The sequence below is a fragment of the Magnolia sinica genome, chromosome 6 (genome assembly GCF_029962835.1).
Source record: "Magnolia sinica isolate HGM2019 chromosome 6, MsV1, whole genome shotgun sequence".
Lineage (NCBI taxonomy): Eukaryota > Viridiplantae > Streptophyta > Magnoliopsida > Magnoliales > Magnoliaceae > Magnolia > Magnolia sinica.
The window spans coordinates 96,256,517-96,328,605 of record NC_080578.1 but is presented as its reverse complement, the minus strand read 5'-3'; the positions used below and the strand labels follow the sequence as shown (position 1 = coordinate 96,328,605).

Here is a 72,089-nt window from a genome sequence, read left to right as displayed (position 1 = left end):
TATTACGGAATAATTGACAAACCTGATCAACAAATATAAAACCTGACAAATCAAATCCTATCTGATCATCCAAACACTTTGGAAACTTCGATTAACACCTTAAAATTATCTCTATATAACCTATAAAATATTGCAAATCCAAATGAAGCGCACATTGGGAGTTCCCAACATCTCTTATATGCAACTAAAGGACCAGATTGACAAAATAAAACCAAAAGTTAATGGTTGGCCAATGGTGACATCCTCATCCCTACTCCCGTTTTCGCTCCCCTAGGTGTCAAGGAACCTATTTTGTCAAATAAAATAATGCCACGTGGATTGTTAGCCGACCATTGGCCAACAAACACTTGACATCCATTTACACCCGCTAAAGATTTAGATTTCTTCCAATAAATCTTGCATGACACATTTTTGCCAAGTGTCCATTGTCGGCCAACCATTAGTTGACGGTTTCCGTCTATAAGTTTAACTCAGTCGCTGCCATTCCGGGGGACCAGGAAATAGAAAGAGACAATGAGAAACAACAAAGCGAGAGATTAGGGTGGGTCCTATTCTTTAAATATCTTAGAGATCTCTGATGGCACCAAGGTCTTGCCCAACTCGAGAGTTCAGCCTTCAAAAGGAATTCTACCAAATAAGCTAGCAAACTCAAAGAGAATTTGGGGATATTTGACCATCCCTTTTTGCAGAGAAGGGTGTTGTAACATCCTGAATTTTCACTGTTTTGGATTTTCAAAAATCCTTGAGTTTTTTTTAAAAATGTAATTAACTTATATTATCACTTACGGGCCATTAACACTCAATGTTAGTTTATACACGGGTGGTACCAGTAAAGAACCGCACAAGTCCGATTAATCAACCATAGGAAGCTAACGAATCCGCCCGATCACTTAAACACCAAATTTAGCCACATGATTTGCTCACACAGAGCCTAAATCTAACCGACCTACCACTGATTAATCAAGACAATTGTAACTAAATTAAAAGATCTACTCGAAGCCGAGTTAGATAGGACCCGGATCTTGATTAATAGACCAAATCAACCCTGTTACTGTTTTAGCCTAAAACCGATGGTTTAAAGTAATCATGACCAAATCTTCACTTTCAATAGTTATAAATAAGTCACACTATGAACATAGTTAACTCAAACCCTAATCACTGCCCACGAGAAATCTCAATACCTAATTCATTCCAGAAATGCCCTGATTTTTTGAACAAGCTCTAGACCGCTCATTGGTGGGCCACTAGTTTCAAAATTATAGAGTGATGTCCGTCTTACTAGGCTCGACGTCCATCGCGGGAGTCGGACCTGGGTAGTGTCCAAAACTGCTCAACTTGAGCCGAAGGATGAGTGCATGAGAAGTGCAAATACCCTAAAGGAAGAAGCTGAAACTTAAGTGAATTGGGTCGTTCACTCTTATGCAAAGTTGAAGATTCCGAACCGTCGGTTTACGACCAAACTTCACACGTGGAGTATGGATATTTCCCTACTCATATCCGTATAGCCGCGGCCTCGATCGACCATCAATGACCGTTAAACAGACTTCTAGTTATATCTATCGATCGGCGCATCCAAATGGCGGACCGATCATGTCCATACGTAGATCATCGTTAGGACTATCCTACGGTGTATATCATTATGTACACCCCATAGTGGGCCCTAGAGGCTAGAAAAACCCTCTCATGGGGCTAGTATAGCAAAAAACTCAACACTTGTGGCCATTTGCACCAAATCTGGCATTATAAAATGGGCTTCTTTTGGGCACCTCTCTTCCCATACGAATTTGTCCTAAAGAAGGGAAAGAGAGAAGAGAGAAAAGGGAGAAAGAAGAAAGGAAGAAGAGAGGAAGGAAAAGTGAAGAAGGGAGAGAAGGTGGGCCATAGTTGAAGGTGGGGCCTAAGAGAAGTCGATCCTTACAACTCCTTTCTTCCTCCTCAAGAGATCCCACACCCACTACTCTAAATTCGAATTCTAACCAATTGGAGAGGTAAGCACCCATCTTCTTGAGATCCTTTGTGTTAGGCTAGATGTTGCATGTAATCCTAACATGCAAAGTTCCTTTGACTTAGGATCTCTACGAATCCACCGCGAGCTTGACAAGCCTAGATCGTTTCCTAGAGCTCTCAATGATTCATAGGTGCAGACTATTATCCTTTGGTGGCCTAACACCAATTTTAGTATGAGTTTAATGGTTTTGATTGCTTGGATGATGTATTTGGAGAATCTAGAGAGAACCTAGGAAAGACCTTGCCTTGATTCTTTAAATTGACATAGAATAGATATGGAATGTTGTTCTCTCACATGAATGATATAAATTTAATGCTGCATATGCATGTCTTGTTGATTTATGTATGATGTTACCTTGTAGCATATATGATTTATTTACCCATGTGCATTTGTTCCTATGATATATATGTGTGTGTGTGTGTGTGTGTGTGTGTGTGAAATGCTTAGCCTCCCCACTAATCCACACAACACACATGCACTTTGATTTCACAACAATGTTAGCTTGCTTGGTATAAATTTTGAGTTATATGTTGAGAAACATGAATGCGTGATATTGCATAGGCTAGATGATAACCTTGAATGTTGGCATGTTACGGATCACCGCCAGGACCCTTGGGTTGGTCAGGAATATGAGGCGAGTGAAGGTGGTCCCGTTAGTAGGACTATCCGAGGCTAAACCCATAGATTTGGGCAAGTGCATGTGGGCGACTGTAGTTAGACTACATGGGACGCTCGTGTCCGATGTCGTCTGCCACGTGCTTGCCTGAGCTTATGCAGTTTAGTCTATTTACTGACCAACCTCGTCTGCTAATCCTGTTTGCTCACATATGTATAGAACCTGAAACACCCTTCAACCATTGTAGCCCAATGCTAACTATTTGAAGCCGATTCACCGACTCATGAGCCGGGCATGGTGGAATGGGACACTGTGTTCAAGCTGTCGGCCTATGCTGGAGTGACTAATCTCCCTGTAGTGACCGCGAGCAATTCCTTTCCTTAACACTCTCCATGTGCTTGAAGTCGGGGATGGAGAACCCGACAGAATCAAGGATCGCGGTGCCCTGGCCTCGCACGTTGAGGGGCTTTGACATCGCAACTAGTTGAGAGCATTGATACGTGGGGTGTATCAGTTTCCCCAACCTGCTGGATGAATGAGATTAACTAAGAACCCGGCTAACACCATCATATTGCATCGCACTAATTAGGTTAGTGACTCGGCAGTCGAGGTCGCATTGAGGGAGTGTTAATCATGTGCAATTGTTAGATGGAGTCACTTGAGGGAATGTCATGGCGATGGCATCCATCATATCATTTTCATGCACCTGCATTAGCAAGATTAGTTAGGTGTTTATGAATGCTTGCCTTTCATTAAATTCATAATATAATTGATGTCTGTTATTACTTAAGACTAATAGCACCCACTAAGTTGATCATTCACTCCCACTCTGGGACGGTGTTTTAAAACACCAACCAGACTCTCTCATAGACACAGGTGATGCAGAGTACGAGGAGCCTGGTGACGCGAGCCTTGAGGAGGAGGAGAGCTGTCCTATTTTCAGCTGATGGACGGTTCCCCGTCAGCCCAGTAGACAAGATTTGGATCGCTGAGTAGTGGACTCAACTCTATTCTTTTGGACATGATATTCTTTTTGTGATTATGTTGGGCAACGCCTTATGCGACCCATATATATTCTTTTAGACTTGTATATCTTTGATATTTGTCATTTCAGTAAACTAGTTGTGATTGTGCTTCATGTTCCAAGGAATTCCACACTACGCATTTAAACCTTATTAAACGCAAATTAATAAAATTCGGTTATAAGTGATACCCGGAAAATTGGGAGCCGAGTGTATGCTCGACCCCCAATTTTTAGGGCGTTACAGGTGTCGAGTCTCTTATTTCCCTTCTTACGTCTTTAATCAACTTGCATTCCAGTCCACACATCATAAACACATTAAAATTCACATACTCACTTTCTTTTATCCTTTATCTTTTATTATGCAATACTTCCCCTTATTGATCATCATTTCTTTATTTGGCTTACCCGGGGTCTTAAACTCCATGCAGTAGGGTCGAGTGCCATTTATTTCCTCTTTTCGCTTGCTCGGAGTCTTAAGATTTGCGAAGCACGACTAGATAAAGTAATGCCAAAATTATTATAAATCCTTGAAAGTTGTAAAATCCCGTAAAGTAAAGATTGCACGATGTGCGGGCATGAGAGGGTGCCTTACCCCTTCGTCTTTTTATAATCGATGCATTTACTCATAATTTATGGTCACAGACCAACTACAAGAGTCACTTGAGTTGGGAAATCTTACAATTCCCCGGCCCTTAATCGATTTTACAGTTTCTAGTTGGCTGTAGACTCTGAAACTTCCTTTGGGTAATGACGACTCTAAAAATCAAATGCATTTGCTACATCTGAGCCAATTCCACACCTCATATGCACAATTGGTAAGTACAAGTGAAGGCAATCGGGCGGCATTCACATTGTTAATCGGCATTGTTTCCTGTAGTGTGATCCACTAAAGGTTTAGATTTGCCTCATATTTGTTTTTGTTCATGCCATAAAATAATCCCGCAAAATGGATAAATAGTGTATATAGAATACATGCATTGTGGTGGGCCCATATAGCACTTTCAGCATCTGCTACCAAGAGTTTGCTGCTGGGTAGGGTCAACATGCATTTTGAGCTGCGGGAGCTAGTGGGCAAACCAAGGAGGAGTGTTGGGGTGAGCTCCACCATGATGTGCATGTGAAATCCACTTCAACCATAAAGAGTGTAACAAAACTTTAACCATGGGGTTGAAAAATCACTACCATCCATAATTCATATGGGCTATATGAGCGAAATAGTGTAGGGGACGCCCACCATCTAAACTTTTTTAATTGGCATAGCCCACATAATTCACGCATGCACACAGAGCTTAGCTCCCATGCATGTATTGTTAGTTGTTAGAAGGCAGCTAATGGCTAGAGTGGATTTCACATAAACATCACGGTGAGCCCTCTAAAAATTTAATAGTAGGTGTCATCCTCTCTTACTTTTTCCCCTTGATATGACCTCACATTAATCACAAATCCATTTGATCTTTTGGACCTATAACTTAATTGCCATCACATACTAAATGACCAGAGTGGATTTCATGAACCCATGACCATAGGGCCTACCTCGATCCAACCCATCCAAGTACGCTAACTTGGTGCCCACAAAGGTCTCTTGCAGTAAGGTGCATAAGGAACCATTACTTTCTCTCTCCATGCATACACGCATATACTTGTGTGTGTGTGTGTGTGTGTGTGTGTGTGTGTGTGTGTTTTGTGTGAAATAATTTGTTCCTCACATTGAAATAATTTTATCTTCTAAACAATACCTCAAGATAGAGTGATTTTATCATTCACTATAATCCATTTAATGTTCCCCACCACGAAGAGCAAATGTTTGATTAGCCCATGCTCCCTGTCTTGAAAAGGTAAATGTTTTAAAAATAGGTGATATTTCACTAAATAAGAAGAGAAATAAAACACATACCTTGATTTGACATCACTAGATAAATAAAAGTTATAAACAAAATCGTCAATGGTTAAATATTTATTGATAAATTAAAGAAATTTAATAGATAATATTATTTTCTTACATTGATTCATGAACGAGCTTACATTGACTCATATGAATAAGCTTATTAATCCATCACCACCCCTACTTTTTCCCTTGATGTGACCCCACCGTAATCACAAATTCATCTGTTCTTTCAAACCTACAACTAAATTGTCATTAGAGACTTAATGACCAAAGTGGATTTCATGAATCCATAACCACATGGCCCACCTCAAGCCAACTTGTCCAAGTAAGTTAACCTTGTGCACACAGAGGTCTCCTGGGGTAAGGTGCATAAGAGACCATTACTTTCTCTATCTCCATACATATATGTATATATGTATGTATATTTATAGGAGAGAATTTGCTCCTCACATTGAAATAATCTTCTCTTTTAAACAATGCCTTAAGATAGAGTGATTTTGTCATTCGCTATAATCTATTTAATTTTCCCCATAATGGAGAGCAATTGTTTGATTAGCCCAATTTCCATAACTTAAAAGGTAAACATTTTAAAATATGTTATTTTTGTTAAATTAAAAGAGAGGAAAAAATAATACCTTTATTTGACATCACTAAATAAGGAAAAGTTACAAACAAAACCATCAATGGTTAAATATTTATTGGGAAAAATAAATAATATTATTTGCTTACATTGATTCCTATAAAGGAAATTATCAATCCATCACCTTGCCCAAGCAAATAGTATTGCCTAGGGGTGCACATCGAACTGGTAGAACCGTGGAAACGGAACGGCACTGATCAAACGGTCCGGTTTTGTCCGGTTCTAGACTGCACCGGTTCTGGTTCCGGTTCCAAAAATCCAAGAATTGTTGAATATGATTCGGTTCCGGTTTAGGGGCAAGTAGAACCGAACCGAACCATGGATCCGAAATCATGGGTTGTATTGATTAATTTACAAAATGTTCTCACCATTGATTTTCTTTTTCTTTTCTTTTTGGCTACGGCCCTTACACTGAATAGAAAAATCCAAATCAAGATTTCAACTCTTGTTATATTAAGTTATACCAGTCAAATGCCTAATCATTATGAGCCAAGTGCCAGCTGTTATGACCAATATTTCAATCTTTTTTTTTTTTTTTGAAATGTGCTTTTAATATACATGAGATGTTAGGAGCACATGTATCAAATGATACCGTGTTTGAAATGACTAATTGTCAATGGGCTTTAAGTATATAACTATAATATTTTGATGCTGCCAATTCAATCAAGCAAGGTCATAATTGGGCTGGATTTTAAAAAGCTCAGAACCGTGGAACCGATCCGGAATCGAACCAGTTTTCACGGTCTCAGTTTAGTTATAGGGTGCTAACGGTTTGGTTCCGGTTCCGAAAATCTTAGAACCATTAGGAACGGTTCGGTTCCGGTTTCACCCCATAATCGGACCGAACTGACCTGTGTGCACCCCTAGTATTGCCCCTCCCCTGGTACAACACTAATGAAAAAGGTGACAATGTTTTTGCCTCTTTTGTTACGGGTCTCATATTTGTGAATGCACACGTGGTACTTTTTCATCAGCGCTTGATGAGCTGACTATAGTTAATCCCTGCCCGGGGAGAGTGGTGCTACCATATAGGCATGGATTGGGTACTACTCCAACTAGGACATAGCAAGAGACGAACAATCTTAGCAGTGGATGTGGAGCCCATCATGATCTATGTGTTTTATAGACTATGTCTATCCATTTTAACATACCATTCTAGGAGATAAACTCAAAAGGGAATCCAAGGCTCACATGAAATATTGGTGATAATGACTCTCTCCATTGAAGCTTTTCTAAGGCTCAATGTAATATTTATTTGCTATCCAACCGATTGATAAGAACATGTAAACATAGGCAAATATTAGCCTCATCCAAACTTATGTGATGTCCAAGAAGCTTTCCTTGTTCAAATCTTAGTGTTTCTTGTGGCGTAGTCTATTTGAACATTCAATCTGGCCATTAGCTAAAATTATATCTTAAAATAAATGGACAGTGTGAATAAAACATATATACTATAGTCGGCCCCACAAGGCTCTACAGGACGTCTATATATAGTAGGTCCTTGTGGGGGTAGTACGAAATGGGCAGTAGCTTTGAGTGGCCATGGTGATGTATGGGTCTTACTCACACAGTCTATTTTTTTAAAACTTTTTTTTTCTCCCTTCATTGTATAATATAAGCCCAAAAATGAGGCAGATTAAAGGTTGAAGTGGACCTCACCATAAGAAACAGTGGTGATAATGATTCTCATCGTTGAAACTTGTTTAGGGCCCACCGAAATGTTTATTTGCCATCCAACCTATTTATAAAGTTACATAAACCGGGATGAATATAAAGCATAAATATCAGCTCCATCCAAAACTTCTGTTGCCCTGTGGAAGTTTTCAACAGTGAGAGTTTAGTTCTCATTGTGCAGTCCACTTGAGCCTTGGATCTGCCTCATTTTTAGGCTTCAACCCTAAAATAATATGAAAAAATAGATGGACGGTATGGATAAGATCCATATATCACGGCGGCCACTCAAAACTGCTGCCCGTTCCCAGCTGGAGACGGGCAGGGGTAGGACGCAATCCGCGTCCTCCGCGTCCACATCAGACCGTCGAGTCTTCCCACCCTACCGAAATCATCGCCCCAGGAAAATTCTCATCTAATCCGTGCTTCACTACTAATCACGTTTCTAGGTGGATTATTCCATACGCTGCTAGATTAGGCTGATCCATGCTCGTGCATGCAGATACACACTAAACATCTGGTATAAATGGAACATTATAATCGGTGGGTCCACCTTGATCTTAACTGTCAAAATCTTGCCTTACCCAATGAACGACTGAGATGAAGCATAGTCCGTGGTCCAAATTCAACAACAGACGTGGATTGATATAGGATGTGGATTAGATACTGTCATGTTGAGTAGCGAGACTAGCTACTGTAGTGACGTCATCAAGTTATGTGAGACCTATCATGATGTATGTGTTGTATCCACACCGTCTATTCATTTGGAGAGATAATTTTAGGGCATTAGAGAAAGAATGAGTAAGATCCAAAGCTCAAGTGGACTCCACCGTAGAAAACAGTGAAGAGAGTAACACCCACCATTGAAACCTTCCTAATGTCTGCTTTATATGAGATCCAACGTAATCATAAATTAAGACAGACATGAAAGAAAGGAAAACAAAAATTTCAGCTTTACCGAGATCTTTTGTGGCCATTAGAAATTTTTAACGGTGAGCGTCACTCTCTCCACTATTTTCTGTGTTGAGGTCCACTCGAGGTATGTATCTGAGTCATTTTTTGTCTCATTCTGTTAAGTGATATATCCAAATGGATAGACAGTGTGGATACAACACATACATCATGATGGGTCCCACAGAATTAAGTGATGTCACTCCAGTAGTGAGTCAGGCTTCTCAACCTGTAAGTAGCGAATCCGCGTCCATTGATATGATAGCAAGTTGGTATCGTCAAATACGTTGGATGCTTGTTTTAGGGAGTGGATTAGGTGAGACCCCGTTCCACCGAGGTGGGTGGAAGTCCCCTAACTGTGGGGCCCACTGTGATATATGTAACAAAATCCACACCATCCATTTGTATTGAAAGCTCATTTAAGGCATGATCTAAAAAAACGAAGTAGTTCCAACTTGCACATGAGCCATGTTTAGGGAAATAGTGGTAATTGACTATTAACAATTTCTCATGGGCCGCAAAAGCTTTGGATCGAGATGATAATTGTGTGGCCTCTTTATCTAGGTGTCTGTGACTTTATCAACTAATTGTATGAAAAATAAACATTCCCGTGGAATCTGTGTTGTTTTTAACAATGAGAATTTAATCATAACTGTTTCCTGTGTGGTGGTCCACCCAAGATTAGAGTCAACTTCATTTTTAGGATCATGCACTGAAATGAGCTTTCAAAATGGTTGGACGGTGTGGATTTAAGAAACATACATCAGTGTGAGCCCCACAGTCAGGTTTCCACCCACCTCGGTGGATCCAGAGTCTCACCTAATCAGCTCCCCTCGTTCCATTAATATAGCTGCACGTATGCCACGTGGAGCCTAAGCGCAGTTTGGTTGGATCCTTAACCGTGGGCCCACTGTGATATACTTGCTTTATATCTACAACATTTATCCATTTTAAAAACTCATTACAACGCATGATCCACAAAAATATAAAGTAGGCACAGATCTTCCAAAGCCGATGTCATAATAGACAGTAGAGACTGAATCCACACCATTAAAAATTTCATGGAAAAACTGGTGCAAACTTTTTCAGAATTAATTATACATGATGTGACTTTAAAATCTAAATGATCCACGTAGAACAACACCTTTTTAAACTCCTCGGCCTAATTTTTAATTTGATTGAAAACTTTTATTAGCCATGAAAAATGAACACTTGATTTGCATTTCTTTATTTTATGGTCCATTAGAATTTTAGATCAGGTGAAAAATTATCCCCTAAGGTTTTAAGGGATCCCGCGTCCATGATACGTGTGTAAAGGTGCACACGTAGGTATGCAAATGAGTATATACATATATTATATTTATGACAGTCGGGCCTGAAGGTACAGATCCCACCGGGGACCCTCCAAGCTAATTGCGTGTGACGCCGTCACCTCGAGTAACCCTGGTGATCAGACTTGGGACCAAGGCCGTGTTTGTGTTTTGGCTGAAAGCAGACCGTGTCCTACCCGAATTGGCAGTTCCATGGATACACCCACCGTCATGTATTTATTTATCCACTTCGTGCATCCATTTTTATGGATGTTTTTAAAATATGTGCATAAAAATAAAGCATATCTAACATTTAAGTGGACCACAACAAATAATAAGCTTAGTTGCATTAAATGCACGTAACAAACATTAAATGCAGCCTACGGTTAAATGCACGGTTCATTTGACTTATGGTCAACCTTAGCTTTGGATTTACCTTATTTTCGAACACATATCTTAAGATGATAAGAGAAAAGTGACTGATGGCATGAATAAGTGAATACTCAGGCCATCACAGTCGGCCCACCCAAAGAACTGCCTGTTCGTTGCTAGAGATAGGCAGGCAATCCACGTCGGCTGTATCCTTTCCATTCATCCATGTTCGCTTCGGAGCTCACTTTGAGGTAGGATCCCAAAATCAAATCTTATCAAAGCTCAAGTGGACCACATTATATTTAAGGGGGATTGAGCACCTATAGTTGAAAATTTCATGACCCTATTAACAAATTGGATGATAAATAAATAACATGGTAGGCTATAAGAAGATTTCAATGGTGGATGTCATGCTCTCATTGTTTCCTGTCTGTGGTTTGCTTAAGCTTTGGATATGCTTAATTTTAGATTAATGTCTTAAAATGAGTTAACAAAACGGATGAAGGGCGTGGATAAAATAAAGACACCCAGGCGAGTCCCACAGATTTCGTTCACCAGGATAAGGTGTTGGGATCACCACGCAACCCTCTTTCCCACGAGACAGAATCCAGGTTGCCCTGAAACAGTGAAACTCCAAAGTCGTTGGTAGAAAAGTGAAAACACAATAGTTGATTGGTCCCTAGTCCTCTCCGTACATAGGCCCCCAAAAATCTTGCTGTCAGAGAATCGTGATCGTTAATTAAGGAGCCTTTTCCTTTTTATAGAACGAGAACCGTTGGCTTTTCTAGCTTTTGGTCTCCTGGTTTTTCTAGCTATGAGTCTCTTCTCAGCCCTTGTGGATACACTCTCGGTTGGGCTTGTTGCATAATCCGGTCACGTTCATCAACAGGGGTCCACTGGATGAACGGTCCTGATTAACTCAGGTAGGCCATGCGTTGTGGAGGGCCTGCCGACTGAAACGCTTCAACACATCCACGTCCAAGGGAAATATATAATGCTCTGGTAGCGAAGCGCTCATAAGAGGCACACGCGCATCACGCGCGCGACGTAAACGTATACACGATCGTGGCCCACTTTAGCTGGGGCCCATCTCGAAATCACACTGACCGGACACTCCAGATCGTTTGATCAACGGCTATTATGAGATACTTTGGAAAGAGAGACCGTCGGATTTGAAAGTCAATAGCAAGAGGTCACCGATCGTGGTTTGGATCCTTCTCTGCACTTGAAATCCGGGGGCGGGCCACCAGCGCTACAGATATCTGGTGACCGGATTCTTTTGAGCTCATCATGATGTATGTAGTTAATCCACGCCGTCCATCCATTTTTGCAGATCATTTTAGGGCATGAACCCAAAATTGAAACATATCTAATATTTAGGTGGACCACACCAAGCAAAAAGTAGAAATTAAACACCCACCGTTGAAAACTTCTCAAAGGGCCACGGAAGTTTTGGATTGAGCTGATATTTTGTTTCCCTTTGTCCAGGTCTGTTGATGGCCGTAAGAAATTTTAACGGTGGAAATCATTATCCCCATTGTTTTTGATGATGTGGTCCACTTGAGCTTGGGTTACGCTTCAATTTTGGGCTCTGGTCCTAAATTGAGCTGGGAAAAACGGACAGACGGTGGGGATAATGCACATCAGTCATGGTGGGTCCCACAGAGTCCCCACGTCAGGCATATCGGTGGTGTTGGGTCACCACCCAATTTGCTTCCTTGAATCCATCCAAAGTGGGGCCCGCAGTCTAGACCGACTGAAATCAGTGCATGCTTGCCACGTGTACGTACGGATGCTCGCACGCCTGAGGCACACCGTGCAAGACGCTGCATAGTTTTCTCGCTTCCATAGTACTTACCGGGTCGAGGAATGACCAAAGGCAACCGTGGCCTGTTCCGTTACCATGCTACAACCCCTTTTCTTCCAACCCAAAATATAATCTCACCATCGAAACCGTTAAATAGGTGGGACCCACCACAAAGATCAATCTTGGAGAAAATCATTCATTTAAAATGACCATAAAGCGTCAAACCTAAAATTCAATGTACAACCAAAGATCCAAACCGACATACATGTGTGGCCCGTTTTGGAGATAATATTAGCCAGATTTCATTTCCAGGAAATCTTCATTTCGGGGCCCACCTCTTTAACAGTTGAGATTTCTTACACGTGCCCAATTTGCCGGGAAAAATTGTTGCTAGAGTATAATTTACCATGCACCTCATTGTACCATAGATCATTCCTCCTGAGGTATATCTCTTGCTCTTCCCCCCCTTTTCCTTTTCCAGCCCAAATTACGAAAGTACCCCTCCACAATAAAACCCCTGCCCTTCTTCCAGTACTCCCTCTCGTTGGTCTCTGGTTCCAGAGCCTCCTCTCTCTCTCTCTCTCTATATCTCCCTTCCAAAGCTCGTCTGAGATTCCTCGATCCGACGGTCCATATTTGTCCATCCATGACTATGATGACTCCTCCTCCCTTAGATGTAATCTATAAAGACAGAATCCATCTCTCTGCTCGCTCTTCCTTTCTAGGGTTTCAATTTTTTTTTTCTAAAGAAATCGGCAGAAATTCCAATTCCACCGCTGCTGGGCCCGATTTATAGCGTTTCGATTCGGTGGCCCATGGGGCGTGGTTTTGCTGGATCTGACCCTTGATTCGTGCTTTGTTTTCTGCAGCAGGAAGACGACGAGATGCTTGTCCCGCATTCCGATTTCGTCGAAGGCCCGCAACCGATGGAAGGTAAGTTCGATTCGCTGTAATTCGCTTTTTAGGGCTTTGATATATGGTTTTGAAAATCAGTGGAGTTTGGTATCGGTGCTTTTAGGGTTTTGATTTTTTTAATTTTATTTTAATGTTTCTTCCTCATCTGTTTATTAGTAGTGCCACAACCGGAAGCTGCCAGTACGGTGGAGAATCAGGCGGTGGAAGATCCTCCGTCGTCAAGATTCACGTGGACGATCGAGAATTTCTCTAGGTTGAATACCAAGAAGCACTACTCTGACATATTTTTTGTTGGCGGTTACAAATGGTAAGTGCATGTGCATGGATCTCGAGTGTCATCTGTTTTAGTGATACTACCGTTTTTTTTTTTTTTTTGGTTTTCTTGTCCCTTTCGATTTGTTTGATTTGCAATTCTTGCATTGCTTCGGATGACAGGCGGGTGCTCATTTTTCCAAAAGGAAACAACGTGGATCAGCTGTCTATGTATTTGGATGTCGCGGATTCAGCCAGCTTGCCGTATGGTTGGAGTAGGTATGCCCAATTCAGCTTGGCTGTGATCAATCAAATCCACAACAAGTATTCAGTAAGGAAAGGTATATATTCTCCTCTGCTATTCATTTTGTCATAATTTGAAGAGAATTGGTAGCAAAGGTCTGGCTTTTAATGCAGTTGTAAGATGAGCAGATATCTCGACCCTCTCCTTTTGATTTGTAATCCCCTTTTTCTACTTCTGGTATTATTATGGTAATGGCACATCTTTACCATTTCAATACTAAGAACATTACAAAAAACAGTGTATTTAAACTTAGGGTGCATATATATCACTTCCCTTGTCTAATTTTTTTTTTTTTTGAAAGATACTTCCCTTGTCTAATTTTAACTTCCACATGTGGTTTCCATGTTGACTTTTTTTGGGTTAATTTGATGTTGGTCTTGGATTGTGGTTCACAGTGCAATGTGTTGCAAGTGCATTTGGATGTTTGCCACATCCTGATTTTGGAAACCAAACTCCTCTTTTAAAAAGGCTCTTTAGAGGCTGATGTTTTTCTCCTTTTAAATAAAAAGGCATATTTTTACCCCAAATCATGAGCAGTGTCGTTTCAGGTCCTTCCAGAAGTGACACCACTCATGATTTGGGTGGCAAGCATTCGTTCTTCTCAAGGTTGCAAGTCCGCCAAATGTGCCCATATGCGGAGATCCAGGTATTGGCCAGCACGCTCGTGAATTGGGTGATGATTTCGACTTCTTTTGAGTTACGCAGACACGCAGCACCAATTCAACGCTCGAGAGAGTGACTGGGGCTTCACATCGTTCATGCCTCTCAGCGAACTCTATGACCCGTCTAGAGGGTATCTTGTGAATGATACGTGTATAGTTGAAGCGGAGGTTGCAGTTCGTCGGGTTGTTGATTACTGGACGTATGACTCGAAAAAAGAGACGGGCTATGTTGGTCTTAAGAACCAAGGAGCAACCTGTTATATGAATTCCCTTCTTCAGACTTTGTACCATATTCCCTACTTCAGAAAGGTTCACATCTTGTCTGGAATTTCGTTTTGTAGCTAGTGCACAACTTCTTCTTCATTTAGCATTATTAAAAGGAGAAACCATTCATTGGATCTGTATGCCAGGCTGTGTACCATATGCCTACCACAGAGAACGATATGCCGTCAGGGAGCATTCCTCTAGCTCTGCAGAGTTTGTTCTATAAGCTCCAGTACACCGACAATAGTGTTGCAACAAAAGAGCTAACTAAATCGTTTGGATGGGATACATATGATTCTTTCATGCAACACGATGTGCAAGAACTCAATAGGGTTCTTTGTGAAAAGCTGGAAGATAAGATGAAGGTACTACATTCAGAATATCAGATTTTATTGGATTGTTGTGGGTGTCAGGGTTATTACGATTTTGATATCGGATTTCATTGGATCAGGGAACTGTTGTGGAAGGTACGATACAACAGTTATTCGAAGGGCACCATATGAACTACATCGAATGCATCAATGTCGACTACAAATCTACAAGAAAGGAGTCATTCTATGGTATTTATTTTTGGTCTAATATTTCATGTAAGGAGTGATTTATAATGAATATCCTTGTGCAGAGTACTTGATTCTTTTTACATATGTGGCAGACCTTCAGCTTGATGTGAAAGGTTGTCGGGATGTCTATGCTTCTTTCGACAAGTATGTGGAAGTTGAGCGTCTTGAAGGTGATAACAAGTATCATGCAGAGCAACATGGGTTACAGGTCAGTTGTTTCCAATGCAAGATGTCTTTAGAACATAATGTAAAAAAGTGGAAATGTATATTCTGGCCTCTAATACAATGAGCACAAGAAATTCAAATTTCTAGGGTTTTAGCTTGGCTTAGGCAGTCCATTACGACTTGATCAAGTTGATGCTCTGTTTTGGCAGAGCAATTCTTGGTTGGCTTGACTCACCAACATATTTTAGTTGGCGAGCATATATTTAGTCAAGTCATGCCAATGATCATATTTTTAGTCATGTTATTTTATTTTATTTGATGGCACCCAAGTCATTGTAAGTTCTTTAAAAAATAAAAAAAAACTTTCCATCATATGCTGGCATAAAATTATTTAGATTCTCTTTATTCCCGAATGATTTTTTTGTAAATAGTTGTGCCATTGCCATTCCAGGATGCAAAGAAGGGTGTCCTTTTCATTGACTTCCCCCCTGTGTTGCAACTTCAGCTTAAACGGTTTGAATATGATTTCATGCGGGACACAATGGTAAAGGTTGGTATTTATATCACTGTATTTTATCCGTAGATGTTGAATCTTTGTCATGCATCGTGATTCTTTTTGCAATGTTCAGTGTGTATTTTTTGCTGCTTTTGTCGTTGTTAATTTGCTTTGTTATGATGAACAGTAATCAGGTATGTGGGTAGAGTGAGTAGTAATGAGTTAACCATTTGTGAACGGTTCAGGGAATTTTTTTTTTTGCTTACCCATTCCAATATTAATGGGCTTTATATGGCTTCCTTGCACATGCTTGGGATTAGATGGACAAAAGCTTTAAACTATTTTCTTTTTGAAGGATGGAATGAACAATCTTGTTAAAAAGAAGAGTGTTGCTTTCTTTCTTTTACATTGTGTTGTCATTGTTTTATGCTTACATATGAGTTTTTCATTCTTTTATTTGCATTGCAACTACATGGTCATCTAATTTATTATTGGCATTGTTAGAGCTCAAATTCTTAGTCTAGTCAATGCTCAATTTATTGTTGGACTTCGAAAATTCAATAATTCCATTTATTTCAAATGTTTATTCACACTTGTGCACTTAAGTTACTATATATCATGGTAGTAAAAAGGTTTTTTTTTTTTTTTTCATGTTGATGTTCATACTAATATTTGGTCATAATTATCTAAGCCTAGCTAATTAAGGTCAACTAGACGAATCTTGTTATGCCCTTCTACTCTATCACTTTGTTACACATCTTCAAAAGTAAAATAAAATCCTTAGTTACACCATATTCTTTTCTTAGTACCTCCACCCACATACTTTTGGTCCTTCTCCGTTGCCCTTTTAGAGCCTTCAACTTGAATTGTCTCACCTTTTGTAATTGGTGCAATACTTGGTCTCTGTTGCAAGTGGCCAAACCATCGAAGCCTAATTTTCCTCATTTTATTACCTACTGGTGCTACTCCTAGGTTCCCTCGAAGGCATTCCTAGTTATATCCTTCCTTGTCTTGCTGGTCATTGATCTCAACATCCTCATTTCCGTTAATCTCATCCTATGAGCATGTTCCTTGATTGGCCAAGATTCTACCCCATAAAGCATGGCTGGTCTTATAGCTATCCTATACATTTTTCCCTTCAGTTTCATTGGCTTGCTTCGATCACATTACTCCAAAAGACACATCTCCACTTCGTTTACCTAACTTTAATTCTATGAGCAACATTCGTCTCAGTCACTTTGCTCTCCTAAATTATTGACCCAAGACATAAAAAATGGCCATTTTTGTGTATGTCTTGCTCAACAATCTTAATTAATTCCTCTCTTTCAAAAATTGCATTCAATATACTTTGTTCATGTCTGACTTAACTTTAGATTCTAAAGCATCCCTCCATCGTTCTAGCTTTGCATTCACCCCATCCCTCATCTTGTCAATCAAATCCAAACTATGTCATCTGCAAACAACATACACCACAGGATGTTTTCTTGTAAATGCTCCATTATTTCGTAACCAATGCAAAAAAGATACACACTCAATACCGACGTCTAGTGTAAGCTTACTATAATTGGATACTCGCCTGTCTCTCCACTAGTAGTCCTCACATTTTTTTATGCTCCCTCATGCATATCCCTGCTCATGCTAATGCATCCGCTTGAGTATTGAGACTACTTTCTTTCCCAACAACCACCAGATTAACTCTTTAGGGACCCTAGCTTATGCTTTCTCTAAGGGCCTACTTGGCGTTGCTTCTAGCAACTACAAAATCGATACTAAAGAAATTTTTTTGGAATTGCTTTTTGAGAATTGCTTATGTGAAAAAGTGCATAAGAAAACAATTTCCCTATGAAGGTCTCAATGGTGAGAGATGAAGCCTTTCCTGTGGTGTGGCCCACTTAAGTCTTGGATCTATCTCCTAATTGGAATCATACCCCAACTTGATACGGTGAAATCGATGGATGGAGTGGATATCTCACGGTTATTGCGGTGGGCCTCGTGGCACTGGGGACAAGGGTTTTATGAAAGGTGCATCTGTTCGGCTTCTCTAGAGACGAGATTTGCTAAGCCCATGTGCATGTGCAATTAGTGTTTTAAATATCGACGATATTAGTCGATATATCCCATGATATATCTTGTATCTCACTTGCGCGAAACGAAACACATAGGTAGTGCGGATATAACCCACTTATTCAATCTAGTGAGCATTTTCAATTTTTGATCTATGCTTTTATTGTAAATCATGTTAAACCAGTGTCAAATGGTTACAAATCTATGATTCTTCATGTTTTTCATTAAAAATCATGGATTTGGAACTTCGATTTCTAGATTTGGGGAGATGGGTTAAGTTGAGGTAAATTGAGAAAATTCAAAATTTCTTAATTTCTCACAAATCAGGTTTAATCTTTATAATCCAAACACAATATTAAACATGTAACCTGATCTAGTGATTCTTCTTTTGCTTTTGAATGTATTGCTTGTATTTCCATACATGTTTTCTTATGTTTATAAATTATATGAATAGACTTTGAATATACTTGCATCAGTTCAGTTGAAAAGCACATATATTAAGAACCCATACAAAGGAAACCCCTATTATATGTAGTTTTTTTTTTTTGATGCCCCTTTTTAACAATCCCCGAAGTTTCATTGAAAAATTTGACTAATTTCCAAATATTCCCATGTTTCCCAACAACAACAAAACATTACATGATACAACCGATATATCCCATGCGATAACCGATATTTATTAGTATCCCAAGGGTGCGATACTTAATGCGATAACGATATTTAGAACATTGTGTGCAATACAACTCATGTATGTGCCATACGTTTGCCCAACATGGCATGTAGATTTGAGATCCAACCATACATTAGAAAGGCCCTAGCCCAAGAATTAGGTTGATCCATTGATCAGATGGGCCATATTTTGCAAAACAAATGTATGGCTCTAAAATTGATTTGGATTTTTCCCTTAAATTGATTAATTAAGTGGCTAACCAAACACACTTAAAGCATAAAAAAGTGACTTTTAAAATCATTTATATATATATATAAACACTTTTTAAAGCAAATCCAAACAAGCCCCAAGTCAATAAAGACCATGTGGAGATCCATCCTCCCCCAATATTTTTCTATCAATTGTCTAAGTAGGAAATAGCCTTAGTTTCCTTCCTCGCATGAAACTTAATTATATAAATTTTTTGTACACTTGTCTCATGCCTTAATCATTGTTCAATCAATCTCTCCCAAAGTTTCATAGCAAGTCTCATAAGTTTAATCTCATGATAGTTAGTTTATCTTTGTATGTTTCCTTTATTCATACAAAATAGGTGCCACGATGCTTTCCTCCATTTTGTTTGACATTTTGTTCAATCTTACAATCTTATTGAACTACTTTGTCAATCAATAAACCAATTATACTGGTTTTGTAATCATTAAATGTGGCTACTTTCCACGGGATGAGTTTCTCATGATACACATGCATTATGCATTCGGTTTTTTCTCCTTTTCTGAGAAATGTAATCTTGCAACGTTGAAATCAATTATGAACGCCATAGATTGTTAAGGTTCTAATGGTGGTGCACTTTAATGATGAGTGTGTCAAAGTTTTGACATTGGATCACTTTAAAAACATGATGATAATAATTATAAACAGTTGCATCTTATGCCAAGGGAATACAGAAATGTTGTATCAATTAGTCATAAAGCGTACCCTTTTCAGTAGTGTGTGGGTGGGTTCTTTAAGTTATGCAGGATGGTTTAGATGATGCCTGAGTCAAAGCATGAAATAGGGGCTGTTAGGGTAAATTGGGAATGGCATAATGGAGTGTGTTCTTGCTAGCTGGTTGTGGGCCATTTGGAAAGGGTGAAATAACAAAACTTTGGTAGAATTTTCAAGAGAGGCTTTCCTTGGGGCAAAAAGAAAGTTACATGTGCTGTTTGTCCAAAAACCTTTCAGGGGTGTTGTAAAGTTGAGAAGAGGAAGGGTGGGGCCCGGGGGAGAGTGATTCCTTATCATCTCCTCATATTTCATTGGGTTCAATTCTTTCTTTGAAAAGTAATTGTTATCCATATAAAAAAAACAACACAGTAATGGTTAGATAGTTGCCATACTTCATTTCCACAAGTGAGAATTTGATGTTTTGTTTATACCTTCTCCATGTGAGTTGACTTTTCACAAAAATATTGTGTCCTTCCATCCATAGGCCCCACATGATGGTGGATTGATGAAATCTAGTTATCGAATTAGTGATATTTTGATCCATAGGCCCCACATAATGGTGGATTGATGCAATCTAGTTATTGACCATGCAATTGCTACTAAGGGGAAGTTTTCAATGAATAAATAATATCAAGGAAAATATTTCTTTTGGTGCACAACAAATATCAACCCAACTAGAGAAAACAATGAAGTACAAAGAAAGTCAAATACTATAAAAGTCAGGTGCAAGTTGTTCTCCAGCACCATCTATGGTCATATTAATTACCAACTCAATTCAGTATTCTTGCAGAAAGCATTTTATTGTTCTTTCTATAAACATTATGACCTTTGTCACTAATTTGGACTCACCATTGCTTTGCTGCATCACTTTTATTGTCCTGTTTTTATAGGTAGTTTCACAGGCATCACATTGGGGTTTTCTCCTTGATGTGCTTTTCTTTCATCATAATTATCATCATCATTATATTTTATTTTTCTCCTTTTATTTCATCATCACCATTTTATCCTTTCTCCCAACAGCATGGGATTGGCTCTTAAATGTTAGATTTGCAAAAGATTTATAATTGGCTGTGCACCAGAAATTAACCTTTTTCTTCTTCTAGTCTCTTAGAGTGGTCCATGATAGAGACTCATATTGACATCGCTCACATGCCATCACGGTTACAGCCACTGTTGACTCCCATCCCAACTATTACCTGCATGCCCTAAGGTCATGTGCATGAAGTACACATGCACATAAAACATCATGTTCGATGCCTCAGCAGTACATAATAGCTGGGACCTTCTGTTTCATTACCAACACCTCTCACATGCCAACATGTCACATCCTACCACCACTAGTGCCTGCTACGCAAAAAAATGGAAAGTAATGTTATTCTCTTTATGCAGATAAATGACCGTTATGAGTTCCCTTTGCAACTGGACCTTGATAGAGAAAACGGGAGATATCTTTCTCCAGATGCCGACAGGAGGGTTCGCAACCTTTACACACTTCACAGGTAGTATTTCATTTAAGACTTTTATATCCTGATTTGTTTGACCATTCACTAGCATTTTTCTGTTCCAATAACTTGGGTAATTAATTTCTTAGCTTAATTGGTTGCTGATATTTTATCCAATCAAACGACTATCCTGTTTTATGGTTGGTAGGTGGGTCTGTGAGGCAAGTTACTGTGCTTAATTTTCTGGTACTTTTTCTTGGCAGATTTCTAAATAAGCTTTGATTTAGGCTCAATTGTCGAAAGAAGAAAATTGTACATGATGAGTAACGTGAGGGTTGTTCATTAGTTGTTATTGGCCCCTCATTGTATATTTGGTAGCACTTTCTCCATTTTGCTTGTCCAAACAAACAACTATTCTGTTTTATTGTTGGTAGGTGGGTCTGTGAGGCAAGTTACTGTGCTTAATTTTTTGGTACTTTTTTCTGGGCAGATTTCTAAATAAGCTTTGATTTAGGCTCAATTGTCAAAGGAAGAAAATTGGTACAGGATGAGTAATGCCAGGGTTGTTCATTAGTTGTTATTGGCCCCTCTTTGTATCTTTGGTAGCACTTTCTCCATTTTGCTTCAATATATTTTGCCATCTTTCAAAGAAAAAGAAAGTGTACTTTGAAGGAATTTACACATTTTGCCTTTTTGTTTTTTGGTTAGCTTGTTACTACACCCACTGTCAGTTCACACTTCACTGTTAGCCACCCCCACAAGGGAATCAATGCCAAGACCTTAGTGTTGAAACGAGGTATCTTTCACTGAGTCTACCACATCAGCTATGGATCAGGGTGTTACACATTCTGCCTCAGAGGGTGAAATTTTACTATATTTATGCATATGCTGCCTATGAGATGCATTACGTCTTTAGATGAAGCATGCCTATGGTGAATTATATATGTCCACCATTATCTGTTGAATATTATTAGAGTTATTTGTCTTCTCGTTTCACCATCCAAAACATGGTAATGCTACATTAAGTCATTGCTATTTGTTGTTTACAAAATATCTATCAAATTACGGGTGGGCTGGTGGCAATAGGCTGAGCGCTGTTGGCCCTAGCCCGGACTTGGCCCAAATCGGACTTGAAAGGCCCTAATGTTAGCCTTAGCCTTACAGGGCCACGCTGGCTAGGGCAGAAAAAGAGTTAAACGATCAAAGGTTTGAAAATAGTCCAGTCTTAAGATTTTTTAATTTTTTTTAATTTTTTTTTGGGGACATTCTCCATTTATGACAAGTCCCATCATATGCACAGTTTGGATCCCCTGGATCCAACAAGTGTCTTTAAGTTACAGATGAATGTTGAATGGGAAGTGCTAATGATCGTCTTTAAACCATTCATTCTTTATGCATGCATGATTCTAAAAATTGGTATTGTATTGGCCTATACGGGCGTATCGTATCCGTATTGGCTTGATACGATACGTGATACGGGGCTGTATCGGCCATATCGGAATCGGTTGGACCATATCGGTCTCTTTCGGCCGATACAACTCATATCGGTGCCGATACAGGGCTGATACGCCCATGAAACTCCAAATTTGATTTTTATTTTATTTTATTTTATTTTATTTTTTTCAAAAATTCACTTGTCTCCTCTCTCTCTCTCTCTCACTCTCTCTCTCTCTCTCTCTTGTTTCCATTTAAACCATGGAAGAATCTTAAAAACTCATTTTATGTTAGATCTAGACCTATTTTAGGATCAAAACAAATGATTTGAATGGGATTCAAAGAATCGAAGTGAAGTGGACCATTATGGGAAAAATCGGAAAGAAGGGTAAACCTTCACTTTCTTTTTTATATTTTCATCATCTTTTTATGTATTTCCAATGTAATGGGCCATTGTTCACCAAATCATGTTTAATTTGCATTCAATTAGGGCCCATTTAGTTGACTTTCAACAAGTCAAATTGACAAGCAACATTTTCATCAAAGAATGGTCTGATACACCGTTGAATACATGGTCAAAACACACAAAAAATGATAGATTTGTGAATATCTCAAATTTCCCCCTATTTTCTGATATTTAAAAAAAATATATATTTTTTTGGTTAAACAAAAAATGACCGATACAGGCTGATACGGCCTCGATTCCGATACGTGACACCGTATCATATCATTTTTTCGTGCTGCCGATACGTTGGCCGATACCGTCATTCAGAGCCATATATGCACAAGCCTGGTCGATAATTGGACTGGGCCATTTAACATTGTCTGCACCCTAGATTTGAAGCCTGGTCCTATTCCTTGGGCAAATTTAATTTAGGGGCCTAGGCCTTACAGCACTGGACTGCTTGGTGACTGCCACCTCTGTATAATTGGGCCATTTACCATCGAGTCATTGACCTTAGTGGACCACAATTAATTGGGATAAGCAATCCTATAAAAAAAGAAAAGAAAAAAAGAAAAAGAAAAAGAAAGAAAGGATGAGCTTAGATGATGACCATTGAGTCATTAACCACTTCTTTGTAATGTTAGGGTATTGATAAATTTTATGATGTGTCATTTTTTACCTTTCTACCCTTTTTCAGAAGACGAGCATAAGGTTACCTTGCATGCAATATTCTTTGTAGCCCCAAAAGATGTAGCCCTGGGGTCATCATTTGCAATTTCTCTTCGGTTGTGTCGTATTCTTTTATCTAATAATTAGCCAAGCAATTAATGAGTTCTTGTGGCATTTGCCACTTTCCTGTGAGCATTTGCATTTCCATTAGTTGATTGACCAAAAAGTATACCGTGACTTTAGTCCTGTGTTCTGTTTCACTTGCAGTGTTCTTGTTCACAGTGGTGGAGTACATGGTGGACATTATTACGCTTTTATCAGGCCGACCTTAACTGATCAGTGGTATGTGAATTTTATCAGCCTCTCAGATGCTTGTGCCACCTGCCTAGTAGAGTTATTTTGCGTGCCATATGAGTTAGATTTCTGGGAACTCCATATTCATGTTTTCAAAGCTAACTATATAACTGGCTGTAGTCTCTAGACCATGTAATGGTTAGCCGCATCACTACACCTATCTGAATGTGGAAGTTCCCTGACATTTTCTGATATGCCTGATGGTTAACTGCTTGTTTTTCCCTATCTACTTATGCGGCAATTCAGGGCACTTCAGTTGGTAAACATTTGGAACTGGTCTTTTTCTGGCAAAATTTCCCTTTTTGCTGTGACACTATTGAAGATGATTTTCTGTTTTGCATTTCTGCTTCTTTGTGCATGTGCCATTTTGGTGCTTGTGCGTGTAATGTTGCTGCTGCCATGTGCACATGCTCAGGCATGCCCATGTGGTGGGTGGCTGTGCAAGTGGCTTTTGCAGGGACATTTATTTCAAAGTTAAAAAACTTTTATATTTATTGTATGTGGGTAAATGTATGCCTCAGAATGACTTAAATGACCTATTTAACAGATGAGAATATTCTGTTCTTAGGTTCAAGTTTGATGATGAACGGGTAACAAAAGAAGATGTAAAGAGGGCATTAGAGGAGCAATATGGTGGTGAGGAAGAGGTGAGGATTTGCTGCCAAGAATACTTTGTTGTGCTATTTATGTTCTCTTTGACTATTTGATAAACCTATGATGTTTTGTTTCTTCTGCTTCTATCCCACAGCTGCCACAAACAAATCCTGGCTTCAATAACACTCCATTTAAGTTTACAAAATATTCGAATGCATATATGCTTGTGTATATTCGTGAAAGTGACAAGGACAAAATAATTTGTAATGTGGATGAGAAGGACATTGCTGAACACCTTAGGGTAAGATATTTTTGTTCACTGGATGGGTTTAACTTCTCCAGAGGTTTATTTGGGGAAAAACTTGAACTGAGCATGGTCACAATCATATTCCAGATGAGATTAAAGAAAGAACAGGAAGAAAAGGAGCATAAGAAGAAGGAAAAAGCAGAGGCACACCTTTATACCATTATAAAGGTTTCGACTGTCAATTTTATTATTAACTTATTAGCATCCATTCCTCCTGTCAATATTCTTTTCTAAACCAATGGTTTCTGTCCATCCAGGTTGCTCGAAATGAGGATCTTGCAGAACAGATTGGAAGAGACATATATTTCGATCTTGTGGATCATGATAAAGTTCGTAGTTTTCGTATTCAGAAACAGATGCCCTTTAACGTTTTCAAGGTACCGTCCTTTTGTCTGGGGAAAATGCATGTGTTATTGGAATTTTAGAAACCTATTTGGGTTGGCGAACCTGCTTAGTCACATTTTTAGTAGCATGACACCTTTTGGCCTTCTAACTTCAACTGCTACTACTTTTTTTCCTTGTTCTTTATCCTCTTGGACCTTTCGAGGTCATGCTACTTCTTTTCCTTGTTCTTCATCCTTTTCCTGGCCTCTTCTTTATGTGAAATTATTTTTCATTCAGGGAAGCTTGGCTTTTACTCCCATCAATTCAAGATTTTATCCATTGTCTTTCAAACTCTTCTTTTGATACTTCATCCATGCATTTGTCTCGTGAATGTGTTTACCTTTCACAACAATATAAAAAAGCAGTTGCCAAACATGCAGGTGCATTTTGGTCATCCCTTATTTTTGTGTAACTTAATGCAATTTGGGAAGCTCTGCTGCATTGCATGTTAGGTTGATTAGTTCTCTTCTTGTATATTGTTCCTGTCTTCGAAGGGGAGCTGTGTATTCCCTTTTTGGATGAATGCTGAGCTTATAGTGCTGTTGATGCTCAGTCTGCACTTTAACTCCCATTGTTATGTTAATTGTGATGTATATATCTTTTCTTTGTTATTTATTATTTCTCTACTTTTTAAATGGTTGACAGGAGGACGTGGCTAAAGAATTTGGCATACCAGTGCAATTTCAGCGATTTTGGCTGTGGGCTAAGCGCCAAAACCATACATATCGTCCCAACAGGCCATTGACACATCAAGAGGAGATGCAATCTGTAAATACTTTCTGCCACTATTTTCTTTTCACCTGTTTTGCAGGCCAGTCTAGTTTGTTCCACAAGTTATTGCAGTAGTTAGATCACTGCGTGCAAATCGAGAGACAGTGTCCTATTCCATACATCCGTTAATTCTTGAGCTGTCATAGCAAAGTTTTATTAGATATGCAAAATGGTGCAAGTTTCTCTCTTTGTTTTATGTAGATGTGCTTCACTTTGAAATCTGAGCAAGTGAACATGCATTCAATAAGGGCCTGTTTGAGTAGGGTGATGTCTAAACATGGATATGGAAAACCCCCTCGAAATTTATCAACATGGGAAGCAGTGGGAATCTTGAAAGGCCACATGTCAATGTTTGTTGATTGTTATTTTCCTAGTTGATTCCATGGAAATGAACCAAAGGTCAATGGTCAAAACCGAAAGCTGTCACACATTATTGTGGAAATGCCCCTGGATCAGCTTTCCGGGAGGTACTTAAAAGCTACTTTTTATAATACGAACAACGAAAAACATCATATACATGGGAAAATAATTGATTTCCTAAAGAATCCTTGTTCCCTAACAGCCCCTAAATATTATATGTTGCTGCGGCTTTGGACACAGTGTGATGGAAACTGATCAGTCTCTGTCTATTTCGGTGGAAGATAGCAATTTTATCAAGTTGTTTCTTTATATTTTATCCCTTGGTCTTGCATTTGTTTTGTTTTGTTTTGTTTATAGTAGTGAGATAATTTTTCCTTCTAGTTGCAATGGTGCACTGGTTACCTGTGTGGGTCTCTCTCTCTGACTCTGATGAATACTCCCATGGGTTTTTATATGATGCTATTTGGCAACTTCTAAAAGAAAAGATTCAATGTAGCTGGGCCCAACAGAGGAATATTTAAATTAGAAATAAAAGATATGGAATTTCAAAATAACTGATCAAGATTAGAATGAATGAAATAAGGAAGCATTTTTTAGTGATTTTCTTTTTCAATATTCCATCATCTGTAACATATTAGCATGCATGTACCAGACCATTTTACAATAGGCTTTGCAACATTGGTTTGAATCTCTTTATGATCATTAACAGTTTGTTTCTTTTACAACACTTTGAACTTGTTAGAAATCAAAGCTCTCGTTAGTGCTCATGATTCGCCAAAGGTGGTGATATTCATAAATTTCACCTAGTAAATTGGAGGATATGCAAATCAAAGAGGGACGGAGGTATTGGGTAGGGAAAGTGAAATGAAAAAAAATATTAGGCCACTTTGAAAATGGTGGTGGAGATTTTCTGAGGTCTGAGAAGCTGGAAGTGTTTTGGAGGAATGCTATATAGATAGGGCGATTTCCAGGCATGGAAGTGTTTTGTTAAGCCCCTTTGAAATTGGTGGTGGAGATTTTCTGATGGTGAAGACTCTCTTCCTCCCAACAAGCCACGCGAAGGCTGCAACCTTAGGCAGGGCACTATAAGACCATAAAGTACCAACACAACCACATCCAAATTGCACCGAATTCCTAGAGTTGAGGGAAAAGAATGATGTCACCGAGAATATGCTAGACTTATCATTCAACTAGACCAACAAATGGCACCCCGGAGATGAAGAGACCCTTTGAAGAAGATCGAGAAGGCGCAACAGATCATCTGCCTGACTGCCTCAACATTAGAGAGATTCTGCCCACAGGGAGGGAACCCAAAGCCCCATCGGCACGTTACCTAGAGAAGCATTGGGCAATGGAAACGTCCAAGAAGGGTAAAGGGTAGCAAGTTTTTGGGAACATTCTTCTCAATGTAGAGTCACCAATCAAGATATCATCCTAGAATCGAACTCTCTCACCTTCCCCAACAGAAAAAACCAAAACCCTCGATCACTTTCCCTGCCAGTTGAGCAACCCCTTTTCACAGGGTGGGAGCTCTATAGAGAGAGGAAGGCTCAATCCGCTAGTCAAAGCACGACACACCATAATATCCTGCTATGATGGACTTCCAAAAATCTTCTAAAGAAAAAAAAGAAAAAGAAAAAGAAAAAGAAAAATTAATAGACTCCAAAGACTACCTTCCTCTCCCAAATCTCCAGGCCACTTCCCCAGATGGCATCATTGACATCCTCCAAAACCCCGACCTCATTCACTAAATGGGTTGCACACTTCCTTCCATTCTAGCAAATGTAATTTTCTTTCGGCTGAAGCTCCTTGCTAGAGGAAGCCCCTTTTTGAGTCTATTTATCGTACCCAAAACAAATTTTGGACATTTGAACAAAGACAGAGAATACAAGGAGTGTTTTGAAAGAGCAGCTTTGATAAGCGTGATCCTACCACCTAAAGAAAAGCGTCTTCTTTTCTACGAAGACAACTTTCCCTCATCCTACGCACAATGCTGTTATTCCATAAACATAAGGGCAGTTTACCAATACAAAGGGGAAGACCAAGGCGAGAAGTTGGAAAAGTCTCACCCCTGTAATCAAGGACTTCAACCAAAATAGATGTGCCAGCAGTCGGAAGATGGATATCAAGGATCTCGCTTTTGGAAATGTTGACTTTCATACCTGATGTGACCTCGAAACACCTCACAATTTTATGCAATTTGTAGCCCATAGACATGGCAGCCTCGCAAAGAATGAGGCTATCGTTAGAAAGTTGGAGGTGTGAAACCCTACTATCAACAATTTTCACTTTAAAACCTTGAAAAAGGTTCACTGATTGCCCTTCAATAATCATTCTATTGAGAGCCTCCGAGACAATGATGAACTGAAGAGGGGAAAGGGGGTAGCAAACAAAAGCGATGTTAGTAAACAAAAGTAATTTACGGTCAACATTAGGTGATGTGAAGTGATGAATAAAAATGTCTAATTTGTGCGATCTTTTCATCCATTATTGGTATCATTAGATATGACAGCTATGATTTACGCATCATCACTCCACATGTACTGTACAGAGATGGTTCTATGGCATTCTTGTTCAGCCATCTGTTATGCCATATCTCCTTCAACGCTATTCTTCCTTCAATGAAACATGTTGATTCAGGGCTTATTCAAGTTTTCAACCCATCTTCCTCTTCCTGCAATGAATAGGTTTGCTGTTTATCCATGAACAAATCAAGCAGATGAATGACCCATATACGATTGGCTTTCAAACTGAATCTGATGATCCTTGAACCCTTGACCGAACTGGACTGGTAGTTCGATACAATCAATTGAATTTGGGTGAATTGTACAAATTTGTTTGATGGAATCAGTTCACAGTTCAAGGGTTGATTGAGTGAAATAGTTCACTATGGTTTTGCCCTACTCATAAAGTACCGAAGAAAAGAAATTTTAACTATCTTGTTGCGGTGAAAGCATATTGAGAAAAGCTTCAATAGAGAGACACCATGATGATGGGAAGGAGCTGAAATTCTTCACGGCCCTATAGATTACTTAAAAGAAATCTCAAATAAATCCTCCAAAAATATCGAACTCTTCTAGAATCCCAAGAAATCATCCCAAAAAGAGTTCAACTTCATATAATCTCATTGATTTCTTCAAAATGCTGCATCTGATACTGACCTTCAGCTCTTTCATTGATAATTCCTTAATGAGAACTTTTTGTAGTTTAGAGACATCGAAATTTCAGAGATGTGCTTCAGAGATAATGTAGTTTTGAGTTTCTCTGTTGCTGTGGTGATTTAGCCCCCATGGTCTCTCAATGTGCATGGTAGAGCCAGCTGGAATCTGGAAAAGATGCTTCTTTCAATCACATAATCAGCTTCTGTTGCATTGTAGGTTGGACAACTGAGGGAGGTATCAAACAAGGCTCACAATGCAGAACTGAAGTTGTTTCTGGAAGTAGAGCTTGGACTGGTAACAGTTGCTCTACAAATTTAGTTTAACTTCTCATATGGTTGCCTTAGTGTCGTGTCCTCGATTTCAATTTTAGTTAGGTGTTTTATTAAGGGTTTTGGCATACACCATCATTGCCTTACAAATATCACTTTTTTTTTTTGGTAGGATCTGACTCTTTTGTATGACCATGTAGGATTTACGTCCTCTTCCTCCACCTGACAAGACCAAAGAAGATATATTGCTTTTCTTCAAACTTTATGATTGCGAAAAAGAAGAGCTCCGGTATTGGGCAACCTCTGCCTTTACCTTCATTTGTAGTCTTTTTTAATCTTAATTGTGATAAAATTATGTGATTTATCAAGAAAAGAAAGAAGAGGAGAAGAGGTTCCTGTGTTAAGTGATTGCTGGCTTTGCAATTGATTTGTGCGTGTAAGCATTATGTGTGAAACTTCTATTGCTTCTGATTATCTCAGGTATTTGGGGAGGCTTTTTGTGAAAGGTGCTGGTAAACCAGCAGAAATCCTAACAAAATTAAATGAAATGGCGGGCTTCCCTCCAAATGAAGAAATTGAACTTTATGAGGTAAGTCCTCTCTTTAATTTCAATCGCCTAGGTGTAATGTTCATTTCCTGGCAGAGCAATCAACTTTATGTGCAGTCACGTGCAACTTGTTCTATTTCATATTCTGGAAGCCTGGGTAGAAAAAAGTTTTACCCCTTCTTTCGTGTTGATTTGGAAATTAACTTTAAGCTGACTGTTCTATTCCACATCCAGAAAGCATGTGTAGCAAGAAAAATGATATCTTTGTTTTGTCTTGATTAGGAAATAAAATTCGAGCCGACTGTCATGTGTGAACACATTGACAAGAAACTCACATTTCGAGTTAGCCAGGTATGCATAACCATAACACTGTTTTTTTTCTTGTATATTAGCTCTATTTAGTAGAATATCAAGTTGGATATGGTGCTGAGATTTCTGATTCTTTTGTGCAGCTTGAAGATGGGGACATTATTTGTTTCCAGAAATCTCCTCTGGTAGAAAATGATGAGCAATGCCGCTATCCTGATGTACCTTCATTTTTGGAATATGTACATAATCGACAGGTATCCCCTCTCGAAAACTTACAAGGTGTTTTTTACTAGGCTTTTGTCCTAGCTTGAGACACCGTTTAAAATAATGGCTAGAGTTGTTCTGCTCTTGCTCAGAACTTTCACTCTGACTGTTTCATCTGTCAACATTTTGAAGTAGAAGCTTCTCTAATTTTGCACTAGACTTTCCCCCCGGCTTCCCCTCATGCTTTGTGCAACAAAGCTCAAGCATGTTGTTGCTAAAGTGGAGTGGCGAGAGGGTTACTCACAATCAGCTCTTTGTTGGTCTAGCCTACAGCTGTATTTTATTTCTCCTTTTATTTATTTTGATTTAACATTTAAAAAAGAAAATAAATAAATGATGCAACCAAGTGGCCATAAAAGTTGGTTGACCATAAGATCTGCCCAATCCAACTGTTCCAATCATGTTATTCCGTAATGGTAATGGTGGCTATAAAGGCCACCACCATTACTGTTATGGTGTGAGTCATAACGGCTTCTTCTTCTTCTTCTTCATCTTCTTCCCCTCTCTCTATCTCTAACATCCTGTATTGACCATGTAATGGACCATTACTGGGCCATTATACCAATAATAAGCCATTATGGGTCCGTTATGGGCTGTTTTTTCTGTAATGGCCGTTACAACCCTGTAACGGTAGTTATGACTACGTAAAGCATCATGGTGGCCACCGTTACCATTACGTAACTGTTTTTGCATACCTTGGTATCAGTTGTCTTGATTGAAGGTTTGGACCAAATCAACACTCTGATGATTAATTGGATGGATTAATGGCCAACTTGCACCATGGGGCCTATGGAAGCAATCCTATGGTCATCAATTTCATGAGGTTTATTTATTTAATTAGTCTTTAGGCGAGATAGAATTATGATTTAATAAATCTCTCTTTTTAAAAAAAAAATTTCGTTTCTTCCTTGGTGGGTCACTTTTGGGGTTCTAAATGATGTCTAAATGACATGAGAATTGTCCCATTTGATAACCTTTTGAGTCAACTTTCAAATTGGCCAAAGATCATGCTATTGCGAGGCCATTTGAATGAGTTATGACCCATTTACATAAGACCCAAGTGGTAGTGATGGGATTCGGGGGTAGTTTCGTTATTCTATGCTATTAGGGCTTTCCTATCTGGTTTAAGCCTAAAAAAGGCTTATGCCATGAAGGTTTAATGGATTATTAGATTTGAAATAAAATTTCTTTGGTGTTGTGGTTTCTTTGACTCAGTAGAGGATTTAATGAGGGGGTTTTGTGATCTTTGGTATTCAGTGAGAGTATTGTTGGGGATCTTTTCCACAACCTTTTTCTTTTTTTCTTCGATCAATTTGCTTCTTCTTTGGGGTTTGCCTCAATCGAAGCAAGTTTTGCGCACTCTTTTTTTTTTGAAGGATGGACGAGCAAGTTATGCTATTGCGAAACTAAAAGAATAAATAATTACTTTTCTTTTCTCTTCATCTATCCTTCATCTGTCTTTTTTTCCCCTTTCCCACTCTACCCAAAATTTGTCAACCATTACCCAAACCTTATCAACCACTAACCATAACTCTCCCCCATCCTAATCCCGCTTCCCAATCGTATCTTTTCCCTTTCCTGAAACTTGCATGGTTCAATCCACGTTCTTTCTTAGAGATGTTGTTGATAGGAAGATGGTATGAAAATAGGAAAATGTTGCTTCATACCATTATCCATATCTGCCGCATTATTCTTATTCGGGTTAACCTTGAACATCACGATTGTCCTTCATATTGCCTTGTGTCAACCCATCTTAATATGTGCCTCATGGCGATTACTTTCAACACCCCTTCCGATGTGATGAATGAAGGCAAGCACATGTCGCCTACTCAAAATCGTCCTATCGCATGTAAATGTTAACGCATGTAAATGTTAACTGGGACTGAGAATGTTCAACTGAGGCAGGAGGAGAAGTTGCTGGAACTTAGGATTGAGATTAGTGTGTTCAAGGAAAATATTGTAAAAGAATTCAAGGAACTCATGAAGGCGGTGAGATCTTGCTTTGAGCTCTTGATTGAATGGGAAAAGCTGATGCAGGACAATTAACCACTTGCTCTAAAAGCTTGAACTATTAGAGCATGGCAAATTAATCCCTTTATCTCATAGCCCAGGCCCCACATCTCATGGGTTAGGACCTCGGTCGAACCCCCCTCGTGAGCCCCGAATCACACGGGTGGGGCATACCTCTCATGAGCCAGCCGCCTCACACTGGCCGCCCACCCCGAGTGTGCCTCTGTGTCACATAGGCAACCCCACTCGAGCCCGGTGTGACAATGCCCTTGCATTAAAAGCGCTATGGACTTCGATCCATTGTCCTTAGAGTTTTCAAGAAAGTCATATTTGAAGCAAGTGTGGCAGCTCAAGAGGAATCAATTGCTAGCTTGCTTGATGGATGTTGATGCATCTACTAATGGATCGATGCCACAATCGGATTAAGCACCAATGAAGTTGGATAATCAACCATCGAATGACGCAATAGAAGAAATTAAAGGATCAACAGATATAGACAATTCAATAGTTGAAGAGATGAATAGTGTACTTTATGGTGGTTGACAGTGGTACCATTTTAACACGTCTTTCAAGGCTCGCAAATCAAATGTTTGTAGCAATGATGGCTCCATGACTGATTTTGTGGCCATCCTAGCTGCCAAATCTAGTCTGCAAAAGAAGCGGAAGTCGATGCCTAGAGCACGATGGACCAGTAAGAAGCAAAATAAGAGATTTGTGTATTTCAACGCCATATAATGCTCAAGCTTGAGGACTTCTTTTAATAAATTTCGTGTTACCTCTAAAAAAGAAGAAGAAACACTACAAATGGGAATCTTTGTAGGAGATTAAGACCACCATTCTATACTTGAGGATGAGTTCTTTTCGAACTAGGGAAAATTGATGCAACCAAATGAATTTCTCTTTTGCATTTTCGTCGATACCTTGGTGGGCCACTTTTGGGGCACCAACTGATGACCAGATGACACAAAATTGGTCTTGTTTGATAGCCTCTTGAGTTAGCTTTCGAACGAGCCCAAGATCATGGAAGTCATAGGCCTTTTCAGTGAGTTATGGCCCATTTACATGATGTGAATGGCTGTGATGGGATACAAGGGCATTTTGGTTATTTTTTCTTATTAGGGTTCTGTATTTGCTTTAAGCCTATATAAGGTTATGCTATGGAGGTGTAATGGATTATTATGATGATTTGAAATAAGATTTCTTTGATTTGGTAGAGGATTTGCAAAGGGGGTTTTGCCGTCTCTAGCATTCTTTCCCATTATATTTTCTTCCTTTCTTTGATCCATTTGCATGCTCTCTTGGTTTGCATAGGAAAAGTTTATGCATATTCCCAGTGGAATAAAATGTGAAATGTTGCTAGATGGTACTAATTCTGTTAATGGAAATATATTTAAATATTCATATCAACGATCACCTATGCTTCTTCTTTATAAATTTTTTTTTTTTTAATAGATGTGTATATATATAAACTGTATGTCTAAGGTTCGTAAAATTGGTTTCCATCATCCCAAGGTCCTTGGAGTGAGACTATGCTCTTCTTTATCAAGGAACTGCATGTTTTAAAGCGGAGGAGATTAAGTGGTGATAACGATATAGAGCTCTCTTTGGCTAAAAGGAGACAAGAATATGAGTTTTTTCCACGTGGTTGGGATTGGGTTAACAAAATTAGTAGTTTGGAGATTGATGGTAGTCTTACTTCAAATAAGGACAAGATTTGTGGTGTGATATTACAATTTTATATCAATCTTTTGTCTTGAGATCAGTGGAGTAGGCCTTAGTTGAATAACCTTCAATTTCCACACTTATTAAGAGAGGTGGCAGATTCCCTTGAAATTCTCGTCTCAGAGGAGGTTTTAGGTGCTTTGGACTCCATGTGCGCCGAGAAGACTCCGGGTTCAGATGGTTTCCCTATGTCCTTCTTCGAAAGGTTTTGGTAGGTAATCAAAGGGGATGTTATGGACTTTGTTGTTGAATTTTTTGATCGTGTGAAGCTCTCTTATCGCCGCCCTCATCCCTAAGATTGAGGGGGCCCAAAGGATCAAAGACTCTTGTCCCATTAACCTGATTGGAGGCCTTTACAAGATCATAACTAAGGTATTGGCTTCAAGATTTCAAAAGGTGCTGGTGCAGGTTATTTCCAAGAATCGAGGGGTTTGTGTTAGGAAGGTAGCTTCTAAATGGAGCTCTGATTGCTCGTAAGTGCATCTATTCCAGGCACAGGGAAGGAAAACGTGGGGTAGTGTGTATGCTCGACATTGAAAAAACGTATGCTCACGTTGATTGGGGATTCTTGGATTATATTCTCCTTGGATTGGGTTGTGGGTGGAAATGGAGGAATTGCATACGAGCTTGTGTTCACTTCGCTTCTTTCTCCGTCGTTATTAACATGTGGCCTAAGGGGGTTTTTAGGGTATCTTGGGGCTTCAAGCAAGGGGACCCATTATCTCCTTATTTGTTTGTGGTCATCGGGGATGCCTTCAGTAGGATGCTTCATAAGGGAGAGGAATCCGGTTTGTTTGAAGGTTTTCGTGTGGCTCGAGAAGGGGGTGGGTTGTTAATCTCTCACCTCTAATATGCGATGATACTTAAATTTTTTTGCATCGTGGATGTGAGATAGATTGATAATCTTTGAAAAATCATTGTTTCCTTTTAAGTGCTATTGAGGCTGAATGATAATATGGCAAAGTCGAAATTGCTGGGTATTCGCATGAGTACAAAGGAGCTTGAACCTCAGGCTGCCATCTTTGGCTGTAAGGTTGGATCGTTTCCGTCGAATTATTTGGGTTTGCCCCTATGCTTCAGGAAACTGGCTAGACATTTGTGGGATAAGAGTTATTGAGGAAATTGAAAAGAAGCTAGAGTAGGTTGGAGGCATCAGTATCTTTGGGATGTCGCATAACCCTCATCAAAGCTGCTTTCTCCAATATGCCATTGTACTTTGTTCAAATGCCCTAAATTTGTGCTGAATAGATTGGAAAAGATGAGAGGAGATTCTCTTTGACAAGGATCAGATGAGAAAAATAAGTTTCATCTTCTAAAGTGGTATGAAGTTTGCAGCCAATTTCAGGATGAGGTGTGAGGATCAAGAACCTTGGTCATATGAGCTTGGCTTTGCTTGGGAAGTTGCCATGGTGTTTTTCCACCGAGGAAGGAAGTCTTTGGAGATGGATTATTGCTCATAAGTATGGCGTGAATGAGAGGGGTTGGGAAGTGAAAAGGGTCTTCTTTATATTGTGCTTCAAATATTTGAAAAGTGATTGTGGCGGTCAAGCATCTTTTCACTAGTGGAATTTCCATTGACATGGGGAATTGTATTTGTTTCAAGGCGGATGCTTGGTGTAGTAATTGCCCCCTCTAAGAAGATTTCCCTCCTTTGGCCAGAGTCGCCTTGGATAGATTCGTCATTGTAGCGGGTTGTTACTCCATAGTCGGGAGGAATGTGGCGTGGACTCCTCCGTGCCATTGTAACCTTTCAAAAGGGGAGAAAACGAAGTTCATGGAGTTGTTGTCATGGCTAGAGGAAATTACTCCTTTGGTTCATTTCGACGATTTTGTGTTATGGAAAGCTCATCCTTGGGGCCGATTCTCAGTTTGATCCTTCTTCGATTTGATATCCAACTCCTCCCAAACCCTTTATTTCTCTTCCCAATTACGGTCTTATGGGGCTTCTCCTTGGGTTGTGGGTTCGCTTGGCTTGTGGTAAGGAAGAAAGTGTTTACGATAGATAATTTGCAAATAAGTTATTTGGTCCTCCCTAATATTTGCTTGATGTGCATGGCGGTTGTTGAATTGATAGACTACTTATTCATTCATTGTTTGTTTGCTTGTTCAATTTGGGATCACTTCTTTCATGCTCTCTACATTGAGTGGGTCATGCTGAAGACGACACTGGACTTGGGGCTTGTTTGTTAAATCTAAAGCCTGAATTTGAAGTCTGAAAACTTGTTTGGTAACTATTTGAAAGAAGTGCTGAAGTTTGAAAATTAAGTACTGAATCCGAAACAACCACTATTTGTTAACAAACGTCTGAAATGTCTAAAATTTATTAATTTGACACATTTGCTCGTCTCCCTTAAAAAAATCCTAGGGCCCATCGAACTGTGTATTTGCCATCCAACCTATTGATAAGGTCACACAAACCTAGATGAAGGAAAAACACAAATATCAACTATACAAAAGTTTTGTGGCCCCTAGGAAGTTTTGTGGTGGACATTCAATGACCAATGTTTCGTATGGTGTGGTCCACTTGAGATCAGAATCTACTTCATTTTTGGTCCCATTTCCTAAAATAAGCTGGCAAAACGGATGGATGGCATGGATATAAAACAAAATACGCCAAATTTCTCTCTTTCGAATAGATTGCGTGCTACATAACTTTTAACATGAGTTTTGGATTTGCCTCACTTTTTATCTCATCCACTAAAATAAAATGGAAAGACGGATGTATGGATTGGATTACACAAATATTGCAAAGGGCCCCACATAGCGGATCAACTTTCCGCCGTGATCCGTGCCCTACTCACACATGAGAGATCTTTTGGAATCTCTCTCCAGGCTTCTCATTGGTAGACGTCATTGCCGATGACACCATCACACAAAACACACTGATTTTCTCTCTCCAGAATAGATTGCCAACGTCCATCAATTCTTCTGGATCATCCTAGAGCATGAGCCTAAAAATGAGGCACATCCAAAGCTCTAGTGGATTGGACTACAAAAAGTAGTGGGGATTGACCCAACTACCGTTGAAACCTTCCTAGTGCCAAACATGAGATTTATTTTCCATCTAAACTATTCATAAGGTCACACAGAACTGGATGAAGGGAAAAAACAAATATCAACTTAATCAGAGCCTTCTATGGCCTAAAGAAGATTTCAGTGGTAGGTGTCGATTCCTATTGTTTCATTTGGTGTAGTCTACTTGACTGTTTAATCTGCCTTGTTTTGGGGTCATATCCTAGAATGACCTGAAAAACCAAATGGACGGTGTGGATCTAAGAAATACATTGTCGTGGGGATACCCGTTACTTGATGTATGGTGCAACACATTCCATGTAGAGAAAGAAAACTAGAAGTGTTGACATGTGGAACTTTTGTGGGCCTCATCAAGATGTATGTGTTAAATCCAAACCGTCCAACCAATTTTCCATATCATTTTAGGTTACGAGAGAAAAAATGAAGATAAATCCAACTTAAGTAGGCCACTCTATAGGAAAAAGTGGGAATTGGACACCTACTGTTGAAAAATTTTTGGGGCCATAGAAGGCCCTGATCAAGATGATATTTGTCTTTCCCCCTCGTTCAGGTTTGTGTGACCTTATGAAGAGGTTAGATGACAATAGACCTCATAGTAGATGCTAGGAAGGTTTCAACAGTAGTCGTTTAATTCCCGTTGCTTTCTGTGGTGTGGTTCACTTGAGCTTTGGATGTGCCTTATTTTTTTTGCTCATGCTCTAGAATGATTTGGAAAAGTTGATGGACAATGTGGATTAACACAAATCATGGTGGGCCCCAGAGAAGTTCCACATGTTAAAAGTTGGGTTGTGCATTACCCAATCTATTTGGGAGAGAAAATCTCTCTGGCAACACGCGTAGGGCAATTTTGGAAGCAGTTTTTTATAATGAATCCGCGGAGCGAATTCTGTATTCACCATTAAGCCAAACCTCTATCGCTGAAAAAAATGAGAGAAAATCACAGAGCGCTTTTTAGGTTCGTTGTTAACAAACACCATTTAATGCAGGGTGCTTTTTGGGTTCCACATTCAGTAAATTTTTTTAAAAGGGTTAACGGACAGGCCCTTAGGGCCTGTTTGGCTGGACCGATCCCACGGTATTATGAGGGATGGGATCGACGATATCCCGGGATATGCATGACGAGCCAAACAAACCTGGTGAACTTGTCTCAGGATATAAGCAATCCCATTGATCTTAAAACAATTCACTGACATCACCATCATTACCTTAAAATTAATCCCATCCCTTGGTTGGACGGATTGGAAGGTAAAATCCCAGGATATGACGGGCGTGCCAAATAGACCCAGTGAACTTGTCCCGGGATATAGCAATCCCATGGATCTTAAACCAATCCACTGACACCACCATCATTACCTTAAAATCCATCCCATCCCTCCTAATCCCATAGGATTCACCCAGCCAAACAGGCCCTTACTGTGTGCTTGGCATGGGATGGGTGGGAAATGTGGGAAAGCAATTTGGAGGTTGGTCATTTTGGCGATTTGGTAGTTGATTTGGGGAGAGCGCAAAAAGTATTGTTTTTGTAATAGGAGCATCTCATCAAGAGGTGATAAGGGAGATTATTTGTAATATGAGGGGTTGGGCTTCGTATGTAAAGGCTATTAATCTGGCCAACCTCTCACTTTTTTCAGAGGGTTAGGTCTGGTTTTCTTTCTTTTGGGTCTCTCCTCTTTTGAGTTGTAGAATCAGGTTGTTTTTCCTTTTCACTTATCCCGCTTTGCCAATGACATTTCAGTTCTCTCTCTCTCTCTCCGAAAAAAAAAAGAAAAAAGGAAAGGAAATAAAAAAAAGAAAAAGAACTGTATGTTTTAAGGTTCATAGAAGTGATTTTCATCATTGCCTCAAGCCTTGGTAGCCAATTTTTTTTATACCAAGTGCTACTTCCGGTTAGAAATCCTGCTCTCCCTTTGGACCTTCCCAGCACTAGGAAATGCTAAACTTCGTGTTTTGTTTTTGTTTGTTTTTTTTTTTTTTTAACAACGAGATGAGTGTTCAAACATATCAATATCTGGTCCTAAAACAATAAGATCCAATAGAACCAGAATAAGTGTGGCTGATCTTGCATTGAGCTGTAATAGTCTGGGGATGGATATGGAGGATGCATGCAGTTGGAACTATTTTCTGGTGCTAAATTGTGAAGGGGCTTCCTTTGCAGCTTAAAGTTTATCCTCTCTTTCAAAAAGAAGCAGTAGTAGTTTCTTTTCCTGGGGTGTGTCTCTCATGGCATTATCACATATTTGTTTCAACAATCCTTTTCTGTGTGTAGGAAATAGATTAGTGTGGATATTTGTTAATTCATGTACTTTGTCTAGTTTGGTAGTTAATAGATGAAACTTCATATATATGATGGTGAGCTTGATCATGAATGCTCCCTAAAAAGATATGGTATATTATTGGGCATGAGGAGGATGCACAATTATGTTACTGTCATAACTTCTAGATTATGGATACCTGGTATATGGCTTTGTATTTCTCTGTGTTGAATATGTACATGTGGATTCTAAGCCTTTGCATAATGTGATACTGTAGGTTGTCCACTTCCGATCTCTGGAGAAACCCAAGGAGGATGATTTCTGTTTAGAGCTGTAAGTATTACAAAATTAGTTTTTGCTCTACTTTGAACACTTGGAGTGTCATTCTCATGTTTTCTCAGGGAACAATATGTAATGATCCTGTTTTGGACACTTGATTCAAAAATGATCCTTAGTTTTGGGTTTTCTCTAAAAGGTCAGGTTATTAACGCTTCATAGTGAACTCATCCTTCCATAAGGTTTCGGTTGGGCTATTTGTTCAAACGGCTATTTTACCCTCCAGTTAGCATCTATGGTCATAATTAAAGAGGAATTATAGGGTCAGGAAACATACAGTTTACTGATGTGCATGGTTTCATATATGTGAGGCCAAGTTTAGCTGATCCAATCAATTGATCTGATTACACAGCTGATGAGACTGCCTCGAAAATCTTCAATATTGCATCGATAAATGGCCCACAGAAGATGGTTAAGGAAATCGCCAATGTTCAAATGAGAATATTTCAATGATCAGTGTTAAAAATTTCCAACATGGAGATTTTTTGGGTATCCCCCATCCACAGTGAAGCTCATCATACAAACTGTTTTGATCAGTCAGTCATTCCCCACAAGGAATTATGCATGTCAGGCTGTCAGCAAACAGTATGTTTGGTGATGAACTGGACCCTATGATTTCTCAGACTGAAACCAGCCTCCAAAACCTTGCATAGTGCACCTGCAGGCATAACCCTAGAACACTTGTAATATCCTTGCTACTTGTTAACCATGCCCCACCTGCCTTGCCCCAGTGTCTAGCCTATTGCTTGTTTGGTAAGAAAAGAGATGTTTATGAAAATTCTATCAACAGTACATAATCAGCATAGCTGTGTGCCCCACTAGATGTCAAGACCTACCTCATTTTGACCCAAGGCCATCTACACAGAGGGTCCCACCGACGTCTCTCACTTTCTCAGTGGCTTGCATATGACATGATGGTGCGTTCGAGTGGCAAGAACAATAAAAGTGCCGTCTCACAATTCCACAATAGATGAATTATATGATCCTTAACCCAAGGATCTGTATTGTACTCGGCTCTTGAGTCTGTGCAAGGCCGGTGATTCTGTGATATGGAAATATGGTCTGTTGGAACCACCATGGATGGACCATGCCCAAAAAATCTCCTCAATTGGGCTATTCTAATCTATTAATTTGTAGCCTGCCAAAAGATGGGTGAAAAGAGGAATGCAACAACTGTCTACATTCATTGAGAAGAGCCCAAGAGTGGTTGCTAGGATCTTGCAATCTAGGAGACACGATGTAGCTGAACATACTAATTCAAGGTTTTGAATAACAGCATCAGTGGGCATATTGACAGGGCCCAAAAGTGAAACCTTACCATATTGGGCATATTTGATCTGTATTGGTCAAAAAAATTTAGCACAAAAATCTTGAAAAAATTATGGGTAAACAAGAAAAAAGTGTAAAAACATCAGAATCTATCTTTTGTGTGTGTGTGTGTTTAACATGTATTCAATGGTTTATCCAACCATTCTTTGATAAGATGTCGTATGCCATTCTTATCAAAGGCCTAGGTTTTTCTATTGCTATGAGAGATGGTGTATTTTGGAAGGTAAAAATCATATTAGACAGAGGTGTTACAGAAAGGCTGGCTCTTATGGTGATATTTTGGGGGTGAAGCCGTCATTTAGATAAGTGAACGGAACAGAAGTCTTATAGATAGACTGGCTGCCCATTAACCATCAAAAGCATAGCCTTTCGAAAAATAAAATAAAATAAAAATCTAAAATTAAGGTAATTTAGGAATGGAGTCCCAAATTGGAACCAGTCAGCTTTCCCCCCGTCTTTTATATATTTCTCATATACTTTATTATAATTGATTTCTATTTGGCCTATGTGAAATATCCAGGTCAAAGCTTTTCACCTACGATGATGTTGTGGAGAGAGTTGCTCGCCAACTTGGCTTGGATGATCCAACAAAAATTAGGCTTACTTCTCACAACTGTTACTCTCAACAGCCTAAGCCCCAACCCATCAAGTTCCGGGGTGTAGAACATCTGTCTGACATGCTGGTCCACTACAACCAGGTTGTCCATCACAGTGCCTTCCGCTTGTCTTACTGTTTTGGTCATGCTACTATATATCTGAGAAATTATATCCAATAACATGTCATGAATGACTGGAATTTTCTAAGTTCATTTCTTTTGATGCAGACTTCCGATATCCTGTATTATGAAGTGTTGGACATTCCTTTGCCAGAATTGCAAGGCTTGAAAACTCTGAAAGTTGCTTTCCATCACTCCACTAAAGATGAGGTAAGATCCCAAACCATGAGAATCATCTAATTCTGGGTCAAGTACAAACTTAGGTGTCTTTTGCTTTCTTTTCAGGTGGTTATTCACACTATTAGATTGCCCAAACAGAGCACTGTAGGGGATGTAATCAACGACTTGAAAACCAAGGTTAATTTCTGCAACTGTTTATGCACTTCTATTCGATGTGGTCCTTGTCTTCTTCAAGGTTTCCTTAATGCATGAGCTTATCATCCCACTCTTTCTCAAAAGAGGACAATTGCTTTTCTAAGCTAGTAGTTTATTGAAACCCAGTTGATATGCAATCGGGATGCTTCTCATGTATTGACTGATAGAATGCTGCTATTTTGGTGCCCTTGGAAGAAAATCAACTGACTCTCTCCTGCATTCTGCAATAGGTTGAACTGTCTCATCCTAATGCCGAGCTTCGACTGCTTGAGGTTTTCTATCACAAGATATACAAGGTATGTATGTCTTTTGGAAATTGTTAGGCAGTGGTTAAAGTTAATTGCCATCCTCTTGTGAACTGATTTTTCCAATGACCAGAAGTACTTTGCTTTGGATCGGGATTTTCCCATGTCTGGTTGGACATGCCCCCCTTCAAAACAGCTGCTCCATGGAAACTCACATCTGCCTTTTGTTGTGACTCTGCCAAGTCTTGGCAGTTTTTGTTTCAGAAGGAAAGTGTTGAGTCAACTGGGAGAATGTTAGTTTATATCAATGGAATTGTCTGAGTTCTTAACAAATTCACCCTTTGGGTTGGCTGCGATTAGAGTTTACAAATTTTATCTTACATCCTTTCATGTATTATCTATGTTGGTTTTTAACAAGTCCTCAATGACTCAATCACTTCTCTACAGATTTTTCCACCAAGTGAAAAGATCGAGAACATAAATGATCAATATTGGACATTGCGTGCAGAGGAGGTAAGTCATTAATTGAGCAATCTTTTGCTGGTAGACTAGGGATTTTGGGCATATGCTGACTCGAGGATTTTTCCCATATCACAACCTATCGTCTGGAATTTGGTTGTCAAGAGATGATTAGATGGTGCCCATCTACATTTGTTCTTGGAGGTAATCTGGGTTAGAACCCCAAGACCTTAATGTTGAAGCCAACAACACCTTCCAATTGAGCTAGGGCTCAAACATCCTTCTAATTTGTAGCATAGGGATGTGTAACTAGAATGCTTTGCCATGACTATCTAATTTATGGCACAATAGGCGATGTTACATCTCTTGGTTTTGCGAAGTAATAGTGTCATCATAATAGCCAAGTCCCAGCTTTGGGGGGTCAGTTTGAGAATTAATAGCCAGAGTTACAAAATTTGAAATTAATTCATAGAATTGTAAAATTGTTTGCTACAGCATAATCAAATCAAGCATATTTTAATCCAAATGAAGGAGGCGAAATGCTTGCTAAGTTGGATGATTACATTGAGGTTGAAGATCCAAACCCATCCTACGTGCCAAAAAAGAACATCCACTTCATGTTCCCCAGTTCCATCAGTTACATGGAATTCCATGTTGTAATTCACTATATAGAGCTCCTGGACGAATCCAACATTAGAAAGAAGTCTCTGATAGCATGTTACTTGTTAGTCCTTGAAACTAACTATAAAATCAGTGGTCATGATATACTTTCTGTCCAGTTTTAAATGATTCTCACATTTTATGCATGAATTTTAACTAAATAAGATTGGAACTGAATTGTGAATCGCATTTTTTGTATTTATATCAGTGTTTTAAATAGCTACGCTATGTAGCATGTAGCTTACGCTACGTAGTTCATGAAAATAGCTTAAGTCCCGTATGGCGTACACTACATGATAATTTGCATGCACTACATGCTACATAGATTACGCTACCCCCTACATGCCTCACATTACAAATTATTTTTCATTACAACTCAAAATCAAATAATATTTTCAATGATTTGTTACATTTTTCTATTTTCAATATTTAATGCTTTTAGTAAAAATAATATAAGTAACGGTATTAAATGAGTTTTGTTGCTCATTCTTTATCTTCATACTTCATGATTACCCTTTTCTATTAGTTTATGTTTTGTTGCCCCAAATATCATGTAAATGTGTTAAAATTCATTATTAATCAGTCGAATTTGGTGAATATCATGGAGTTAGTGAAACCACCAAGTGCAACCATGATTTAAAATCTAGAAGTAGCATGTAGCATCCGTTATGCGCTATGTAGCCTACGCCTCATGCTTCAGAATGGTGAACGCTACGCTACATTCTATTCACAATTTAAAACACTGATTTATATCAATTAGAGGATTAAATGGGAGATTATATTATTTAAAACAATGGTGATTATCTTTCTACACAGTTGAGCTTTGAATGTGTTCTGAGCCTTGTTCATTGCCGCAGAGGATCAAATTGGAGATTATTTTATTTTAAAACCATTGGTGATTATCTTTCTGCGTAATTGAGCTTCGAACGTGTTCTGGGCCTTGTTCATTGCCGCAGAGGATCGAATTGGAGATTATATTATTTTAAAAACATTGGTGTTTATCTTTCTGCGCAATTGAGCTTCGTACGTGTTCTGAGTTTTGTCATTGCCGCAGATCCCAGAAGAAGAGAAAAACCTTGGCCCTCAGGATCGATTGATTCATGTTTACCACTTCACAAAAGATGCAGCTCAGAATCAGATGGTAAGAATCAACTGAAATTCTATTACACATTAATTTATTTTAACTACAACAGGTACTGGTAGACTCTTCTGTTCTAGTTTGAATAATATATTAATTCTGCTTCAACTTCCAATCTCAACAGCAGGTTCAGAATTTTGGGGAACCTTTCTTCTTGATCATCCATGAGGGAGAGACTTTAGCTGAGGTTAAAGTCCGTATCCAGAAGAAATTGCAGGTTCCCGATGAAGAGTTTTCGAAGGTATATCCTGTTCTTTATGTCAGAACCTTTTTTTTCCCCGCGACATTACTAAGAGAGATGCATTGGACATGCTTAAACACAAGTTACATTTTATGGAATACCTTGCATTATACAGAAAGAATAGATGGTCTAAAGACACGCCAGGTGTTCCTGTTCAATGTACACGTGTAGTTTAAAGACATTCATTGCATCTGGGACATGTTCCAATGATCCAAATCATTATTGTTACATGGAACTCCCATGGATGAGGAATGTCCTAGAAGCAAAAAATCTTCGATTGGACTATTTTGAACTTTTCATCAATGTGTTTCCTGTATCAATATTGCATGGGATGATGGGTAACTAAATGTTTCATGTATCAATGTTGTGGGGGAAACATTTCATGTATTGCAGTCTAAGGGGAATATGGGAAAATGATGGAATTTTTCAATGAAACTTTCAGAAGAAACATGCTTGAACACTTATAACTCAAAACATTAGAAAAAACAACTATGGTCATATAGGAACTGTGTTGCTGGACAGTAGTGATGCAACTATATCCCAAATTAATCCATATAATTCAAATATCATATAATAAAACACAACCAATATATCAAATAAATTAATAAGAAGAAAGCATATACCTCATGGTCATATCCACATAGTGTTACAAAGCGGCTGTGTTCTCTAACATATCGTTGGTATTCCTCACTGTCTAACGCATCACTAGAACTATGCCCAGGCTATGACCTGATGACAGCCATAAATTATTTTCATTATTAGAAAAATCTATTTTCGAAGTAACAAAAGTGAGTGTGTCCAATCTATAGATCAGCCTGCACTCATCAAAACACGCACAAACGCAATTTCCACCTTTAATTCAAACAAACCCATCTCAAGTACAGGAGATAAAGACAATGAGATACATCAGGAGTAGCAATTGGATTTGGCCTTTTTCAATGGCACAAACTGTTTATTATAGGGCTTCCCTTGGATGGGGGATTCCCATAAAAAAAATTCTCAGATAGAATATTTCAACCCTCTGATTGCACGAAGGTTGTGATGAACATACATGTTCATAGCAAAAGAGTGAAATTATCAAATGGTTGAAATAATCCAACTAAGAGCTTTTATTTGTTTCTCAATTGTACAGAGTGAGACTTCTTATGTAAATGGTTAGGATCATTGTAAGATGACCCAGATTCAAAGGCTAAAGTCCTGACTGATCGTATTGAAATATGTCGGAATGTATTCATGCCTCGTCATAATATTAGGTTTTAATATATACTTATGATAGAGAGTGGACCTTTATGGCATCTTGACCCAATGTATTAGATTTTAATTGTTCTACCACAATATTAATGTTGTATGACTTCCATGTGTCTTCACACAACACTGTGACATGACATTACTTGGCTGAGCTATGCAGTCATGGAAAATGTTCCTAGAACAATGTCGATTTTGTGTCCTTGCAAGTCCACCTTTTTCACTTGGTGTAGCATAAAAAAAGGTTGGCTCAGGGTAGTCATGGGTCAACTCATCAACTTTTGTGCGATCACCGAGTCTGCACCTCTTCTTCTAATTCGGGCAACTCATGGATCAGCCTGTCAGCTTGGCCAACCTTTGTGAAAATAAACATACATACCCATGCTTGAACAAGCAACCAAATGCCATACCCTTCCATACCATGTCTTAAACATTATGCTCATCCTGCTTGTATTGAACCCAAAATTTCCATCAAGTCTTAACTATTTCTATGTTTGATCAGTGGAAATTCGCATTCCTTTCACTGGGTCGACCAGAATATCTTCAAGACACCGACATCGTGTCTAGTCGTTTTCAGGTACATCTATGTTTTATATTTCACATGTTTCTAAATTCAATTTTAAAGATTCAATCAAACTGTCTGACGTTTTATTTTTCTCTCGTCTCTGCTTCAGAGACGAGATGTTTATGGAGCTTGGGAGCAATACCTTGGGCTGGAGCACTCAGACAGTGCTCCAAAAAGAGCTTACGCAGCCAACCAGGTAACAGTTCTGATATCACATTCACCTCCACTACATGTATATTGTTTACTTTCTGATTGGCATGCTTTAGTTAGTCTCATTCTTCCAGTCTCTCTGTGCGAACCTTCAGTTTCTTACTAGAAAAAATGGTGCTTCTGAAATAGAATCTAGAGCTTTGCTGAGTCCATCTGCACCTCCACATATTGCCACACATGCTGACCTGACCCAAAAATTAAGTCAAGGCATCAGATGGGATACACATGTATGAAACAATGGATCTCTTTTCTTTTGATAATCGCCATTGGTCCTCATGCAATAGGCATGTGGCCTGCCTGATGAGTGGTCAGGCTGGCACACCTGATAGGGCCCAGCTGAAACACACTCGAATCTCTGTGGCATATACATGTGGAGGTGTGTTGGCTTAAGCAAAACTAGCATCCATTTGGAAGAGAAATGCAAAATAGGTTTCTGTTCAATTTGGATTTCACCAAATGATTATTTCGTTGCGTGGGTTATTACCCTTCAGCTGAATGAATCCTTGACATTGTACATCGCTACCATCTGATCCAGTTCAAGCAAAGAACTGTCCCATGTTACCATACTTATTCCATGGCTTTTATGACGGATGACAACTCCTTTTGCAGAACCGTCACACATTTGAGAAACCTGTGAAAATCTACAACTAAAAAAATTTGCAGCGGACCTCCAAAACGGTACAGGCCGAATCCGATATCCGCATTATCTCCATTCTGGCAACGCTACATGGGAAACGAAAATACATTCTAAAGTAGAAGGCTCTGAGGTGGTCGCCGGGTTTGGTTATTGATTTTGGTGTATTCTTTTTAGTGTTGGGCGGGCAGATAACTTGCCGAAATGCGTGTGTGCGTGCCTTTTTCTCTTATCGATGATGACATCAGCCCCCTCTCTTGAGCTTTTTCTTCTGTTCTAATGGAGGCTTCCCCCCATGGGTTGGGCCGCATATCTCCCCACCTTTGTGGAGGCTCCTCCCCACCTTTGCCTTCATTTCCAGTGTAATTTAGTACATAAGAAGATTTTGGAGTAGGGGAATGTATACAGGGGTATATAGCTAGTTGGGTTGTGTTCTCTTTTGACATTTTCTCATCCTTTTTCTCTTTCTTTTTGTTTTTACTCTTTTAAAGCTGTGTTAAGGAGACGGGGGCTGTATAATTAAAAATGTTTGGTGCCACTGTTTCTGGAGAGCTTTTAGGGATACTTGTGTAAAAGAAATTACTGACTTTAGCTTGCATTTTTGAGATTACATGGCCATGTGCATTTCCCTCTCCGTCGTTTGTTTTCATTGTGAGTAATGGGATCTGGAGTTCACTTAGTTGAGTCACAATTACAGAGTTCGATGGGTACTTTGCCATTATGTACAAATGTCTGTGATGCTGTGTTCCAGTAAATGGAAAAGGTCATGGAGCATAACCCCTTCAGTAGGTCACCAACAGCGATAGTTCACATTCAACTCAGAAGAGTGGGAAGTAAAAACAAAACCAAAGCAGCAAAAATTCATTATATCTTCTGTTTATCTGGGGAAATATTCAATGCATGGGCCAGTGATAGCAAGGCATTGGACCTGACCTGACGATAAATGGGTCTGTCCTGATTTTTCCAATTTGGGTCCCAAGTTTTACAGGATTATTAAATAGATCGGGTTTTGAAGCTCAGAACAAGCCAATCAACATGCACTTTTTTATTTTATTTTTTGGTTATTAGGATGTGCTCGGATCCAAGACCTAAATGTGGGAATGTAGGCTGTGTTTCCAGTTTGCTGCAAGCACAAACTCAGACCTAGACCCAACAAAGATGAGAAAACTTGGTTACTAAGTTTAATTTTAGTAGTTAATGCATATTTAGCGGCTGCAAATATCAGGCAATTTCATAATATTACATGATTAATCAGTCTTATTTTGTGCAAAATACTATTAAACTTCGTGATATTTAGGGAGAGTGAAAATTGAAAAATAAAATAAAATTGTAATTAGTTAAATTAGTGACATAAGAAGAATGAAGTTAAATTATCTTCCTCTCTAATCTTTTCTAGCCTGTCACCGCCGATGAGTCAGCAGACCATTTTCTCTGGCCGGGTAGGTCCATGTCTTGAAAGCATAGATTCCACGCCTCGGTGGAAATTTTCCTTTCATGTGACAATTTTGGTTGTTTTTATCGACTTGGATTGCCTAGGGTAACACGGCACTGTTGTGGGTACAGTGAGCTGCTTAAAAAGCTGTGGGCCCCACCATGATGTATTTTATCCAGAGTCCATCCATTTTGTCGGATCATTTAAGGGCATGAGTGGACCACACCACAAGAAATATGGTGATTGAACTCCCTCAACAAAAACTTCTTTGGCCCGCTGTAATGATCAGTTGCCATCCAACCTGTTGATCAGGTCACCAGACTTGGATGAAGGGAAAACGCCTGTTTGATCCAAAACTTCTGTAGCCCTTTTAAGGTGGGTGTTCAATCACCCACTGTTTCCGATGGTGTGGTCTACCTGAGATTTGTATCTGCCTCATTTTTGGGCCCATGCTCTAAAATGACATGTTAAAATGGATGGACAGGCATAGAGATAAAAGACATCCAACATGGCGGGGCCCACAGCTTTCCCAGTAATACTAGCATACAGTATCCACGCGAGGTCCTGGTCGGATGGCATGGGAAAGTGATTTGAAATCTTGTCACATGAAACTGGGTGAGTATTGTGAGAGGATATTAGGATTTCCACTTCCAATCCAAAGAAATCGAAAATAAAATCCATATTTCAATAGTTCTTATGGAAACATATTGGATTCCTAGCATCTTTATTTGTGGATGCTTGCTAAGATAGGACGGACAAATGTTTTTTGTTTTAAGTTGTACCACAAGTGTAATTCTTTCTTCACAAGAAGATGCAACACTATCAATTTCTAAGTGCCTGTATATCATCAATCACGCTGCCGTAGTATTTTTATATATATCAAAAATCCCGTTTACTAGAAACCTAAACGTAACCAACATAATTGGAGCATTTTTATATATTCTCCATCTGGTTACCTTCATAGACATGATCATCGCTCATCATCATAGCCCCTACCAAGAATGATGCAGTTGATCAGATCATCCAATGCGTGTTTTGAGGGCTGATAAGCACTTGGGCCAGGTTCATGCTCAAACACAAGTAGAGGTGTGAGAAAGAGCCCAACCGAACCAACTTAACTTGGGAACTGGACCTCGCCCATGTAATGAGTTCATGAATTGGGCTTGAATAAGCTTCCACCAAGCACAGCTCAGCCCATCTTCACAACTATCCGGCGAGCTTCAAGAAAGAAACGGAGACAACACCACGGTGACAAATCGTATTCTCAAAATTTTCAAGCGTACCGGATTTGCTTGGAATATTTTCAAATATTGAGGTTTAGTTTGGGAAACTCTCGCTGAAAAATAATTAATAAAAAAATAATAATTTATTAATGAATTGAAAATATCCTGATATTGTCGCATCATTATCGTTTCCTTAGTTTTTCACGATTATTTATCGCAAGATTTTCAAAATGTTTAACAATTGAAAATTCCACCGTCTTAATCATTCCTACGTCTGTTTGGGAGGTGCCTAGATGTCTATTTGAATTTCCATTGGTCATTGGATTACCTACTTTAGTAGTGGCAATCTAGATTTCCCAACATACGGTGGAATTATCCTAATGTCCACTCAATTCCCCATTTATCTGATTCTCCCATGTCCTACTTTTATGCTAAAAAGTTGTAGATAGGCTTACTCTTTAAGTGCTTCGTGTGGGCCCTGTGTAGTGAGGGGGCAATCCGTGTCGGGTGTGAAGACTCTGGGACCACCGTGATGTATGTCTTCTGGCTCCTTTTAGATAGGGGTGTCAATGGGCCGGGCTGGGGCCTGAAATTTTAGAATTTGAATAGGTCAGCATGATGGCCCGGCCCTAATACAGTTCCGGGCTGACACTTACCCAGGCCCGACCTGTTGACAGCCCTACTTTTAGGGTATGAGATCAGCTCAAGTGGACCACAGCAAAGAAACTGAACACCTGTCGGTGAAAACGTTGCAGGGCCATAGAAGTTTTGGATTAAGCTGATATTTATGTTTTCCCTTCATCCAAATATATGTAACCTTATAAACAGGTTGGATGACAAATAAACATTATTGTGGGCCAAATAAGGTTTCAATTTTGGGCTCATCTCCTAAAATAAGCTGATAAAGGAGATGAATGGGTGTGTACGTTGGAAAAAGAAAAACATTTAATGTCTTATTTTTGGCTCATGCCCTAAAATGAGATGGTAAATTAGATAGCCAGTTTGGATCACACATTCATTATTATAGGACTCATTGACTTTAAATCCTCTTGATTTAATGTTTCCGAACATTGTTTTCAAGACATAATTACATAGTTACTTTCCTTTCAAACACATATCCTTCAAAAGTAATTATTAATTATTTACCTTCCTTTATGCTAATTGAAAAAACAAACACCTAAAAGAATAACAACACAACAACACTTGTATTTTCCATTCTGTAAGCCAACCAAAACGCAAACATTACCGTTTCTAAAAGTCATAACATGTGTAATATATATATATATATATATATATATATATATATATATATATATATATATATATATATATATATATATATATATATAGGGAAGTGGTACTATAAGGTCCAGCGCATGGAACCATAATATAAGGTCAAATTGTGTTGTAGTCTAAACCATTGGATGATAAATTTTCAAAATATACAGCGGAGATTTCCATCTAAAATGAATGTTATCATCCAACAGCACACGCCAAGACATGACTCGACCTATATATATATACACGGAAACGCTCACCTGCGAACCAGTTCGTACGTACTACGTACCAACTTTTTTGAGAACCCATCCTACGTGATGTGGATCCAAAATCTGAACCGTTCATGTGAAGCAGCACCTTGGGAAACCCCCCAGGCCCAAGTTTTACTTTGATCTAAAACTTTGATGGCCCATGAAAAATGAAAACATTTTCCTCCCTTGATTTGCTTTTCTCTTTGCCATGGCCCAACAGAATTTTAGATCAGGGTGAAACTTTGTCACATGGGGTTTCATGGAATTCCGCATCACATGGACCGTTCAGATTAGACACCCATGACACGTGTGCAAAGGTGCACATGTGCATAGGTGCACAGGGGAGCATGACTCTATATATATATATATATATATATATGAGAAATCATATCTACCAGTGATAATATTATCGGGATATTCAATGCCTGGCATTTGAAATACTAGAGTCATTCAAATATACAACACAAACTTAATATACACAATCTTCAATGTAGATTCTATGCCATATAGAATTGGACGTGTATGATCCCAGGCGAGTCACACGTGTAGCCTTCAGTTAATTTTCGTTTTTTTGCGTGCGGCCCACCCGAAGATCCTGTAGGTCTCATATGATGTAAATATCGTTTTTTTTAAGTGTTGGGATCACCTGATGAGCAGAACTGGTGATGCACGTATGCGTCACTTACACGTGTCATCAGTAACACGATAGGAGATGGAGCCTTCAACGGTCTCGACAACCAACCGATTCATTCGCAAGAGCATCAGCAAATAAGACCTGCCCTTCGGCCCTGCCACAAAGGACACGTGTCATTCTCCACGCCCTCCATTAAGAAATAATAACTAAAAAAAAGTAAAAAAAGAAGCAAAAAATTAGGATGTCACACCGGAGGTTTTGGAGGAATGATCTGACAGGGTATTTGAATCTTCATTATCTGCAAGTGGAGTGGAGCCCATATGATTTGGTCCAGACCATTGCTCGGTTGGGCCTCACTCCGAATGAATCATGCCCCAAATAAAGACCGCTCCCAGTCTTTAAATCAGTGACCCGAAAATAGGCGGTTGAAAGACAGAGCTTCCAAGCACACTCAACCCAGAAAAGGTCCCAAGCCTAGTGGCTGGGTTCTTCCACTCCCGGATAATTTTTGGGGTATGGTCCATCCACTTTGAGGGTCAACAGACTGACGGTGCAGATGATAACTGCGGCCACTTTGGAACGGGTTGGATGGTGTTCACACACCAAGCGGGCCCGCATCTAGCGAGTACCACAGTAAGCTAACGGGGGTGGTACCTAGTACCGTTATTTTTTTTTATGAGAAGTAACGATGACTTCATTAGAAAAAGGAGAAACATTACAGCAAGGAAAAGGGGAAGCTAATTCACCGAGAAGGCGTATCAACTAAAGCCCAAAAAAGGCAAATTACGACTCTGCAGCTTTACAACGGAAGAGCTCCATTCCGCTATTTATATATCATGATTTAAAATAGAAAATAATAATAATAATAATAAAATAACCTACAATTTACATTCCGGTGGCTCTTTTAAAAAGTTTATCAAACGAGTAACTCAATAATCCACATAATTATGGTTCCACCACTTTGTCCCGTCATCCAAGCAAATAGGCCCAATTGATATTTATGTAAAATCCAACCTGACCATAAGTGCATCATGCCATGTTAGGCAAGGGCCCAAAAATCAACTCCATATGTGATTCAGGTGGACAACATGATTGGAAACTCAGTATATAAGGTAACACACATCTTCCAAACTATTTCCTTTAGTGTGGTCCATTTGAATCATAGATGGCTGTGATTTTTTGTTGGGATTTGTGCTGCGGAATCACACAGATATGTATTTAGGATAGCAATCCGAGAGCACCAAGCAAACATAAGAGAACACAAAGATTTAACGCGGAAAACCCTTTCAGGAAAAAATCACGGCACAAAGCGACAGATCTTCATCATGAAAATAGAAATTACAAAGAGAAATGACTTACCCGATTCGAACAACCTCGAATCTCACCCTTGTTATACTCTTTGATAACCTTAGAACCCTTTTTAGAAACCCTTGGAATACCTTAACATGCCTGAAAATGGCCCTAGGGACTCCTATTTATACATGGGGAAACTTCACTTACGCACCTCCTTAAAAAACCGCGTCAAATTTACGCAGTCCGCGCATAAACCGCGCACCGTCTACATAACCCTCGACTAGTTGAGCCTGGGCTTCGACTGGTCGAAGGACCCCTTCAATTGATCGAGCCTATCCCTCAACTAGTCGAGCATCCCGGAAATTCCAAATACATCGTTGCTGGACTTCGAGTCAAACTGTCTTCGACCAGTCGAATGGACCTTTGACTAGTCGAGCCAATCCCTCGACTGGTCGAGCAACACGGAAGATTTAAGACATCTTCCAACAACAATCTTCACTATGTCTTCAATATTCAACCGTATAACTTCTTGACCTCTTCTCTTATCTCTGCATCACATCGTAGCTTCTTGTACACACTCCGTCCTCCTTTTACGTCATCGCCAAGCCCAGAGAAGTTGCATAAAACTTGAACTTCTCTGCAAGAATGACCTTGGTGATCATGTCTTCCAGATTTACGTTGGTGTGAATCTTCTCCAGTGTTACACCTCCTTCCTCAAGCACCTGTCGGATAACATGGACATCCAACTAATTGTTCCACCCGATAGTATAAACGAGTAACCTGAAGTCGACCTTCTAGAATCCACACTGCCTGCATAATCTGAATCTGTATACCCAACCAACTTTGTCCCTATCTTCTCAAAAGATAAGACAGTCCTTCGTACCATCTTACCGCTACCCAATATTGCTTGACGGGGTATTTGCTCACAACACCGATTGCCTGTGAAATAACCGGTCTAATACAAAACATAGCATACACTATCAACCGCATTCAAATAAGGCCTATGAGACATCCTGTTTTTCCTCATCTGTTTTGGGACATGTCCTGAGGAAAACTTGAGGAGAAACGCATAGGGAACGCTCTTCGGCTTTGCCTGATCCATCACATTCTTGATCAATACCTACACAAGGTATTCTATATATGATTACCAAAACCTACTCCTCTTTCGGTCTCAATGGCGAGAACCATCTTTGCACCCCCCCAATCCTTCATCCTGAATGTCACACTTAACCAAGTCTTTGGTACATTGATTTTAGACATGTCGTGATTGGCGGTCTACATGTCATCAACATACAATTCCTGACTCACCATGAAGGAATCAAATTATAAACCACTGCCTAGGCAACAAGTCGTACAACGACCTCTTACAAACCTTTCTCTCAGCCCCTTTGAACTTTGAACCGATCTAGTTGCTTCATGTAGAATAGCTCTTCCAATTTCTCATGCAGAAGTGTTATCTCCACATCCTTCCGTTCCAACTCAAGATCACATTGGGCAACCAGTGCCAATACGGATCTAATAGACACCTGTCATACCGTCATTGCAAATATCTTTGAGAAGTCGATCCCTTCTCTCTGAGCATAACCCTTCGCTACCAGCCTCGCTCTGTATCTATGTTTTATCATCTTGAATATCCACCTACATCCAACCGCTTTCCAGCCCACTGGAAGCTCCACTAGCTCCCATGTGTCGATCTGGTATAACGAGTCCATCACATCGCCCATAATCACCTTCCACTTTCCAGCATCAGACTCACCTAGAGCTATCTGAATAGTAGACGGATCCTCCTCATCTTTAACGAAAGCATATGTGATGTTGGAGTCGTCCATGTACCTCGTCGATATCCTGCGATTATGTTGTGTGATTCTTCTCACAAGTGGCTACTCTACTTGATCTGTATCTCTGTCCACGCATCTCAGCCTTCATGCTCTGCCTGCTCATATGGTCATGCCCAGCATGCCACACACGTACAGAGGTGGAATCCACTAGAGCCACTATGGCTCCACCTTTTAAAGTGCTCCCCATCAACCTGTAAAGATTGTCGAGTCGTTGCGCTTTCATGATTACCCGTGCCCCCTTAGATACTTTAAGAGCACCATCAATACATGTGAACTTGCAGCCCATTGCCTCAAGTACACCAAGATAAATTCAATTCTTTTTCATGTCAGGAACATGCCTCACCCCAGTCAGGGTACGCTTTGTCCCATCAAACATCTTGATACGCACCGTACCAACAGCCACAACATTACAGGCACTATCATTACCCATAAATACTTGTCCACCACGCACTCCCTGTAGCTGGTGAACCAACTCTGATGAGGAGTCATGTGAAAGGATGCCCATGTGTCTAGAATTCACTCGCCCCTACGATCATCGTATGGCCGTCTGATCGTAGACACAGACAAAACATCACCATCACATCTACTCAATCCATCTAATGTGGCAGCGTTGGCCTCTCTGTATAAAGCCTCAGAGTCTTCTCTCTTCGATTTAGGATTTTCACGATCCTTCTTCACATGTCCTTCCATCCCACAATTCTAGCACTTTAACCTTTCTTTGCCCTTGCCCCCCTTGGATTTGGAACTTGACCTCGAAGACTTCGTATCTTGCTCAGAATTTCTACCCCTCGTAAACAATGCATCAGAAGATGTCCTCATGTCATCGTTTAGCTTTCTCATGGCCTTCCCTTGAAGGGCTAAGATAACAGTATCGACACTCAAGGTTTTATTCGTGGTGCACATTGTGTCCTTGAATGACTCATACAATGCTGGAAGAGAATTCAGCAACATACATGCTTGTTCATCATCTTTCATCACTTCCTCCATATCCAGCAATTTGCAACATACATGCTTGTTCTTCATCTTTCATCACTTCCTACATATCCATCAATTTACAAACCAATTTCAGAGGATTTTTTTCGCATAGACATCCTCTAACTTTTCCCATAACTTAGCTGCAATTTTCTCCCTCATGACATTGTAGAGAACCTCATCCGTGAGACATAAACGGATCGATGATAAAGCCTTCCTATAAAGAGTATTTTAATTATCATCAGTTATAGTAGACTTTCGCTCCTCAAGAGCACCATCTTCACCTTGCTTGATTAAAGAACTGATCATCTTGATCTTCCATAACTCAAAATTATTTTTCCCCGAGTACTTCTCAATATCATACTTAGTGCTTACCATTATTGTTTATCCCTCATATTCAGATTTGTGCCCTAACAATTACTCTGATACCACTTGTTGGGATTTGTGTTGTGGAATTACACAGATGTGGATCTAGGATAGCAATCCAAGAGCACCAAGCAAACACAAGAGAACACAAAGATTTAACGTGGAAAACCCTTTCGGGAAAAAACCACGGCACAAAGCGACAGATATTCACTATGAAAATAAAAATTATAAAGAGAAAGGACTTACCCGATTCGAACAACCTCAAATCTCACCCTTGCTACAACCTTTGATAACCCTTGGAATACCTTTAGAAAACCTTAGCATGCCTGAGAATGGCCCTAGAGTCTCCTATTTATAAATGGGGAAACCCCACTTACGCACCTCCGTAAAAAACCGCCTCAAATTTACGCAGTCTGCGCATAAACTGTGCACCCTCTGTGTAACCCTCAACTAGTCGAGCCTGGGCTTCGACTGATTGAGCCTATCCCTTGACTAGTCGAGCATCCCGGAAATCCCAAATACATTGTTGCTAGACTTCGAGTCGAACTGTCTTCGACCAGTCGAAGGGGCCTTCGACTAGTTGAATCAGTCCCTCGACTGGTCGAGCAACGCGGAAGATTTAAGACATCTTCCAACAACATTTTTGTGGCATGGGCCTAAATTTTGGAATCTAATGGTTGGAGTGGATTTCAAATAACAAGACTGTTTCCTTTGATGTGGCTTACTAGAATCACGGTTTCTTTTCTTTCTTTTTTTTCTCCTTTTTTTTTGTCTGTGGATTTAATGTAGGACTAAATATCTAATGGTGCGAGTGAATCTTACATAAACATCATGATGAGCCCCATCAAAATCAAGAGGGCATCCCATTCTTCTTCTCTCTTTTTTTTAAAAAGAAAAAATAGCCCTTTTAAGTACAATTGGAGACTCTCACTACAGTTGGAGGGACCTAGACTTGATTTTTGACAGGCCCACCGTAACCTGTATGCAAAATCCACTCTGACCATTAGATGAGTAAGCCTATCTTAGGGGGGGGTGTTGGGAGAGAGTCATCCACCTTGATAATTACAGGGCCCACCATGATGATCATACAAAATCCACTCCAAGATACCACACCAAAATTTAGGGCTAGGGCTTAAAAATCAGACATATTCATGATTCAGGTGGGCTATACTACTAAGTTTGGAGGGCTGTCGTCATCCTGTACACTGTTTTCGATCATGCGGTCCACCCGAATTACTAATGGGGGTGATTTTTGGGCTATTGGCCTAACATGAGGTGACACACCTAGTGGTCAAGGTAAATTTTATATAAATATCAGCATAAAGCCCACCCAGGCATCCGACCCATTTGCTCGCACCCCCATCCAATGTAATGGAAGGCAGTGGAATTATAATATTATCCATTAATGAGGTAGCTTTTTGAAAAGCTTTCTAAAAAGGAATTAGAATGTAAATTCCATATTAATTTAGTTTTTTATCTAAATTCCCTTTAAAACAACTACAATATTTATTACTAAAAATATTTTTCATTTAATTATTGAAAACCAGGCGGAGTCTTCGAGAGGACCTGACGAACTGAGTGGCATCGGGCACAGACAATCAACTTCTCTCTAGTTTGAAAAACGAAACAGGTCAATGGGGCAATGATCCAGTGTTAAGCCCTTTGTACTAGATAGTGGGCCACGCCTTGGGCGTACACTGGGACCGCCCGACAGATCCCTCCATGATTGTACTGTGCCCAAAAATACCCTAATTGGACAATCCTGGCCAGATGATGAAGAGCCTGCAGAATTGACAATCAGACTGATGGCTACGATGATCACATGACCAGGGTGAGGCCTAGAGCAATCCACAGTGGGGTGGGCCCAGCATCCAAATGTCCAAATTATTCAGGGGGTCCACTGTAAATGACTTGACACTATCGCCCTGGACCAATCTCACTAGACTAATGTAGGCACTCAGTTCAGACTCAGTATCCCTGCAGGGAAAAAAAAAAAGGCAGAACAAAAAGGAAAGAAAAACACTACTCATGAGGGGAACATACCCAATTCCAGTGACGCAATTTCGTCTGGGTTGAATGAGTTGCCCCCAATTGGTTTCTCTCTCTTGCAGAGGACTGAGTTCATCTTTACAACAATTGCTTGCAAATCCTATATAGAGGCATATGTAAATTCAGGATCAGCACAAAAGCAAGTAAAAAAAAAAAAAAAAGATCCTTCTCCTACCATGTTGAGTTTAATGGTTGGACAGATATATCACCTTCACCAATTTAAAACAGTAAAACCCAATGTATCTGGTACAAGCTCATGAACATTACTGCAGTGCAGCCAAGGATTTATCAAGTCCTTCAAAGAAACAAGAGAGAGAGAGAGAGAGAGAGAGAAACTGTACAAACTCTTCTTACGTAGTTCACATGATGGAATCCTGAGATAACTCGACTCCCCAGAGTGCTGAGTTGCACGCGCGTCAAGTGCATGGGATTATGTGAAGAAAAAAAAATGATTCTACTTAGGGATGGTAATTGCCTGAGCTGGCCCATGAGGTCTTGGTCCCAGCCTGATAGGAGTCAGTGACCTGGTTTCGAAGATTGATTAATAGATGGGTTGGACATGTGCCCAATGTTGTCATATGCGATCACGTAGGTGATTATGCCATTGCATATGCAGCTATTATGCCTTTGGGGATTATGCAGTCGCACAGAGAAGTATGTGACGGCATAAGGCATAGTTATGCAATTATCCCATCTATGTATGTGATGGCATAACCTCCCAACAGTTAAATTTCTGTTTTTTTCTTTAATGTAGAATGTTGGTTTCATTCCTCTAAAAGGTCAATTCTTTGGGCATATGTGGCCCGGTTGATTCAATGGATAGATTGCTTGGGCCAGTATGCTAGCCCAGGCAAGGTTGAGGCCAAGCTCAGGCCTTGGGTCTTAAGTGTCAAGCTTGGCATGTGCCTATTCCCTAGCCTGGTTCGACCCAAACCATTGCCGCCCCTACTTTTTAGGAGCAGCAGAATAGGATTCACAATGATGAGATTTATACTTTGATTTATTTCAATAATACTATGCATGCAAGATCTACAATGATAACATACATTCTTCATATATAAACTACAACATTGATTCACCTAAAGATTGTATTACATATACCCAGTGCGTGTATTAGAGCAACCAACATGATCCTACCCCTAACATATCATGTATTAAAGTAGAGAACCGTGTAGTCATTCCCACACCATGTACTCGAGCCACCCATGGGGATCTTTGATACCCTTGCATCACCTAGATGGAACCAAAAAAAAAAATGTGTTTCTCCATGGGAAACTTTGAAAAGCATACATGTAGGAGAGAGGAATTTTCTCCTCCAAGCATTGCCATACTCAAGTTGATGCATATACAAATTAAGATTTGGTTAATAGATGGTCAACTGCATGTTATTGTACTTTGGTAGGTGGAAATCTAGTTATGTGGTAGACTGAGTGAAAGATACCTCGTTTCAACACTGAGGTCTTGGTATCGATCCCTAGTGGGGGTGGCTAACAGTGAAGTGTCAACTGACAGTGATGTGTACTAACAAGCTAACAAAAAAAAAAAAAAAAAAAGGCAGAAATCTAGTTATGTGGAAAAGTAAAAAGTAACCTGTTGTGGCCCATTCTAGTCCCAAGGATGAGTATCGGGCCACACCTCATTTTGTCAATGTACTTTTATATTGAAGTCATTATTAACTGAGCTGAGCATTCATGTCTCCTCTACGCTTCATTGTGATAATTTGGCCACTATTCACATTTCTTCCAATCTAATTTACCATGAGCATACTAACATATCAAAGTCAACTATCATTTCCTTTATGAAAATGTGTCGTCTCAAGTAGCTTGCATGTACTATCAGAAAAATTAGAAGATTAGCTTGCTGACTTTTTGACCAGGCATCAATCGTCATCAACTGCTCAACATGTGACAAGCTGGACATGATTAACATTCGTGCTTGTTGATGTTGAAAACCACCATGCAGTACTCAAGGTGTGCAACACCAAAAAAAGCCTACTCGCGTGAGACCATTAACGTGGTAAGCCACAATTTTGTTTCTTCAGCTAGCGCAAACCTCCAAGCATTTATGTGAAGACATCCTTTGCAAGCACAACACTCAAGTCCACTTTGCGCACATTATTGAGTGTTGGTGCGAGACCATCTCCTCATATGCACAAGATGAAAAAAACACACTAGCAAGAAACCAGCTTGCACTCATTCTTACAGGATGGTGTGAGGCGCACGCACACTGAGATGTGAAGCCTGTCTATCACTTGGCTCGAGGTGACAAGTCACTCGGCATTTTGGACTTTCGTTCAACAGAAATTTGCGACACTTGTCCAATAGCAACTAACAGGTGTCCATAACCTTTTTTCAGTGGGAAATAATCATCTGTGAGCAGGAAACCACTCCCCCTCAGCTATAAGAACACTCCTTTGGATCTTCATTTCAAACACTTGTGCTACTCCTCTCTTTGTCCAAGGACTACAATTTGAGAACAAGCTCTTTGCCCCCTTCTCACTGCTCTAAGCACTGAGACAAGGTGAGAATGGAGTCCAAGGACTCCAATGCTTAACAACATCCAATAAGCAACCTCTCTCAAGAGAGAGTGGCGCAAGTGGCTCCTAACTTTCATGCAATACCACCAAAGTGGCTTTGAGTCAACTATATTGAACCAGTTCTTGGCTTCAAGCGCTGTGCCTCATTGCCAGCCTCATGTCACATGAACAACACCTGACCTTCCAGTTCTAAGTGCACTTGAGAATTAGCACCAAGGCTTAAGCTGTTTCACGATGATACTATTCTAGACAAGGATGCCCTGCCCCACACTCTCTGGATAGCAAATGCACAATTTACATTCATTTCACTTCCCATTGACATGTTAGACCTATGGCAAAGTCAATATTTTAAGTCCCAACCAAGATAGCATAATAAGAAATTGCCTGACGGGGTAATGGCAGCCTGTCAGTTAAACATGACATGCACACAATGTTGTCAAGGTCATTATCTATTGCATATCATAACAGGGGTTGAATCCTATCGAATCACAAATCATATCACAAATTGTAAGTCTTTTATTCCTTAAAACAATTGAAAACATCGGAAACAATACAAAAAATAATAATAATAATAATTAAAAACTCATCAGCAATCCATTTCCCATCAATCTACACCATGAAAAGTTATCGCATATCATGATATTATCAATTGAGAACATGCATACAATATACATCTCATGTGTAAAATGGTAAAACTGTAGAAGGGGTTAAAAAGGAAGAAAAATTGGGTAAAAAGAAAAAAATGTGTAAGCATAGGGAAGGGCCTCTTTCATGTTTTATAAGCAAAAGGATAAATAATAAAAGTAAAATATAAATATGTGAGAGAGTGTAATTTTGGGCCCATTTATGCAATTATACGATTATTGTACCGTTCGATACAATAATCGCCCAATTCAAAATGATTCGTACCATAGTCAAAGGTTTTTGGAACAAGCAAGCAGGTAAGTCTAGGATCGGGGGTTTGTTGTCGGATTCCAAGGGTACCACTATGGTGGCTTTCTTAGATCCTGCCCTGGCAATCTGCACAACTCATTTGGCTACATTGGCATTAAGGGAATCTCTTAGGATTGCAAAGTCCAAGTTTATGCATCTCCCCTCCAAAATAGTAGTAGATAACATGACAGTTCTTGATGCAGGGACATGTGATGACTTAATCCTAGATGCATGTATAATTAGGTTAAAGAATGTTCAAGTAAATACACGAACCATTGGGTAAGAAGAATAGGATCACAATTGTGTGTGGGTGGTAATGGATACACTCCATCGTGTCTGTTGCCAGGCCCACAGGCCTGGCATATGCCCAAACCATCCCTAAGCGAATCAGGGCCCACAACTTGGGACTGATCGACAACCCCAGTGTCGGGGGCCGCTTAGGCTCCACCTACAATGGCGGTTGGAATACCAACCTCTAGACGCACAACTCTCCTCTAAACGTGTGAACCTACCATCCTGATGCGCAAACTGCTGCGCGTTATCATCCCTCAAGGTTCGAAATTATTGATCCATTCTCTTAGTTAGGCTCTTCATAGCTTTGACAAATTGATCGGAGTCCATGGTGTAATGGAGATCAAACCCACGACCAGTGCGCGTAGGCATACACCAGGAATGACGAGTGAATGGTCCTAGATCTATGTGCGAGAAAGGGTAAAAACGATAATGCCAATGTAATACAACTATCATATATGGCCTAGATCTATATGGGGACTCAACAAAACCCAGAAAAAATGGCTGACTAAACTCAACAAAATATGTTCCCTACGTAGAGTCAGTCAAGGGTTTCTTTAGAAAATTTTCACTATAAAGACGGATTGACAATAAACTGTCATACGCTAAAACTGGGCTTTGATACCAAATTTAATGCAGGGACATGTGATGACCTAATCCTAGATGCATGTATAATCAGGTTAAAGAATGTTCAAGTAAATACATAAATCAACTAACCCTTTCCAATAAAAGGGATTAGGTAAATTTCAACACAAAGATGAGGTCATCCCGTCAGGATCATGCACCTTAACATAAAATCGTATAAACAGTAAAAAGGGAGGACCTAGGGATATGAGGATATCCCAAATCTAGCATAAGTCAATCCACGGTCAAGTTTGGATCTGATTCTACTGACTAACCATGCATCTTTTCCATTCAAACTAAAAAGGGGGTATCCAAAGAGAAACGAAATGGGTGAAGAATGAAGGGTTCGAGATAAAGAAAGTACGGGTCCTTTTGTCGTCAAGAGAAAAGGAGGATGATTCTTACATTTTCTTGCACCTCGAAGATCGAGAAAGAAGGAAACCTGAAATCAGAATAGAATCCTCAACACCCAAGGGCCAAACCTGAAACTCTAATCTAGGAGTGGGCATCGAGCCGAGTCGAGTCAAGGTGAGCCAAGCTCGGCTTGGCTTGTCCATGCTATACTCGAGTTCGAGCTCGAGCTCGAGCTCGGCCTCGAGCTCAACATTGAAGCTTGGCTTGTTTGTCAAAGCTGTCGAGTCGAGTTTGAGTCGAGCTAGTGGTTCGAGTCAAGCTCGAGCTTGTTGGCTGAGAGAGTAATGGATTCTGTTCTTGATCCTCCTCCATTGATTTAGAAGATAAGCTAAATAAAATTAAAAAAAATTAAAGAGGCATTTTACATGACGCTCCACCAAGCGAAATTCATTTTTGGTTTGGTGCGACAACCGAAACAGGGTGTAGTCCATCTTTCAGCAGTCTAGAAAATCCATTTGTGTGCGCCCTATGATAGAAGAACCATGGGTCAAAAGCATCCTCAATTGTATGTTCTAAATTACCCATCATCAAGGTCATACTTTCCAATGGATAGGATTTTGAACAGACCTGGGACCACAAAAAAGTGGGACCCACCTATATCGTTGCTGCTCAGACAAAAGCGCAGTTTCCGTTACCTTGCAGATGCCCTGTGGACTCGTAGCTCACAACATATTCAGGAAGGATATGTCTATTCATGTGAGTGCTCCATACAATATACCATTTTGGATTCAAGAGATCGTCAACACTAACATCAAACTCTTCACTGTTGGGGTGAAAGCAAAGAGATCCCACTTCAACTTTCTCCGCATTCCCCACAACTTTAATATATTTATTAAACGAGCCAAGTAGAGCTCGAGTTCGAGCTTCGAGTCGAGTCGAGTTGAAATGCCCCCTGGTCGAACTCAACTTGAACTCAACTCGAGCTTCAAAAAATTACCTTGACTCAGCCCGAATCGGCCATTCAAGCAGAGTCAATCCGAGCTGACTTGAGCCGAGTCGAGCTAGCTTAACTCGTGAACAACCCTACAGTCTAATCTCTTGAATAGAGGAAGAAAAAGTACGAATCTTTATTCATTCAATAATAATGAAAATAAGGTTTCTCACAACATATATATAAGCTATGGAAAAAGTAAAAGTACACTAAAGCCCCTAAAAACAAGAAAAATAATAAAAAAGATGAAAAATTAAAGAAAATGCAATAAAGCCCCTGAAACACAAAAAAAAAAAAAAAAAAAAAAAAAGAAAAAAAAAAGAGAGAACAAAAACGCCTAAAACTAAAACACCTGTGTGGTAGGGTGTGAAATCCAACCCATGGATCTATGGTTAGGGTGCGGTCATGCCGCTCCTGCAGGCGCATCAGAAAATAGGTCTAATGGACCCAGTGTCCATCCACATCAACTCTTCCGTTCCAGTACTCTGTTAGCGATGCCTCCTCCTCTGGTACACTCCAAAGAGTGCACCACTGATGTCCGCATCAGTTCTTAATTGGGCCAAGGATGTAGGTATCATGCCAGGGGTTATTACAGATGTATGATCTGACATTGGATCCTTATTTAGCTTGCTAGACATTTCTTTTGCTGCTTTGGAACTAGGAGTCAATGATCCCATTTGCTTTTTAGCAGTAGCCGAGTTTCCCACCCTTTTTTGTTGTTCAGAAACATTGTTTCTTCTACTTTAATGAAAATTTCTTTACACTAAAAGAGAGAGAGAGAGAGAGAGAGAGAGAGAGAGACCAACCGAGTCCGTTGCCTAAAAGCTATAACATGAAAAGAGAGCTAGGTACCTCCAGGTTGGGCTCGTGACTCTCATTATGAGTTGTACTCACATTTTAGAGAAGAAGCCAAACTCCACTATTACAAGCTAATTGATAATGGATGCAGCTACGTTTTTTAACGTTGATAATGCATGCAGCTACTTGACCTTTTTGGTTTTTGAATTTATCAAGAATCAAGCCAATGCACTTGTTACAAGCACCATGTGAAGTTCATCAATTTGATTTGACATAGCATGCGCAATGGATTATGGGATAATGAGAAAATCTAATGAGTATATAGATACTCATTTAGGTATGAGTCTGATTACACCCATGTTAAAAAGAAAGAAATGATCCCATCATAAGGCAGGTTTACATTATACATAGCTTCAAAAGAAAAATGTACTTTCTGGCATAAGAGTTAAACTTATCTGCCTTCAACATTCGAACCAATGAATGGAACCAAATGCAAGGAAGAAAAGAGTCCATACCTCCCATGATGCTAGGCTCTTCATATAGGAAGGAAGTTCATCATAGTCATCCTTGGTAATCTTTATTATAGTTTTAGCAACACTTCCAATTGAATTAGGAACATCTCCCAATTGGCCTACATTTCATTATAAATATTAAATATAAACATAGATTGCATGTCAGATCTTTATAAGTAGAGAATCAAACTAAAGTGTTGGTAGAGCAATCCAAAGTATTACCTGCAGAATTAAGAGGATAGATATTTTTCTCTCCTATGGTGCCCGAGTCCTTCATGAGAGGTCCATTGCTGACTTTCTTTTCAGATGGTTGGTCATTGTCATAACTAAAAGAATTGAACAAACTCACAGACGATGAAGTGAGGATTTTCTTGTTCCTTCCTATGAACATGATCAAGCAATCACAAATAGGGGCAGAACAAAGTCACTACAGAAACTATTGAAGCTTGCCTTGTTGGATTTTGTGACAACATCTTTGGACTTGCAAGTTCATCATCAGCTGCAAAAAGGTAATGGTCATAAACAGTAGCTAAAATTAAGTCATAACGAATTCCTGAATTTATTATCATAAAAATAATGTGAGCGGAGTTATTGAAGTTTCACTTGTGTAAAGTGGCAACTGCAATGTATCTCATGCTCTGAACTTCTCCTAGGGGACACAGTTACAAACATTACAGATAGCCCATGTTTTGACTCCTTGAAGATTATAGAATAGTATGTATCCATATGACCTCATCAAAGGATGCCCACATGAGCATGTAGAATGGCAAAAATAAACATTAAAAACCATTGCACGGGGTTAATGGAAAATATATATGTGTAGTTCCAGTTCTCTTATGTGCTATAATACATCAAATGCAAGGTCTTAAAGCGTTTGTTAAGTGAACTGAACCTCCATGATCAAGGAGAAACATTGACTCCCTAGACAATGGTAGATAATCAAGCAAAGAATTCCAAAGAATTGTCAAAGAGAGAGGTCTCAAATCCAACCGGTTGGACCATAAGTTATGGTCCACCCAGCAGATAACTTCCAGCCTGTTAAGGTCATGTGACATCCTACCCATCCAATAGCTTGCCCAACCACAAGGATCACCTAATTCAAAAATCATCCATAGAAACTCACTGAGTAGGCTACACTTGTATTTTTATATTTATCGATGGCTAGACATTGCTTTCTATGGTATGGCCCACTTAATGAGTGGATAGGGCTGCCTTTTGCATTAGGTGATCCTCATGGTGGGGTTAAGCTATTGGATGTGTTGAATTAGGCATGCACTCAACAGGATGGAAGTATTTGATTGGGTGGACTATAACTTGTGGTCCAACCGGTTGGACTTGAGACCTGCTCGCACACGTGAACGCAAAGACATATAACATGAAAAAAGGTTGACAAGGAAAAAGGCAGCGAACAAAATTTGTGTACTTGCACTGTACAAGTAATTCCAAAAGAAAAGAAGTCATGGTAATTTCATGCACTATGCACCTTATGATACCTAATTTTTTAAAGTAACTCTGAATATATTTAGCCAATTGGAACATAATTGAAACAAAGAAGTGCATCAGGTTGATGATTATTTTGATGAAACGGCCATGAAACCAATGGAAATTCTGCATATCGTTAATTATTCTCAGATAATCAATCGCAAACAAGATAATTAAAAGGCATTCTTCAGTTAAGGTTATAATTTGAAAAACCAATGACATCAAATACAATATGTTGTGAGTGGTTCATCTATCAATAGTAAACTAAGCAATAGGAAATTGATAGATGGGCTTGTCTTGTATAAAAATCAACAAGCCTAACCATGGGAAAGAGAACTTTACAAACCTTCGGAAGCTAAAGTGGCGAGACAAACATCAGACAGCCCGAGATCTTGTAAACACACGGAATCATCAAATCTTTGGAATGTCAAGAAAGAGACAAGATTGCAACACTTAAACATTTAGTCGTAGCAAACCCATGCAGCGCAGGGATGCACAAAGGGGGCCATCCCAAAAATGCAAGTGCAAGATCAAGTAGGCATTGGAAGCACAAGTAGTTTTGCTAAGAGATCTCTCTCATTTATCGAACCACAAGACTCTCTATTATTCTCCACTTGTTTTGCATTGTCTTGAATGTTACATTCTTGTTGAACAACTTTGTCACCCAGAATAACCCATTATCTCCCATACACTTCCAAACACATATTGGCCTTTCCTGTTTTCATCTATCTCAAAGATACTATCAGTTTAGATATCCTAATCCTAAGAAAGTATCTATGATCTCGAACATCATTTGAGTTTATGGTTCCTTTTATCCCTATGCTCTCAAAGTAATTGCCATTTAACAAGTTCTGAAATAGCTTCTCCACCTTCCATTTATCTCATTGTCCCTCTCGTTACCACTCTTAATGCATCTAACATGATCTAGGTCCCTCCTCTTCCTCTTTAATCTTTGCGAGTTTAATGCTCCTATATAAATCCCCCATGGAATTGGTCAAAAAGTATAGAAGAAAACTCTGTATTACAAATATCTAAAAAAAGGATGTATCCACAAGCTTTAATTTAGGCACCATATCATTGGCAATGGTGTAACAAAGATGCAATAATTAAAACAATAGCTATGACCAGTTAGAAAATAATTATTAGAGGACTGATCACTTACAGGCGCCTGCACCACAAGGAGTGATACAGGGTTTTTTCAGCACTTGGATGCATTAAATACTTTCTTAAACTCAAAGTGCAATCTGTTTCACATTGCATTCAGGGCAGGGGTTCAGATTTACTGATACAGTAGTGAAATTTCAATGTGGGCATTCCACATCAGATCATTTCCAAAAAAAACCTCGAGGATTGGTATGTTGGTTAAAACTCTTAAATGAAATTTCTTAACTAAAAAACTGCCATGGTTAATCAGATAAAGATCATTATATTTTGGACCAAAGACAATGTAGTCAATATAGCTCTTTTGACAAGTTTGATAGATTGTTTCTAAGTCGTTTGGGTTTGGATGCTAGAGGTTAAATCCAATATTTGTCAGGTTTGAGCTTGTCAGTGATAAGAGACTGTCATGACCATATGGGACTCATGTATGTTGTTCGATCATCTATTTTTTATTGGAAGTTTTAGTTCACCTGCAAAAGAAAGCATCTTGTAAATTTACCATCCACTTAATTCAGAATTGCAAAAAGGAAATAAGTGTAATTGAAAGAAAACTTCGAAAGCTAAAAGAAAAAGGAAAATGCATCAAATGGAACCCAAATGGAGTATAAATATAGAACAGGTAAAAAAGGATACAAAGGATCATCTTCCAGCCTCTTCCTAAGAGACCCCGCTGGAGAAACTGGCTCCTGTGGGCTTAGAAACTTCGAGTCTATACCAACAGGAGTCGCCAAAACTGAAACTCCATCTTCATCATCCACTTCAACTTCTACAGCCAAAAGAAAATCTTGCAACCATTTAGAGATCCTAGGACTACACTACTCATGTGAGCTTGCACTGGTCGATGGAAGGTTTGCAACCCAGGCCATCAAAGAACACACAATACACAATGGTCAATCTTGGGCATGGCCAGAAAATCAGTCTGCCCAAACGACCTCAATCATTTGATTCCGCCGGTTGAATTTGGACCGATGACAACTTATTTATGAGCATGCATCAGATGACGCCAATTGGAGTATGCAAGTTAATCCAGACCGTCCAGATTACGGGCCCATTGTGGATGGAATTTAACATAGACTTGACAGAGTATAATGGCGGAACGGGATATGTATGGCCGACCCCAATTAGTTGGAGTAAAGCTCAGATGATTATGATGATGATGACAACGACTCACATTGATCAATCAATCTTAATCATCCAACTCCATGACATTGAATATGGACCAATAACAACTTTCTTCTGCTGACCACTAACAAATTGGATGGATAGGATCATCCTTCAACAGAGCTTTTTGATCCATGCTCCATCCACAGAGGGGGCCGCTGTTTGACATATGCCACATGTAAAGAGCATGGATTGCTAATGCTCCCTTAAAGTACAGAAAACTCCCACCATGATTAGATCGATTAGGGTTTTGGAATCATTACCAGGCACATATCCAAAGCTCTGGAAGCGATCTTCGAGTTCCGCAAGATCGGTCTGGTTCTTCCTGTAGGCCTCATTGCAGTGGCCAAGAAGCTCTTCGAATGAGACGGTCCCGAGCACCATCGACTCAAGCAGGTTGAGATCGGGGCCCGCAGACGAGACCCGGCGGTTAAGGCATTGGATGAAGGTGGATGATGCTGAATCTGATGGAATCCAAGAGAAGTAAGCATCAGAGGCAAAAACTGAAAGAATCTAAGCAGAGGATGGTTGAGAGATGGAACGAGAGAGATTCACCGAGGGGGATGGGACGGCGATGGACAGATTCCTTGAGAGCGTCGGAGGTGGATTGGATGTGATTACAGAAAGAGGAGAGGGTTTTGCAGAAGGTAGAGATGGAATCTTCCATTTCTCTCCCTCTCTCCCTCTCTCTCTCTCTTGGTTTGGATTTTAAAACGAGAGGGAATTTGGCGGGAAAATGAATCTCAAGATACATTGGAGTGGAGCCTTTATAATAAGATACATCAGGATTCTGTCCATTGGATTGAGTCTTTTTCAATGATCCAAACCGTTTATTTGATAGGAATCCTCTTGGATGATCTACTTCGGAAAATTCTTTCAGGTTGAATGTTTTAAGAACTTTAGATATATAAATATTATTCATACAGTTCATTTTGAATGCAAAAGAGCCAAATTATAGAAGTGTTGAAATAACTCAATTGAGAACTTTCATTAGATAACTTTACACCGTACAATGGGAGGCTCGGTCATGTTAACGGTTTGGATCATCGGGAGATAAACTAGATTCAAAGGATAGTCGTGACGTATCAGATTATAATAGGTTGTGATGTGTTCGATCAAATACATCACAAACCTCCCGCTAGAGTGCTACAGCTGAGCTGAATTTGCCGCGGAGTTATGCAACTGAAGCTTGCCCGTACAAGATTTAGGAAAATAATATATTTTTATAAATATCATTTCAAGGAAAATAATTGTCATTTTTCTTTACCGTTTTTCAACAACATTTTTATTGAAAAGTCTTCCTTTAATTTCAAATATACTATTTTGTGAAGAATGAGTTCTGAAAAAAAATTTCTAAGATAAACAGACAGCTAGCACCGGTGAGCCAAAGATTATCATTTTGGCACATGTGGGATGCTTTAAAATTAATAGTGACACATGTTACCACGTGGCATCTTAAAATGTGCATTACACGTGGAATGCTTAAAGATTGATAATAGCACGTGGCATAATAATACATATGATAGATTTGTACTTGTTGGTGTTTTTTTTTTTTTTTAAAGCTTGTTAGTACAGCAGCTATATAGGTGTTGTAGGAGCTCCGAGTTGCACGAATGGTTCAAAGGAGATCAAAGTTACATGGCCCACAGTGATGTATTTATTATATCTACACCGTTTATCTATTTTTAGAGATCATTTTAGAGCATTGTCCAAAAAATGAATCATATCTACGGCGTGAGTGTGTGGTGGTGTGTGTGCGTGTTATTAAAAAATAAATAAATAAATCATATCTAAAGATCAACTAGATCAC

At 39.5% G+C, this 72,089-nt stretch overlaps 2 protein-coding genes and 1 long non-coding RNA gene across 7 annotated transcripts; 2 read left to right on the top strand and 1 right to left on the bottom strand.

Moving 5' to 3' along the window:
• Positions 1 to 12,776: 12,776 nt before the first annotated feature.
• LOC131249167 (ubiquitin C-terminal hydrolase 12) lies at positions 12,777 to 48,178 on the top strand. Of its 5 annotated transcripts, none has more exons than XM_058249775.1 (32): positions 12,780 to 12,960; positions 13,154 to 13,217; positions 13,359 to 13,506; positions 13,635 to 13,792; positions 14,461 to 14,726; positions 14,828 to 15,046; positions 15,133 to 15,241; positions 15,334 to 15,449; positions 15,858 to 15,956; positions 21,010 to 21,119; positions 23,878 to 23,952; positions 24,533 to 24,611; positions 24,713 to 24,859; positions 24,953 to 25,033; positions 25,123 to 25,242; positions 25,895 to 26,017; positions 29,758 to 29,835; positions 30,011 to 30,099; positions 30,291 to 30,399; positions 30,640 to 30,708; positions 30,810 to 30,920; positions 40,225 to 40,280; positions 42,133 to 42,310; positions 42,437 to 42,538; positions 42,614 to 42,685; positions 42,934 to 42,999; positions 43,396 to 43,461; positions 45,122 to 45,208; positions 45,333 to 45,446; positions 47,194 to 47,268; positions 47,366 to 47,452; positions 48,076 to 48,178. In XM_058249775.1, exons 1-32 carry the CDS (start codon positions 12,931 to 12,933, stop codon positions 48,115 to 48,117), a joined length of 3,345 nt encoding a protein of 1,114 aa, XP_058105758.1. In that variant the 5' UTR covers positions 12,780 to 12,930; the 3' UTR covers positions 48,118 to 48,178. The 5 variants fall into 5 exon arrangements, 4 of the variants coding, with proteins under 4 accessions (XP_058105758.1, XP_058105757.1, XP_058105756.1 ...); XM_058249774.1 differs by having other exon boundaries at positions 13,356 to 13,506; XM_058249773.1 differs by having other exon boundaries at positions 12,781 to 12,960; positions 45,330 to 45,446.
• On the top strand, positions 21,129 to 22,905 carry LOC131249168 (uncharacterized). Its single transcript, XR_009172691.1, has 2 exons — positions 21,129 to 22,395; positions 22,808 to 22,905. It is a non-coding gene; the product is annotated as an uncharacterized LOC131249168 (long non-coding RNA).
• A 4,518-nt stretch (positions 48,179 to 52,696) lies between the features above and the next one.
• On the bottom strand, positions 52,697 to 70,982 carry LOC131249165 (uncharacterized). The gene is made up of 9 exons (XM_058249771.1): positions 70,835 to 70,982; positions 70,543 to 70,743; positions 69,752 to 69,884; positions 68,304 to 68,374; positions 66,926 to 66,974; positions 66,698 to 66,801; positions 66,479 to 66,594; positions 59,431 to 59,536; positions 52,697 to 53,072 (listed from the first exon to the last, which is right to left on the bottom strand). Exons 1-9 carry the CDS (start codon positions 70,944 to 70,946, stop codon positions 52,963 to 52,965), a joined length of 1,002 nt encoding a protein of 333 aa, XP_058105754.1. The 5' UTR covers positions 70,947 to 70,982; the 3' UTR covers positions 52,697 to 52,962.
• Between the last annotated feature and the right edge of the window lie 1,107 nt (positions 70,983 to 72,089).

Bases quoted from the DNA above. Each gene is read 5' to 3' on its own strand.
- LOC131249167 (XM_058249772.1), top strand. From the start codon at position 12,931: ATGACTATGATGACTCCTCCTCCCTTAGAT. The intron at 42,311-42,436 runs GTTGTCCATCAC...CTTTTGATGCAG, and splicing joins TGCTGGTCCACTACAACCAG to ACTTCCGATATCCTGTATTA. The intron at 43,462-45,121 runs GTAAGTCATTAA...TCATTGCCGCAG, and splicing joins GGACATTGCGTGCAGAGGAG to ATCCCAGAAGAAGAGAAAAA.
- LOC131249165 (XM_058249771.1), bottom strand. From the start codon at position 70,946: ATGGAAGATTCCATCTCTACCTTCTGCAAAACCCTCTCCTCTTTCTGT. The intron at 70,744-70,834 runs GTGAATCTCTCT...GGATTCCATCAG, and splicing joins TCGCCGTCCCATCCCCCTCG to ATTCAGCATCATCCACCTTC. The intron at 66,595-66,697 runs GTAATACTTTGG...AATGAAATGTAG, and splicing joins CTATCCTCTTAATTCTGCAG to GCCAATTGGGAGATGTTCCT.